The sequence below is a fragment of the Leptosomus discolor genome, chromosome 1, assembly GCF_034619465.1.
Source record: "Leptosomus discolor isolate bLepDis1 chromosome 1, bLepDis1.hap2, whole genome shotgun sequence".
In the NCBI taxonomy this organism is placed as follows: domain Eukaryota; kingdom Metazoa; phylum Chordata; class Aves; order Leptosomiformes; family Leptosomidae; genus Leptosomus; species Leptosomus discolor.
The window spans coordinates 67,627,914-67,698,987 of NC_141391.1; the positions used below are offsets into that span (position 1 = coordinate 67,627,914).

At 40.7% G+C, this 71,074-nt stretch overlaps 2 protein-coding genes across 5 annotated transcripts; one reads left to right on the forward strand and one right to left on the reverse strand.

The window, feature by feature from the left end:
- Nucleotides 1-593: 593 nt before the first annotated feature.
- On the forward strand, nt 594-51,598 carry TFDP1 (transcription factor Dp-1). Of its 4 annotated transcripts, none has more exons than XM_086482106.1 (12): nt 594-623; nt 2,217-2,301; nt 15,201-15,267; nt 31,936-32,042; nt 36,384-36,505; nt 37,831-37,996; nt 38,193-38,339; nt 42,878-42,946; nt 44,056-44,207; nt 44,993-45,159; nt 45,747-45,828; nt 50,263-51,598. In XM_086482106.1, the coding sequence occupies exons 2-12, from the start codon at nt 2,290-2,292 to the stop codon at nt 50,408-50,410; spliced, it is 1,239 nt and encodes a 412-aa protein (XP_086338232.1). In that variant the 5' UTR covers nt 594-623; nt 2,217-2,289; the 3' UTR covers nt 50,411-51,598. The 4 variants fall into 4 exon arrangements, with proteins under 4 accessions (XP_086338232.1, XP_086338231.1, XP_086338234.1 ...); XM_086482105.1 differs by lacking the exon at nt 594-623 and adding an exon at nt 1,282-1,353; XM_086482108.1 differs by lacking the exon at nt 594-623 and adding an exon at nt 1,282-1,353 and having other exon boundaries at nt 38,196-38,339.
- A 9,493-nt stretch (nt 51,599-61,091) lies between these two features.
- Nucleotides 61,092-67,987, reverse strand: ATP4B (ATPase H+/K+ transporting subunit beta). The gene is made up of 7 exons (XM_086482109.1): nt 67,876-67,987; nt 66,346-66,474; nt 65,031-65,144; nt 63,480-63,679; nt 62,085-62,141; nt 61,414-61,506; nt 61,092-61,253 (listed from the first exon to the last, which is right to left on the reverse strand). The coding sequence occupies exons 1-7, from the start codon at nt 67,985-67,987 to the stop codon at nt 61,092-61,094; spliced, it is 867 nt and encodes a 288-aa protein (XP_086338235.1).
- Nucleotides 67,988-71,074: the final 3,087 nt, after the last annotated feature.

Sequence of the window (71,074 nt, forward strand, 5' to 3'; positions counted from 1 at the left end):
GCTGTAAAATCCTAATTTTGGCAACGATCGCTGTAAGCCAACTTGCTCAAGTAACGGCCGGACAAAACGCGATGAGGAAGCACCGGCAGGATGTTGTGGCAACTAACCGCACCCCCCTGCCCCGACGGCTCCCGCTCCTCGCCGCCCGCGCCTCCACAAACCCGCTCAGCAGAGCGGCCGGCCCGGGCTCGCTCCTCGGCCGGGACGCGGGATGGCCAGCGGAGCCTGACCGAACCGGGCCGACCCTCCCCGTGGCGGCGGCGGGGCCCAGGGTGCGGCCCGTGTCCCGCCGCGATAAGGGCGCGGAGGAGGCCGGCGCCTTCCCACCCCCTCCACAGCGCCGCGCGGCAGGCGGCTCGCGCGCGCGCGCGCGGCGGCGAACACGTGCTCGGCGGCGCCGGCGGCGACCGGGGCCGAAGAGCGATCTCGCGCCGATGCTTCCCGCGCGCTCGCTGCGAGCGCCGCAGGGCGGGGAGTCGGAAGGCGCGAAAATCCCGCGCATGCTCCCTCCGCCCATGGAGCGGCGGGCGGTTGGCTTAGCCGCTCCGCGTGTGCCCGTGCAAGGCACGCTACACCCCCGTGACGTCAGCGCGCAGCGTCACGCCGGTGGGACGCACAAAAGTGTAAGTTTCAATTTTTTTTTTCCCCCCTGCCGACGGGGAGGGGGGGGGGGGGCGGGAAGGAAAAAAAAAAAAAAAAAAAGGAAAGAGCGGCGGGGTCGCGCGCGCGGGGCCCGGGGAGGGGTCGTTGCGCTCGCGCCCAACCGCCCCCCGCCCCCCCCTCACACGCCCCCCCCCCCCCCCCCCCCCCCCCCCCCCCCCCCGCGGGCCGCCCCTCGGCGGTCGTCGGTGCGCGGGGCCGGGGCAGCGCCGGCGGGCAGGTGTGCGGGGGGCGGGCGGGCGGGGCGGCGGGGCCCGGCTGGCCGTGAGCCCGCCAGGCTGGCGAGCGGCGGGGGCAGAGGCGGGCTGGGAAGTGACAGCCCGCCGGGGGAGACCCTTCCCCCCGCGCACCACCCCCACCCTCCCCCCCCCGCCCTGCAGCGCGGGCAGGGGGGCGGGTCCTACCGCCCCCCCCCACCCCACCCCGCCCGCGCTGCCGTTGGGGCCGTTGGTCTCCCGCCGCCTCCCCCCACACTCCCCCCACCCCCCCCCGCGCCCGTCGGTTCTCTCCTCCCCCTTCCCCCTCCCGCCGGGCTCGCCAGGCCCGCGCGCGCGCGCCGCCGCACATGTGCAGTTGGGCGCCTCCGCAGCAGCGCGGCGGCGGGCGGGGGGTGCTCCCGCTCCGCGCTCCGGGTCCCTGTCTGGGGGCGGCGGCGGGGGATGGAGCCGGTTCTCTCTGCCTTCGGCCGCTCAGGTGCGGGCAGCCCGGGCCGGCCTGCAGCGGGAGGAGGAGGAGGAAGATGGGGAGCAGCGGGGGGGGGGGGGGAGCAGCGGGGTGCTGCCGCCGGCGGGGCGAGGAGGATGGGGACGGGGTGGCCCCGCCGTCCCCCCGCCTCTCCCCACTGGCGGCGGTGCCGCCTGGCGCGCGGGCGCGTCCCCCCCTTCCTCGTGCCCCCGCCGCCTCTGAGGCGATTAGCGCGGCCCCTCGCTGCCGAGGGGAGGCGGCGGCGGCGGGGCTTAGGGCTTCGCCCGGGCGGTGAGGCCCTGGTCGGGGGGCGCGGTGGGGGAGGCGGGTGGGCGCTGGGTGCCCCAGGCGCGGTGGCCGCTGCCAGTCTCTTGGTGCAGCCGCGGCCCGTCCGCCTGCGAAGAGGAGAGGGGGGTTGCAAGGCCCCGGGGGGAGCTGGCCCTTGGGGCCTACTTGTGCCTGCTGCTGGAAATGGGGGTGGGGAGGAGGAGGCCAAGGGAGTGATCTCTTCCCCCGCCGCTTCTGCCCGCGCCCTGCTCTGCGGTGTTGCAAGGGGCGCAGCTGGACAGGGACTGGCCCAGCGTGGGCTGCCTGCTGCCCCGCTGGGATCGGGTAGGCGCTGGGGGAAGGGCGCTCCTACCAGGGGGGAGCTCACCCCCGCTGTCGGGAGTCTTTCCCACACATGAGCGGGGTGGGGGTGGGGGGTGGGGTGGGGTTTAGGGTGTAAATTGGTGATGACAGGAACTTTTTCTTCTTTAAAAACGTTTTTCTTTAAAAGCTAAATTGTATTTGGTGGTAGTCAGTAATTTCAATTGTAAAAACTTCCCCTCCTTTTATTTTTATGGCTGATGTTTTCTTTGCTTGCTTTCTAGAAAATAGCATCATTGTCTCTGTGTCCTGCAGCCGTCAAGATTTTAAGAGGACTGATTTCTAGTCTTTGGTAACATGGCAAAAGATGTAAGTATATTTGTAGCATATCCTGTGTGGAAGTATAGCTCATAGAATATTTTTGGTTTTATTAACAAAAGCAAACCAGGTCATGCATTATAATAGCTGGCATTAATGAATATATGAAACTTACTTTACCTATGTTGTACTTCAGGCCTAGGCTATGTTTTCCTGTAGATGTAGCAGCATAAACCAGCTTTGGATCTGCAGCCATTTTTTTCAGAGTAATTAATCTTAAAAATTGACTGTGCTCATAAAAGCACTTGGGCCATTGACATTGTGTGTGTTCATACTGAACACTAAAACAACTTGGTTTTGAATTGGATTTAGAAAAACCCAGCAAATAGTGTTCAGGTGATGGGGTTGTCATTGACTGCTGTGGTCAGCTAGCATTGCCTTTCTTGTGTTCAAGGAGGCATCATATGTTCAAGGTACTGAAGGCGGTTCAGTCTACTTATGTGTTCATTGTTTTGTCTCTGTCTACCGAAGATGCTAGGTAGTGTCTGTAAAAACAGGCTTTGGGGACACTTTCATCATAGACTTCCATTACCATTGACGTTACAGGTAGTGGCTTTGATTCTGTGGCCTGTCTTCAACCATGTTTGCTCTTTGCCCATTCCAGTACTTTAAAAAAAAAAAAAAATTGATCAGGTTCTGCCTTTAAGGTGTAATTCATTGTTAATACCTAATATAACTGGGCTTTCACATTTCCTTATTGAACATAAGACAAGATACTACTCCGTTTTCAAATTAGGATATATCTCACCTTCAAAAAAACCTCCAAAACCAGCAGCGTAAAAGCTAAGGAAAAGTGATAAAATTCAAATTCTTAAACAGCAATTGACAATCTAATGTGGGCTGTTGTAGCTTTCAAATAGTGAGAATTTCCGTGAAATAGTGATGGCTTTAACAAGTTAATCTTGTAGAGAATTTTAGTAGTTCAGAAGCAAATGAAAAATATCTTCATGTGTGGAGAAGCAGCGAGAAATACATAGTCACTCAAAGCTTGCCTGGAAGAGATAAGGGTGGCCAAGTGCATTACAGATAGCACAGTTCAGGGAATGAAAGGCCATATAAGCGGGAAGAAAATGAAAGAAGAATGTTAGACTAGGAGATGAAATTGAACCAGTTCAAAGTGATTGAGATACTAAAATACATTTGTTTAGTATTCATTTTGGGGCGAGAGAACAACTTGGAAGAAATGCTAGCACCTGGAAACACAGATGAATGTCCTAGAAGGTCCAGGGGAGCAGAATGAGCATAAGACGTTTAAGAATGAACCTCATTTTTGAGATCTAGCTTATTCTAGAAAAGAGAGTAGTTAAGGGAGGAATAGCATACACAATAATAAACTTCAGAAGTGGAAGAAGATGCTGCAGATAGGAAAAGAAATTGCTTTCAGTATCTTTATTACAAGAATTCATAAGCTGAATTTGGAAAAATGAAAATCTAGGTCAGGTTTTAGGTGAAACTTTAAAGGTACTTGAGCACTGGAACAGGGTAGCTAGAAAGGGTATGAAATCTTAACTGAAGCATTGTCTAACCTGTTCTTAAAAACCTCTACGCATAATCCTGCCTCAGGGAAGAAAGTTGAACTGCTTACCTTTTTGCAGACTATTGCATACCCACCATTACATGATGTCTAAAACGTAGTGAATGCTGGGAAATTTTAAATTTCCAGGTCTGATTATAGGCCTATTAGGTTTGGTTTAATGTTAGGAAATAGAGATGCTAATTGGTATAACACTTGTTTTGGTTTTCAGAAGGGAAGAGAATTGTTCCCATATTTTTTGTCCAAAATCCGAGTTCTTTTCCTAGCGAGATAATGGAGTTAGTCATGATAGAAACAATGTCACTGAATTTCTGGGCACTGAGTCTATGAAGACCTGCACCGCTGTAAATTTAAACATTCTGTCATGGAAATACTGCTGCGATTAATGGCTGGTGGTTCAGCCATGTCACCTATCAAGTGCACTAACTGGCTGTGAGATGTGGTGAAGAAGATGGCATAGTTGATGAACGCCCCCACCCCTTCCTTCCCTTTTTCTCAGCGGAGCTGAGATGGCTAAACTGTGGGTAGGGGCTGTGCTGCTGCGGTGCTAGGTCTGGGCTTCAGGTGGCATTTCCGTGGCCAAGCATGCTTCTGTGCACTCCAGCCTGGGGAGGCAGGCTCCGTGTGTGTCCCAGTCTTACCCTGTGCTGCTGGGACCGGGGCTTGCTCTGGTGAGGGTGAAGCAGGCAGCCCTGCAGAAGAGGAAGGTGTGGAGTCAGGCTGCCGCAAGAGAACATGCTCCTACTGAACCCCTCCTCCCACCTGCCACAGGAGAGCACTTTTCTTTTTCCTTTTGCTGCTCACTTCCAGCTCTTCTTCTGATACCTCTTTGTAAAAACTTCAATTTGAGAACATCTGTTTGAAAAGTCAAATACTTGTAAAAGTTTTCAGACTGAGACTTAACTGCATAATTGAACAAATGGGGAGCATGATGGTGAATACCGGCAAACTCCATGAAATGTTTTTGTAAAGGATTAAATAATTACAAAAGTACTGATCAGGTAAGCTGGCAAGATAATGCTTATGAGCTGTTTGACCCAAGTTTAAATTCTGTTGAATATTACTTTAAAAGTATCGCTCTAATGCTTTTCAGAGTGTACAATAAAGAGAAAATTGATTTTTTTGGAAAATACGTCAGTTTTCTTGGCAGTGGTCAGGAAGCTGGGGGGGGGGGGAAGATGCATTCATATGTAGTATGTTAATTAAGAGCCTGCAGGTGGAGTTTAAGAGCATAATCACAAGTAATGTTGCAGCTGCATAAGTTGAAAAACAATAATGTAGAGAGAGAAATGCTAGCTTGTGAAGGATAAAGTATCTATGGGTAAATCAATTTATTTTTTTGAAGATGTTATATAAAGGGTAGGAGATCTGAAATGCAGTAAGTGTAAAGGGGGAAAAAGGAGCAAACTCATTTTCCAGTGTGATCTGGTAACAGTAGAGAGCATAGGCATTTTCTGTTTTGTGGAAATAAGCACTGTGTGGCGCCAAGAACCAATTGTAACAGAATGAGGCAGATTAGCTGTGGAATATCACATTCAGTTCAGAGGATCATAGTTACGAGAAAGACATTGCTTTTTGTGTAATTTAAAGAAGCAATGAAAAAAAAGTGGACTAGAGAACATCAATTGCAGTATCTCAAGGACTTGTGTACCTTGGGAGTGGGATCATTCTGTTGCTTGTCAGAGGCTGAATGACAAGTTCAGTTGAGGTCAATGGAGTTGGGTATGGCTTGACACGTACGGTTGCACTGTATAGGAAGGTTCTTGGTCTGAGCCAGAGGTAGTCATCATATGCAGACAATCTCCAGAAACTCCAGTTTAGCCAGTATACCTCTTTCTGGTTAACCAGTGTCATTCTCTAAGACTTTGCTGAGTCTACTGTAAACTCTTCACTGCTTAGAAATGTGGCACCTTCTAGGCAGGAGCTGGAGAAGCCAAACATATGTACCGAGGTCCTCAGCTGACTTGTGCTGCTCACTGGATTCATGGGAATAGTTTGGTGGGGAGTACAGTTCTCAGGGTGAAATGGTGACCTGGCCATCCTTGGCATGCTTAAAACTAGGCAGGATGCAGCATTGAAAGAAGGGTCAGGAATTACTGTAGGAAGAAAGTAAATTGGGTAACTTAATTTTTTTGTTTTCCAGCTCCCAGTATAAGATTGAGGACTACCTGCTGGCCACTTTGATATTCAGTTATATATTGAGAATCATCTGTAAATTAAGACAATAAGTACTTTTTAGTATCAATGGTTAACATACCTGCCACCACTGAATTAACAGTTTCTGTAGTGTAGCTGAAGATGCAACTTGTGGTGTGACCCCGTTTCTCCTGTCAGTTACTTCTGTTGCAAATGAGCTGTTGAGGCCTCTCGAGCAGCCGTAAGGAAATAGAAGGTTGCGGCTCTTTTCTGTAGGACCCGTGGTTAAACGGAAGAGAGAAGCAGGAGTCACTTGCAGGAGCTGGGTCTTGCAGAGGGGATAGTCCAATGCATGGTGTTACAGCGAACGCTGAGGGGAAAGGGGCTAGACCAAAGGAGTGAGTAAGACTCCTTCTGAAATTGAAAATTACCTGTATCGAATAGATGAATTACATAAATGACTTCATATAGCAGCAGTTGCTTATGATTGTTTCAGTGGTTCACCATTATTGCATGGACTGTTTTGTGTCATTAAAAAAAATATAATTGCTCATGAAGAACATGCAGTTGAAAACTAATTTGGTGTTTCACAAACTTAAAGTGACACACTGCTGTTAGCCTTCAGGATTTCTCATAAACTAAAATATCTTTCTTGAGAGCTGTTCATGTAGAGAGCTCATGCATTTTACTGTTTCATAGGTTGCCTACAGCGGCATTGGCTTTGGAACCACTTGTTCTAAAATGAGGGGTTTAATTTATTTTTTTTTAATTATGTTTTATTCGACTGTCATCTTTTGTTTGAATTACTTGGAGGGGTTTTTCTCTTGATCTGTAGTTTGCATAAAACTTACTGTGTCTCTTTAGTATTTCATGGTGCTTTTATTAATCCCATTGAGTAGTACCTATGGCCTATGTGTCTGTCTTTGCAAAGGAAGCCCTGTGCACGTGTGTAAATCTGAGGACACCATGTAAGAAGTCCCACCTGCGCGAAGTTCAGCACCCAATCTAACATTACTGTTTAAGAGATCTAGAGATGTAGAGATTAGCACTGAGGGTTTATTTAAATTGAGTATTCAGAATACATTTGGGTATGTAGTTTAATCCAGTGAATTTGTTTCACAGTATTAATAAATAATTTGCTCAAAGAATATTTAAAATAAACCCCACAACAAACTAATTTCTTACCGCAACTTTACTGGATGGGTCAATAGGTCTGCTAAATGTGGGGAAAGAAGTAGATCTGTGCTTCTGTATATTAATTTTGTAAGAACACCACAAAAGTTGTACTTTTTAATAGTTTCCATGTGGTGCATCTACATCAATCTTCAGCAAGTCTTTGTAGTCTGAAAAAGTTACATTTGGGATGGATTAAAAAGAAGAGCCTAATGGAAGTAGGAAAAAGATATATTTTGGATCTTTTTTACGTGATGCACTTTCAATGCCTAGAAAGTATTGAAAAGTCTTCAAAACATTTTTTCAAACTTTTCTTAAAATACCAGCATGTGTTTCTCCTTTTATGTTTAGTTTTGGTTATATGTACTGGGAATTTCAGTGCGGCAGACTAGAGAAGTTAAGTCTTATTGGGTCTCAAGTGGTTCATGCACCTTAATTTTGATATCATTTTAGTTCAGCGACTTCTCGGTAGCTTGATCTATTTCTGTTTGCCTTCAGTGAGTTCTAACGTGTTCAGAAGTTTTCAAACTGAAGAGGAAATAATATTATGAAATTAGGTCTTCTAAAAAGGCATCTCAGCCTGGGATTTCGAATTAATTAGAAAAAAATTGATGTTTAATTTTTTAAAACATGCTTTTTAGGAGAAGGCAGAAGGAAAGTGATCTTCAAGCTTTCCTTTTTACATCCCAGATACGCAATAAGAGCCTCCCTTTTTTTCCCCTATGTTGGCTTGTATTTATAAGTCAGAAAATAGCAACTCAGAAGTTGCCTGCCACCTCACCAATTTATTTGTGTAAATAAAGCATTTTCTTGTAGCCTTTAAGTGTTTAACTTCTTTATTAATAGTACATGTCGATTAATGATAGTGGCTCTGTATAGAGAGATACATTTGTAGTATTACTGGGTAAATACACTGTGCTGGCAGCTGAACACGCTAAACAAAAATACAGCTTTTAAAAGTTGGGTTGCACTAGGCATCACTTATTTTAATGTTTGTATTTGCTTGCCTGGATATCATTTAATGAAGATTTACTGTGGCTAATTAGAAGTGGGAGGAAAAATGGGCCAATCTTTGCTTAACATTTGCTGTGTTGAAGTGGTTCTCAGACAGATAGAGGGCAATTTGATTTTAAAGGCTGATGGTGGTCCCTATCCCCAAAACTGCTGCTGGCTACTTGTCTTGTGTTGTGTTACATTACCTTTGCTAAGGGTCCCTGTATTGCATTAATGGTTGCACAGACTTACTTGAAAATTACGTTGTGGGCTGCTGTACCTTTACAATAAATACACTGATAAAGAGGTTGGTGAGGCAGATGGTTTTGGAATAAGTCCTGTTTAACGTTACTTGTTGCTTTCGGCTGTGGTTCAGATGCTGTTGAACAAACTGCTGTAAAGAATTGATTTGGCTGCAAAAACAAAAGTCTATTGAGGCCAAATCTAGAATGGCACCAGGAGCTAGTTGTGGAAGTGGCTGCTGCTGGTGCCTCTGCATCTGAGTATTTGGTCCAGGAGGACACAAATGGTGCTTTTATTTTCTGATGAGTTTTATGTGGTAGAAGTGGCAAAGCAGTGCTTTGGTCATATTCACCCTAGGAATCTTGTCTTCAGTTTTGCTTCGTTCCTACAACTTAGCAGTTGCTTTAGGGGCAGGCAGCTTTAAATTTTGCAAGGACTGTATTACTTGGACAATTGAGTTACTGTAAGAAACAATGCAGTATCATGATTTTAACTCCTGTGATATTGTTGATCTGTGTGGCTGCTTAGACTGGACCACTATTTGACTCATCTTCAAAATGAATTCTTAATTAATTGTTGCTGAATTCTAGACATGTTGCTCTGTTCAGAAAGAAACAACCAAGACCGCTAATGATCTGGACATATTCTGCAATAAGTAGACCTCTGGTCTCATCCTGAATATATTCAGTGTCCAACTTAGGTGCAGTATCAGTGGAGCCTGTATTCATCCCAAAGCTCAACAATGCTGACCTGAGCTACTAACCTGTATTTAGTTTTTACCTTCACAATTCTGTGTGATCCAGGTCTTTAATATCTAGTACTTTGACTATGCCTCGCTAGTTAAGGTGCTAATAATTCAAATACACTTTTTGGAAAGCTCGTTTCTATGCTATAGCTTGTTGCTGAGTGGTTGACACATTAATCTTGAAGATGCTGCCATGAACTGGGGATGGGGTATGAGCTCTGTTTCAGAAGAAGGCTACTGAGACACAGTAAAATAATGCATCTGAGAATTTTGCAGGATCAGACTCCTATAGCCTGACTTTAAAAGTTCTTTTATATTACTTTATATAGTAAAGAATACTTCTCACCGACTTCATTTGCAAGATGAAATGCAAATGTTTTAAAGTTAAGAACTTTACTTTCCTGCAATCTTCTACTTTATATCTTAATTGCCTTTTAATTTTTGCAAAAAATGAATTGGATGTCCCATAAAAATAGTCTCCTGCACTAACATGATGATTCATTCCCAGAGAATGTTTGTTCTGGTTTCTGAATGAGATGAGAATCCAATGGGAGAAATAGTGCATTATCTTCTTGTTACAAATAACATTTGTAACATGCGATAGGGGTGAAAGAAGGATTAAGGTGTTTTATGCAGCGTTGTTTCTGATGATAAGCTTTTCTCCCCTTTGTAGCTGTGCAAGTTTTCTGGTGAGTTTGTTTGTTGCTTCCTGATACTAAAATAAGGCAACCAACCCCCCCCCCCCCCCCCATTGTCAGTGAAGTGGCACATAGTGAAATTGCATGGCATAGGGCCTTGACATTTATTGCCTGCTCTTAAGCAGTAAAATGACTAGGGATTGCCATTCTGTATGGATCAAGTTAGGTGCAGTTTGCACAAGACACGTGGTCGTTTGCTAGTGGGCTTTGCACATGCTCATAGACAGCAGAGGCATCCTCCTGACACCTTTGACAAGCTCTGAGAGGAAGTGTACACTAATGGGAATACTTATTCCCAATTTCTCCATTTTCTGATTCTGTCTTTGCTATTTCTTTCCTGATTTATTTTGGTCTTCTCAGCATCCCAGCTTATTTACCCTTTCTGTTGCAGTTTAGAATAGATTGTATTAGTCTTCTCTGTTCCCATGTTCTTCCCTTCTCACAGGATTTGGTCTCCTTGTTCTATTAAAGCTCTCTTTTTAGGTTCCCAGCAGTTCTGTTGCCTATACTTTTTCAGTGACTCCCAGTTTCTTTACCTCAACTCTTAATCTGCCATCTTCCCTCTGATTTTCTAGCTCACTTTCTGTCTCTTTCCAAGCCAGTCCCAAAATTGTCTGTGTTTTTTTTTTTTTCTGTCCTGTTCTGACTCCCATTCTTTAACCATTGTTGTATGTTTGGCATTCACATCTCTTGTTTTGTTGTCAATCCCAGTCCTGTGCCTCAGTCAAGTGGGCTTGATCTGCTGTTAGTAACGGAAAATTTCTAGTCTGAGAAATACCTTTTGGCAAATACCTCTGTTGCCATTTCTCTTTACCATTTTTGCACTTTTTAGCTCTTTTTCAGGGATTGTACTTAAAATGGGCTCATTAACTAGACGCAAGATAGAAGAGGTATTTCTGTGGCACAAAAGCACCGTCCTGTTCCCCGTATTTTCTTATCTCAGAGTAGTGGGGGGAGCCTTCCTCTCCGGTTAAACCTGATAGACATGGCATGTGTGCTTGTTGAGTCTCGTTTCGGTGGAACTTCTTGGTCATGCTTTTATAGGCTTCTTGTCCTTTAGTCCAAATTCAGCTTGAATCTTTCCTGTTTGGTTTAAAGGTTTAGTGAGTAATTCTATGCCAATTTTTATTAAGAAGTTGAGTTGCAAGTCTGGGAAGCTGTGGAACAAATGATACTTTTGTTGTAAGGGTGTTGAGTTTCTAGTGCGTAACTTCAGAGACCACAAATATTAGCTTGCTAGTAAGATATTAAACTGTTCTGTAATAGTCTGCACTAAGGGATTTTTTACTAAGTGAAATTCTCTGCATTTTTAGCAAATTTTATTTCAGCTTAACTTTAGTCCCATCAAAAAGGTATTTCCCAATTTGCTGACTTTGAGGCTGAGGGCACTTGCAGTGCTTTTCAGCTTTTACTTGTAAACAAAACAAAAATAGACTTCCCAGTTCTTAGACTGCTGATGATCTCATAGCAGGCCAAAGCTAACCTCAGTTGAATTTTTGATATGTTTAGTCCATCAGTTGATTTCTTTTTCTTAGGAGTTCTGAATGATGGGGTGACACAAAGCCTAGGTTGGTGGTTGGGGTCTCTACTCCAGCACAGCTTCCACAGTTAAAATTACCAGGTTTATTAATTTGTCTAGTGGTCTTTAACCATCTTCCCCTGGTCTGTGGAAAGGAGATCCTAAGTTATTACAGTTTAGATGCTATGCTGAGTGTCAAAAGCTATTTTTTTAAATCATTGTTGATTTTTGTTGTCATGTGAAAAGGAGAAAGGGTGTATCTGCCCGTTTAGGATACTAGGAGTTTCTTCATGTAGCCGTAGAGAAGTATAGGTAGTCAACATGCTTCTTTGAAGAGGAAAACAGTGCCAATTGTGAAGTTGCACACACTTAATAAGCTTTCAGAATTTCAAGCAGCACTGGTCTTACTATCAAATGAAGAAATGCATCTTGAAATTGGGAATCATGAAAAGAGGAAATATGTGGGAAACATTGTGGAAAATGAAAATTGTGAAAAAATGTGGAATACGAAAAAAATCACATTATCAGGGGGAAAAAAACTCACCAAAATACCGTGTTACAAGTAGCTTGATAAGGCCTGAAAAGTATGTCTATCTTCCCATCAGAAAATAGAATTTCTGTGATATCTAAAACTTCCTTGGCAGAAGGTTACTTTTCCATTGGAGAAAATCAGATACTTCTTGCTGGTGTGGGTTTTTTTCGTTTGTTTGTTTGCTTTGTTCCTTGTGAATCTGTGACCATGATGGGAGCTATGGTCACATTTTCCTCCATTTTCTTTCTTTTGAGCACGGCACTATGCTAGATAGGTTATAGAGGAGTAATTCTGGTCTCTCCTCCAAAATAATCTGGCTTGAAAAGTAGTGAGGATTTCTTTGAAATACACTGAGGTGTTTTTTTTTTTTACCTTGTATTTTCATTTTAGAACAAAGACACCAGCATTTCTTATAGGATGGAAGTTTTGCTTTTCAATTTTCTCTTGCCAAAAGCTTGTATCTGTGACTGAGGAGACTCTAAACTAGTGATAAATTTTGATAACCTTAGAATTAAACAGTGTATCCAGAAGTATGAAGGGCATACTGAGGCTGGAGTAACAGAATTTTCACTAGAAATCAGTTTTCATTATGAGTAATAGCAGCTGAGGGTGTTATTTGCTGTGGGATTTGGTAGGTTTTTTTCCAGCTAGTTTTCTTGGAGTCTTTCCTAGGCATATTCTTACGAATGAGTTGAATATTTACCAGCCATTTTATCTGCTAGAGCTGAACCTTTAGTAAGACACTGGTGTGGAAAGGTGGTGGAACTGTAACTGCTGTACTCTTCATCAGTGTGGTGGTTCCTGAGGGGATTCTTCTTCTTGTTCAGTGGTTGCTATTCTCTGATTTTTCACAAATTGTATTCTCTTATTGATTAAATGCAATGTTTTTCGCAGATGTTCTCCAGTTTGTCAGCAACTTGTGTAACTTCAGTCACAGAAAAGCGTGGTCCAAGGCACATAGCACTAACCTGACCTTTTGTGATGCTAGGTTAGATTGTAGGTTTTGGAGTTGCATATCGTTTTGGGTAATATTTTTCACTGTGTATTTTAATTATGTAAAGAAAACTTGAAGCTTATGAGATTATTTGATACTATGGTATGGTTGCTTGAATACTTAAGAATAAAATGAATTAATATAAATGGTTATGCTGGAGACCATACTAGTTAAAAAAAAAAACCAAAACCACAGGAAGGGACCAATAAGTAATTGATTACTGAATTGCCTAATTTGCTAGTTGCTGAAATAGCGATTTGCATTTAATGCTTGAATTTGCTGAATATTGCAGCTTAAATACTTGGTTTTGGATTATCACTGTAACTGACATGTGAAAGTAAGTTTGCTTTTGCATATTTGAAGTGATGAAGGGATTTAATAATTCAAAATTATTAAATTAATATGCTTCTAAAATGAAAGACATTACAGATTAAACCAGCTATTTTCTTGGTGGTCTCCTCATCACAAACTCAAGATATTAAATGTCTTTTCAGTCTCATTGATATCTTTCTGATTCTGGTGGAAAAGAGAATTTGCAAGAATCATTGAGTACAAGCCTTCTCTTTCTGCTGCTGAATAGAAACTGAAATATTTAAAGAAATTATGACAATGAGACTGCGCTTCTGGTGTGGTTTAACACTGTTGTGAAATTGAGGTAGAATGGGAGTATAATGTAACACTTGCCCAAAAATTCATTGTCATATATGACACTTCGGATTCTCGTGTTCTGGAATGTCATATTGCCGTAGAGTGCAGCTCTAGTAGCATTTCTGTAGCTATAATCACATCTTTGTACGTGATTCTGATTTCACATTGAAGAGTATACCTTCTTTCTTTGAAAGTGTCTGATACAGTCTGTTGCCCTTCTGAATTACATGGTAAGTGTGGTGAAGAGTTAGGCTTATAAAAAGCTCTGCTGCCTGGGAATAGGGCAGTAGAACTGTGGTGTGTTCAAGTGGACCTTTGCATCCCTGCTGTGGGCAAGATGGAGAACAGGCAGCGTTTGTGTACCGGGAAGTTGTTTGCAGTCTCCTTAAAACAATACTGTTTCATTACTTTTGGGGGTTAAATTAGCAGAATGGAGGAAGGAACTGCCACAGGCTCTTCATTCTACCTGTCCGTTCCACTGTCTCCTCACTTATGTTTTCTTTGTGCCACCAGGTCCTCATCGCTGCCATGCTGTTACAGGCCACTACTCTTCATGCTTCCCTTAGCAGGATTTCTCTTCTGTTCACTAACCAGCCTGACCCCAGTGCTCGATCATCTCTCCCCCCAGCTCCCCTTCACCGAGGAGAGAAAATTTCCTGTTTTGTAAAGTTCCCAGTCTGTCTTAAGAAATCATTGCTGTTGTACACCTGGATAACAGCAGCACCACAGCATCCTCTAGTGGCTTGCTTGGTTTGCTGAACTTCTGGCAAACCGTGAGTCGGGCTCTTCAGGTAGACTTGTAAGGGAAAACCTTTGCTGCTGATTGACAGCAAACCACTTGTCGCTTGAAGATCGGCAGTAGCCTGCAAGTACCAGCTATGCACAAAATGCAGCTAGGGACTTTTCAGCCTCTCTAATGCCACATGCTAAATTATGGTTAAGTACAAGTGTTCACCTTCTTGCTGTTCTGTCTAAATGGAAACAGCCGTGTGTCCTGTGTTTGTTATTTTTTCAGAATAATTGTTTTGTCTGGAGATACCAAGGAATTACTGCATCAAGCATTTTCTGTCCAAAAAATTAATAGTATTTTTTAAAATAGTGCCTACTGTGAGCTTTCTCAAAGGACGATGATTATGTTATAAACTTGTATGTCGTCCTATAGCTCTTTCACTTAAGAGCTTTGTATTTGGATCTTTGAAAAAAATAATAATTGAAAAAGTCAAAGTATTTCTTCTTAATGCCTTTTTCTTCTGATTAAAATGGCTTAAGGCAAGCTCTGCCACCTCTGTTGATTTTGCTATAATGTTGTTAACTTCTGTGGTAGGCAAATAGTGCCTACACAAAGAAAGGTGTAGTCGCAGGTGTCTGTTTCTTACCAGAAGGATGTTCAGCTATCTGTTAAAACAGTGCATGTATGCTATAACACCTTAGGACACAAAATAGAAAAGGAGGTGTACGCTGATTTTCTGCTTGCTTTTTAAGAATATGGTATTTGTAAAATCAATAGTTTAGAATTTGGCTGATACTATGCCACAAACAGAGCTGTTACATAGTGGCAGACGTATGTCAGAATGTGAGTGGTAGCAGCAGAGACTTCCGGGGTGATACCTTCCACCTTTAACAGTAAAAGGCTATCTGTGTCTGTAAATTTAATAAAAGTTACTTTCTTTAACAGGCTGGACTAATTGAAGCTAATGGAGAGCTTAAGGTGTTTATAGACCAAAACCTAAGTCCTGGAAAAGGTAAGAACACAATTTTTAGTAAGACTCTCCATTTCTTGATTTTTAGTTGCTATGCTTATTACCGGCTTTAAACTGCTTTCTTAGCATGGTTTTTGTAAAGCTTTCCTTAGGTTGTCTTTTATATAATCAGCAAGTGAACTGTAGATTTTCTGTGTTTATAATTGTCTTTAAACTGTATGATGTTCAGTGATGGTTTGTCATCCCATACGTGACCTTCTCACTAGTGTAGCTTGTGTTTAAAGGCCAGGATGGTCTTAAAACATCTTTTGGGGCACTATGTTTTAGCAGATGGGGAAAATGCAAGAGTGTAGAAGTTTAAAATGGGTTATGACCATGGGTTATGAACCCACACAGTGCAAGCCTATCTGAAAAAATATCTTGAACAGAACTGTTTTGGACTTGCAGATAATGGCTGTGCATATATGATAGCGTAATGTAATCAAGCAATTGAATAAAACACAGGCTATAAACTTGAATTTGATATGTAAGCTCAAAAACTAAGAATATCTAAGCATTTGGGGAGTTATGAGCTGCACTTTACAGTTAGCATAGTTGGGGGCAAAACCCAAGCACCACTGAGTTGCGGTCGCCTGCTGTTCTGGACAGCTATGTCATATAACCTCTTCTGTAAAGTGATTATGCTGTATGTGAGGATGAGATTTTTATCCTCTGTGTTCTTATGGGAAGGCTGTTTCCATAGTGAGACTGTAGAACTAATCTCTGTTTTCCAGTTAAGTGTATTCTTGCCAGTTTATGCATTTTGCTGGTGGCAGTGTTATTTTTCAGCTTAATAGTTTTCTTCGGTATGTTTGACTGCTCTTTGTAAATAACAACTGGGTATCTTAACAGTCTTTAGTTTGACAGGCCAACTAGCTACTGTGTCCTAGATTCCTCATCAGGCAAGCTCTTTGTCCTCTGCATTTTCCTTATCATCGTTCTTTGAGCCTGTTTGATTGCTTTCATCAACTTTCTTGAATGCAAGTGACCAAAATAGTATATAAGACTCCAAGTGAAGTGTCAGTCGTATTTGTAGGGAAGTATTAGTAATTTTTCTATGCAATGTTATGTTTGGTTCACAGGCATCTTGCAATAGATTTTGGTGAAACGGACATTTTCCTTTGTTGTTGCTTCTAAATGATGTTAGTCCGGTTTACTCTTGTGTGTGACAGATGGTGTGCTTGGATAGGCTGAACTAAGTAGGGTGAAATTTATTAGGACAGAGTCACCTACTTTTCTTGTCTGATGCTCTCATACACCTCACTGTTGACAAACCTATTGACTTTATGCATTGTTGGATTACACTAGTATTCTCAGGTTAACCTGTAGTCCAGTTCAGGTGAACTCCATTAGTATTACTGCTCTCGTCTTTATACACCATTTCAGGAAACCTATTTAAGCGTTTATTTTCACAGCCTGCGGAACTTCTAATTTCTGTCACCACCAATTTAACTAACAGTCTTTCTAGGTACATCAGGTGTTTTATTGGAATCTCACTAGCCTCTGTCTTTGACATTCCCTTGTCTAAAATACACATTGCTGTACAAGAGGGGCTGTCTGAGTAATCTGACATGATCTACTTCTGATGGAGAAGGCACTAAGGGTTGAATAACTGACACTTATTAACTGGTCCACGTTTATGTTTGTAAACGCAGTCGCACCCCCCTGAACAAAAAAAGTGTGCAAGGTACCTGATCTTTGACAGCTGTACCATTTTCCCTACTCCTATGGACAATAAAACTGATGTTTTTGTCAGGGCAGATACTTGAGACATTTTACACCCGTTCAGGCATCTGTGTCTAGACTGTGTAACAGTCAGTGGAGAGCTTGTCAAAACAGACATTGCAGTCTAGACAGCAAGAATTGGAAACGTGAATCTTCCATTATTAAGTAGCTGTTAAAGTAGAACTGGGCAAAATAGAGGCCATTTCATTGCTAAAATAAAGTGATTAAATAGTTTATTACAGGCCTACAGCTCCACCGGTTTGGGAGTTGAGCTCTATTCTCAGTGTTTACCACCGTGAATAATAGAAGCAGACTAATCTAACCTCAGTTAATTTCTGCACCTCAGTGGTTTTAGGGGAGTTTTGTGAAGTTAATGGACAGCAGCTAATTCTTAATATTGAGAAGAAACAACTGTTTCTCTTGGCTTGATCCTTTCATGTTTCTTGTCTCTAACTTGTCTGTGTTTTATATGCAGGCTCTGTAGTCTTAATCAGGGCTTAAAATAGCAAATGTTTTGTCACTAAATATTCAGATATATATCAGAATTTGTTCACTAAAGAGGTACTCATTTTCCCTTGCCACTTTTTGATAACTTTTAGGGTTTTTGTGTAGACTTTAAATGTTGGAATTTTAAATGTAGCTACTATACACAAAAGTACTATGTGCTTTCTAAAAGTAGCTGGCTACGTTACATGCCATTGTATCAGAGTCCAGTCCTCTGACGTCTTGCTAAGCTTGTGCAAAGTTTCTCTTAATTTCACAATGAAGAGGAGTCAGTCCACAGCAATAGATAAAAAACACGGAATAAGCTTTCCACAGGGTAGCAGAAGTGTATCTGGTGTACTACTTAGGCTGAGTTGAAGGAGGTCAAGAAAGTATCTTTCTATTCTTCTCTGGTGGTCATTATTAAAAATGGGGGATTTCTTTCTTTTTTTTTTTTCTTCCCCTTTGCATTTGTATTTCTTAAAAGGAAGGAGTCTTTTCTGGAAATTGCAAGTCAATCACAAGGAGAGTTTGAGAATACATTGCATTATTGATATGGGATCAAATCTCCCTACTGTGTCAGATGAGCGGTTTGCTTAGCCCAGTCCGCTGCCCCCAGCAACAGTACTAGAGCAGGCTCTTTGGGGAGAATGCAGGAGCCTGGCTGCTTTTTGAAGTTCACTCTCCTTACACTCTCACAGTACTCAAGGTAATTGCATTAGTAATATTAGAGGGTGCATTCCAGCAGCTTTTTGGAAAAATCCAACTTTGAGAGACTCAGCAAATTAAGAAGGCAACCTCAACAAGAAACTTAATGATTTGCTTCAGTTTCCACATGTTGCCAGCCAGATGTGAAAGGAGGAGGAGCTCAGCTGTCAGAGGAATACAGGTTTTGTTGGGGGGTGTTAAAGAGGACAAAAAATTACTTGTCTGCTGGGTCATAAGGACATGCTTGCAAAAACATGGCTTGAGAGAAAGAGAGCAGAATATTTTTCTTGAAATGGTTCTATTGTAACACTTCCTGAAAGTTCTATAAGGTGGGAGTGGGACTAAGTGGTAGGATATGAATCAACTATGAAAGATAAGCAAAGCTTGATTTTTCTGGCCAAAACAGGTTATTATGCAACAATTCTTACAGCCTGAACAGCTTCGCTGCCACACTTTCAGAGTAGCCTGTGACTTCTATAAATTTTCAATCTGCACTGGCAGAAATCTGGGGACTGTGAATAGGTTATTTTTAGACTGAGTTTTGTTAGGGTATGTAGCTGTTGTTTCTTAGATGAATGATGAAAAGGGGACATCACTTATCTTGCTCAGTAGTTATGCTGAACAGTTCTGCTGAACAGCTTGCTCAAAAAGTCCAGAAGCCGTAGAATCTGGGAGAGAGAGGGTATGTTAGGGAATTACCTCTGTATGCAGTCCTGTCCCTCCATTCATTCCCTGATTATCCACTAACATCCACTGTCTGAAACAGGTTACCAACCTAGGCAGCCTTTTTACTTCAGCTAGTGGCGACATGCTTCAGATTAATTCATTTGGAGAGACTGATCTCAACCGTGAACTCCAGATTAAGATTTTTGTTTTAAAGCAGAGACTGACTTTATTTGTTTTAAGAGAATAAAATAGTTAAATAAATAAAAAAAAGTTTAGTTTATAATGCATGTAATTTTGAGTAAATTGGTCATGGACCATTGTAGAAAATGGTCTCAAATTGACTTTCTTTGAAGTCATCTTTAGTGTGGAGTAAGGTATCTGTCTGTATGTGGTAGAAATGAGCTGGAAGCTTGTGCTTCCTCCAGTGCTTGTGCAACCTCCAGAAGAGGTTGGGTGTAAATTCACCTTTGTTTTCGATACCTGTGTGTATTTCCATAACTGGAGTGTAACACCTCATTTAGCCCTGAAATAGAACAGCATTCTGTGGAGCTGCTCAAGCAAGGTGCGAGTTTTCCCTTGTATGAAGATGACGCCATTAGTTCTGCTCACCAGAGGAAGATTTTCTCTCTGCCTACTTCTTTTCCTGCACCACTGAGAATTTAGTCTAGAGGGCTGATTCTTAAAGTAAACTTGAGAAAGTATCAGTGGAGTGATACACCAGTTATATCAACTCCTGTTTGAGCTAAGGCCATATTGATTCCCAGATCTTATAAAGGTTTCAGAAAACGTACCATCTAATTAGTTTTTCTTCTTGATGCATATGTTTGGGATAAATTTGTTTACTTTCTGAGTATTTGGCAGTCCTTGGATGAGGAAACTTAGGTAATGAGGGTTTCCAGAATGCTTGGCTCCAGGATGGTGCTGTTGAAAGACTCTTAACTTCTTGAAGGACACAAGGTATGACATTCACATCTTAGCACAGCTTTCTTGTTAAGCATAAGGTCTGCCGAGTTTGTAGTCAGGTAGGGTTAAGTGGCACAGATCCCCAGTTGTGTCAGAGTGGATTGTTTTGGTACAAGTATGACTGAAAGGTTTGGTGTACTTGGTAACCAGGAACGTGGTCTTCTGCTATAGCCCTGTTCAGGAGAGAAGCAGCAATGTAATGTGCAGTGGGTGTCTGAGAAGGGAGGTTTTTCTTTCAGGAAATCCTGAGCAATGCCAGGTGCTTTTCAAATGTAGCTTTACTAGTGGCTGCTAGTGAGTTAACATGTGTGGCAAAAGGCAGCTGTGTACCCAAATGTCCTCTCACTGATGAACTCTAATAAAGCCACTTGATTTTATATCTGCTGCTTGTCCTGTGCTGTTTTATTTACTGTCAGCTTCAACTGTGATGTGGTGGAGGAATGCAAAATCCCACTGCAAGTTTTCTGGGCTCATTCCAAAATATTCAATTGCGTTTTTTTTTGCTCTAAAGCCTCAGTTACTGAGAACATCATTACACAGGGCTCTTTGCTTTGCTTGTTCCCTGTATTCAGGAATGGGTTTTGTGGAAATTGTGCCTAAATTAATCCCGGTAAACCCTCAAATTATTGTTTCTATTAATAAAAAAATAAAGTTGTTATTTATAAAAACGTCAAAGGTCAAGTGAGGAAAAGCTGTAGGGGCACCCAGATGGTGATTTATAGCTCTGTCCCTTTTCTGGCAGTAAGAAAAAGGATTCTGGGGAGGCTGGTCGGCAGCAGGCTCAGTAGCAGTCAGCAGTGTGCCCTGGCAGCCCACAGAGCAAACCGCATCCTGGGGTGCATCAAACACAGCATAACCAGCCGGTCAGAAGAGGTGATTATCCTGCTGTGTTCAGGACTGGTGTGGCCTCACCTTGAACGCTGAATACAATTGAATGCGTCCACAGGAGGCCAGTAAAGCTGGTGAAGGGGCTGGAAGGTGTGTCCTGTGAGGACTTTGGGTTGGTCTAGTTTGGAGGGAAGGAGGCTGAGGGGCTACCTCATTGCTCTCTGCAGCTTCCTGAGGAGGGGAAGTGGAGAGGGAGGTGCTGGTCTCTTCTTCCTGGGACCCAGGGACAGGACACATGGGAATGGCTCAAAGCTGCACCAGCCAGGGGAGGTTCAGACTGGACATCAGGAAGCATTTCTTTACTGAGGGCGTGGTCAGACCCTGGAACAGGCTCCCTAGAGAGGTGATCGATGCCCCAAGCCTGTCAGTGTTTAAGAGGCATTTGGACAATGCCCTTAACAACGTGCTGTAACTTTGGGTCAGCCCTGAAGTGGTCAGGCTGTTGGACTAGGTGGTCATTGCAGATCCCTTCCAACTGAAATACACTATTCTAAATTGCTGTATCCAGGACAGAATAAGAGAGTGGTTCAATTGAGTAAAATTCCAAAGTGACTTGCTTGACTGTAACTGCTTACTTCTTGTATACCTTAGTTACAAGGCAAAGATAATATCATTTGGGTATTTTAATTGTTACTTTAGTTCGTTTCCATTTGGGATTAAAAAAAATAATAATTTTTGTTAATTCCTGGCTTTGCTTTGGATATCCACCTGTCTAATTGCTTAAACCTGAAATGGCTAAAATTCATTCTGTACATGGACTTTGAGTGATAATTATAATCAGAATTAATTTTGAGGGTTAGAAAATACATACGGGATGGAAGGATGGAAAGAATTTTTAATAGGTGCTGAACCAGTAAAACTTTTTGTGTCTTCTAAAAGTTATTTGTTTAACGAATTTTAGAGACAGGTATTTTGCTCTTCCAGGAGGCTGCATTTTGAAGAAAATGGCTACATTCTGGTCCTTGCTATATTCGGATTAGAGTTGATATTTAAGTATTAAATAGAACACTGTTCAATTCTAATCCTGTGCCTTGCTTGTGAAGAAATTTGGGTGAAAGAAATTATCTGCTTCAGAATAGTGCAAGGGAAAAGATAAACAATGGTATTTAATGTTGCATTGAAATGAAAGCTCTTAATTTTAAAATTACTTGGAAGGAAAATTTGGATCTTCTGTCATGCCAGTAGGTGGCATTATTGGTATACAACAATTGTAAAAGATGTTCTTAGCTTCTTTCACCTCTTACACTTTAAAATAAGGTTTCACATTTTATGGGCATAAAGGACTTTAGTTTTATTTTCATTTCAGATTGAAATTGAAAAAAAGAAATTGAAATTGAAAAAAAAAAAAAAAAAGTAAATTTTTAGAGTCTTACATTTCCACACCACCAAACTGTAAGATTGTCTTGTTCTTTTTATTTGTGTAACAAGAAACTTTTGCCATGTAATGTTATTGTCAGTTCTATTTTCAAGATCAAACTCGCTCTGATTTTTGGCAGTGACTGGAATTTTTCCTCTGGAACAGAAGTAGAGATCTATTTCAGAGGCTGTGATTCATGCTTTAGCAAACAAATATATGTCTGAACATTGGTTGTAAAATGCCTGTGTATTATTGCAGCTGAGGTAAATCGAAGCAATTATTATTATCTAAAGTCAAGCTTAGGAAGTAAAACTGTTGCTGCAAATAGGAATGATATTTTGAAAAGTCTAATTAGACCTTTAAGAACTCTAGAGGTAGACCACACAATCACTTCAAGACAGACTTGAAAATACTGGTTTGTAATAGCTAAAATATTACTAGTCATGTCTAAGGATGCTAGGAATCACCTGAAAGTCTTGAGTTGATGTAAGAAATTACTTAAGAACTTACTAGGACTATGCACTGGGGAAGATCAATATCTTTGTAGTCAGAATTGCTGTATAAGCCTGTTTGTTGTCTTAATAGGATGGTACAACTTGCTCACTAAGCAGAAGTATTTTTACTTGGCTTGGCACATAACTAGAGACAATTTTCTGTGTGTTGTCAAAGCTTATGGTAGGTTGATATCCTTCAAAGAAAGCTCAGTGTTTTCTGAGAACTAGCATATATGTAACTAATCCTAAAATATCTATGGTGTTTGTGAGAGAAAGGTTAAAAACTGCAACTTCACAGGAATGACATCTGAGGAATCGACTCCTAGGATGTAATTGTCACCTCTGTCTTCCTTCCCAAATCTTCTTTACCAAACCCTTTATACATATTCTGTGTATATTTAACCTAATAATCTAAAACTAGTCAAGTTGATGCTTTTGTGGTAAGAAATTATTTTCTTTGAAGGTGGTATGGACTGGATAAAAGCACTTTAAATGGCACTGCATCTGTAAACTAATGTTTTTATCCTAGCTGTGTCTTTAAGACTCCTCTTGCACTTGGAAGAAAGCAACAGTTCAGTCTCAGTGTTTTAGGGTAGACTTTATAAAGCAAAATGCATAGAAAATACTGAAAACAGTCCTTGAGGGAACTGCTTGGATTTGATTTCCATTTCACCAGTATCTAGTGTTGAGGTTGAATTAGATTGTTGTCAAGCATTGCATTGGTCACTGTCCTGGAACAGGTTAACGGGTTTGAGACTTTAGTACACAGTTCCCTGATGTTACGATGCTTTGAGGTAGAGAAGGAGGTAAAGCCTGTCCCATTAATTCATACAGAAAACTTTTCTTGTTTTGGTGTTGATATGATACCTTGTTGTTCCAGGGAGTTTCTTGTAGACCTTTCTTTTATTACCTTTTCTTCAGTGGTAGTTGTGTAGATAAGTTGAGGACTTCCCTCAGCTTATTTGGTTGTGCCCTGACTGCCGTACCAGCTTTGTGTAGCTCTCATGTTCTGGGCGTTATTTCCCATCTTGACTGTAGATGATATTCTGAGCTCTGCTTCACTGCTGTGCAAAACAGGATTCATCTCTGTCTCAGCTTCAGAGATTGTGCACCTGGGTTTGAACTGCATGAAGATTTGAAACCTTCTAGAGATTCTTTCACTCTCTAGTGAGCTTTTTGGATTTCATTATTTGAAGTCTTCAGTGGCACATATTTACTATTATTTCTATGTACTAGGCAGTCATGTTGAGTAATGAACTTAAGTTTTTCCTAAGATCTGCCTTCCTTATCTTTCAGTCTCCATGATGAGATTTCATGAGGTCTCCCATACCTTAAAAAAAAAAAAGCCACAAAACAAATGGGGTTTTTGTTAGATTTCTGTTGCTTGGTAATGCCTTGAGGAAGAAAAACTATAGCCTGGTCACTGGGCAGTTTTTCCTGAAGCCATTGACTTGGGAGTTAGTGGTGGAAGTTTCCGTGGTGGCAGAGAAGCCAAGTGAAAGTGGGCAACTGGAACTTTGAAGTGTATAGGATAAATTGCTCTAAGGCATATTGCGTCAGTTTTACCAACAGTGGCCCTAACAATTGGATAGAATGGTACCTCTGATTATTGAAAGGTATTTTAGAAGTAGCTCATCTTTTTGTAATTCTTGCATCTTTTTTTTTTTTTTCCCCATGTTGGAAATAAATGCGTTGTCTTGAACAGAATCCAAAGAGTTAGAAAGCTTCTGTACATCTGCAGTTCTGAATTATTTCGAACTGTGGTTTTTCTTTTTGTTCGCAGGAGATGCAGGTGTCTTGCTCTTACTTTACTAGGGATGGGATACTACTAAAAGCATACTGACATGTCAGCTACATGGCTGAGCTAGCCAAACGGAACTTTCTTGAGTATAATGGTGGCAAATAAGAAATAGCTGGAGATAGTATGAAGACAACTGGAGGCCGTGACTAAGTATCAGTGAGTCAAATGTGAGGTCTTCTAGAATACTCTAGCACTGTTTGTAGTAAGACCCATGACTTGCAGAGACCCTGAGAGAAATCTGTAATCTGATAACCCAGAGCTTTTCAATTGAAAAAAGAACCTTTGCAAAAAACTGGTGGATTTAAGGTACTTTACATTCATGTAAGAGACCCTGCTCACTTTTTATTCCAAACTTGATAATTTTTCAGCCAGTTTTCTACAAGTACCAGTTTGGGGTTGGGAGGGTGACACACTAGAAAGAATGCAGATTGTGCACTTAAGAGTAGTTTGCTTTTTTGTTATGTAGGGTTTTGTTTATTCTAAGCAGTTGGTTTGATGGGCAAGTTTGGAGCAGGAATTAGCTTTGTCTGTATTTACTTTACAAAATGGTTACAGTAAGGAATTTTGTTAGTGGTGCTGATGTTGAATTCCCTCTTCTCCTATCTCTTTTCTTACCAAAAAAAGGAAGAAAAAAATCCACATACAGAAGACTGCCAAAACTGAATCTGGTAACATTTTCCAGATAATTATCATAGTTTTTATGTAATGTTATATCAGTCAGAGTACAGGTGTTCTGGCTTTATATAAATTTAAGTTTTTGTATATAATACCTGGCTTTATATAGATTTATGCACATTTATGAACATGAGCCAACAGAGTGCACTTGCAGCCCAGAAAGCCAACCATATCCTGGGGCAGTGGGGCCAGCAGGTAGAGGGAGGTGATTCTGCTCCTCTACTCTGCCCTCGTGAGACCCCACCTGGAATACTGCATCCAGCTCTGGAGCCACCAACACAAGAAAGACATGCAGTTGTTGGAGCATGTCCAGAGGAGGGCTAGCAAGATGGTCAGAGGGTTGGAACACCTTTCCCATGAGGACAGGCTGAGGGAGTTGGGCTTGTTCAGCCTGGAAAAGAGAAGGCTCTGGGGAGACCTTACAGTGGCCTTCCAGCACCTGAAGGGGGCCTACGAGAAGGCTGAGGAGTGACTTTTTACAAGGGCGTGCAGTGACAGTACGAGGGGTGATGGCTGGAAGCTCTGAGAGGACAGGTTTAGACTAGATACAAGGAAGAGGTTCTTCACCCTAAGGGAAGTGAGACACTGGAACAGGTTGCCCAGAGAAGCTGTGGGTCCCTGGCAGTGTTCAAGGCCAGGTTGGATGGAGCTTTGGGCAACCTGGTCTAGTGGAAGGTGTTCCTGCCCGTGGCAGAGGGGTTGGAACCAGATGATCTTTAAGGTCCCTTCCAATCCAAACCATTCTATGATTCTATGAAATTCTCTTCCTGTTAACTTTTTTTAATTCCAGAAATAAGGAATATAATGTTCCAGGTGGCACTTGGCCTTCTCAGAAGTGACAGTTGCAAGAATCTGGTGTCTGTGTCACTTCCTTAAATCTTCTTGTTCATGGAAAGTCTTACTGGTCTTTTCTGATCTCCCAAAAGAGACCTGTTGGGCTCTTTAACTGATGTTCTCTGTTATGAGTTTTATCAGATTGCTGATAGTAATGTTATCTTTTTGAAAGGATAAGTCATATTTGACTTGTCTTGAGACAGACTTAACAATGTTGCTGCCTTCGGGTTGTGTAGCTGTTGTTAAGCTAGATTCCAACTGCTCTGTTAAAACCATGGGTGTAATTAACATGAAAGTTTATAGAGTTCATAGGAGTGGTTATAAGTAGTTGTACTGCAAAATGTCATCTGCAAGGTTAACTTTCTTTAGGCTTTTCTTAAAATAACCCTTTGCTTAATTCCTAACATTTGATCACATGGAGTATTTAAGTACAAATTTGTCTGTTGGACCAAGTTTGGTTGAGACCGTTACAGGAGATGGTAGGAATGACTTTGCCTTCTGATAAACCACTCTCTTATTCTGTATGTTCTTTTGGGGGGCTGTAATAATGCAGAAAGTGCTTGCAAAATTACCTTCTGATCAAATCCAGTTCTCTTATGTACAATACTGCTTCTGTGCAAGAAGACAGACTGACAAGACTTAGTTCGTTAGTCTGCATTATCAAGAAACTGACTTGACTTGCTGTTGACTTCTGTTGTTGCATCACTCTTGTTGCTTGCTCTCTCACAATTAAAGAAAACCCAAAGACCAAATTACATCAGAAAATGGTACAGCACCTAGAATGAATGGGATTTCTTCCCCTGAGGCAAGGAGTACCCTGGCCCTTCATCTTTGATCTGAAACACCAAAGTCACTGTGTTTCATGAAGTGTTGCAGACAGCTTTTAGAGAGATCTCCTGCTTTGTCTGCAGAGGGCACTCCTTTCTCTAATTTTAGATGTACCATGTCTTTTTCTGTGGCTTTAAGTTATTTAAAATGTCCATGATTGGCTGTATTGCCAGTCCTTATTACTGCTAAAATTCTGCAAGGTATTCTTTCTTTTTAGTAAAATTCTTGGATTTGTCTTTATATGCAAACAAAGGTCCAGTTCAAAAGTTCTTCCCTAAATGCAGTCAGTAACCAAAGGTGGCTATTTACCACTTACTCTATGTGAAGAGAGCACTTAATCTGGTACAGTTTGTAAACAAATAACAGATTTTGTTAAAGGGTGCTCCTGCTTTTGCTGTGCAATTTTTATATGGCATTACTTCAGACATGATCCTGTCTGAATCATTATCTGTTTGGAGGCATTCTGGAACTTCGTATTGATGAAGTTCTACTTCCCTTTAGATTTAATGATTGCTTATAAGTTACTAAGAGTAATCTTCCAAACTGGTGATGTTCAGGAGACCGAGAATTTGGGTAGTAGTTACATACTTCTGTATAAATTTTTTTTCTGCTTTACGTGGCCTTTTCCCATGGTTTTTGTAGAAAGGGAAAAAAGGAAAAAAAATGTCAAAACTAGCAGTATTAATAATAGTGTGTTTGTTTTGAAAAGATGGAAGAGTTGGTGCCAACAGAATTGTTTGCAAACTTGTGGTTTTAAATTTTACACGCTGTTATGCACCCTGTATGTTGGCCAGAAAGAATACCATTATTTGGATTGCAGCGATTGCTGTAACAGTAACTAACAAATTATTAGTAAAATTCCTTTGAGAAACTGGGCTGTCAGTCACTTGCAGAGCTAAGTTAATAAAATTATTTCTTCTTCTATACTTAACAAACAACACACACACACAAAACCACTGTGAAACCAGAGCATTATGAGCCTTTGATGAAAATGCAGGTGGATATGAGAAAAATGTTTGCACATCAGTTAAATGAGAAAATAGTCGGGTGCATTTGGGCAGAGACAAATTGAAAATACGCTATTTTTAATTAAAAACCCCTCTCTTTTTATTTCCACCACCACCATTGTTGAGCAGTTATGCTCTTTCCTATTTAGTATATCATCTTCTATAGGCTGGCTTCTACTTTGATTCAAACTGTGAAGTGTGTGTTACTGTTCTTCCAGTTGCATTTACGTTTCCTTGCCAATCAGTTTGTGCCATAGAGACAGGTGTACGTTGCAGTTTCTGTATAGAGCCAGGTTGGTTCCATTGCATGAATTAACTGTGGCACAGCACCACAGGAAATGTTAATGTAATTAAAAACTTGAAAGCAGCATAGTGTGTACTCTTCCCTTCACGCAGATGTTTTAGTTGAAGATAGATATTTGTATTCATAGAATTAAGTGAATAATTTAGGGAGCTGGAGGCCATCTAATCTAATTTTACAGTCAAACCAGGGCCAGCTTCGAAGCCCAGAGCCTTCAGTAGTTGAATTTTTCTGTATATCTCCAGGGAACCTCCTAGGCAACCTGTTGCTGTGCTTTACCTTTCTCATTTTTTCCTCGTGTCTGGCTGGAATTTGCTGTACAGCAACTCGTGGCTGTTTCCTCTTTTCCTTTTGTTGTGTCCTCTGTCATCTGTAACTCTCCATTTAATAGTTGAAGGTAGCGATTAGATTGCCAGAAATAACACCCCTTGCTCCACCTTAGTCTTTTCTTCCACAGGCTGCGTGCATCAAGCTCCCTTAGCTTCTCCCTGTACCTCATATGCTCCAGTACCCTAGCCATATTGTTGTCTTTCTGCTGGACTCTCTCCTGTTTGTTAATGCCTCTCTTGCGCTGTGTGTCCCAAAACTGAACAGAGTAATCCAGTCACAGCTTAGAGCACTGCAGTTAGAGGGAATAATCACGTGCTGCTGTACGTTTCCAAATGCAGGCCAGGATGCGGTTAAGTCTTCATTAGCATAGGGGTGTACTTCTTGTTGGCCACCCCAGGTCCTTTTCTGCACATCTGTTTCCTCACCACTCAACCCCTGACCTCTGCTGTTGCATGGAGTTACGCTGTCCCAAGTGCAAGATTTTTGTATTTGTCTTTGTTGGCTGCAAGAAAGTTTTTAAGAAACAACCTGATAGCATAAAGAATCACATCACATTTTTTTTTTAAACATATCAGAAGAACAAAGTCTCTGAATACACCTGAAGAGCAGATAGATGGTTAAGATGATTAGGGAGTCTCATGGCAATACTATTCTTCATGAAGTTGTCCTACTGAAGTATTGCCAGAAGTTGTTTCTTAGAAAAAAATTGGTAACGTGAATGGTTAGGAATCATCGTGGCCAGAGAATTATCTGCTTGTGAATTCTTAAAGGACCTAGCAATGGTACTTCTGTCCTGCTAACTCAGTATATTTGTAATTCATATAGTACCAGAAGGACAGAAAGCCACATATCCTCAGGGCTCAGGTAACTGCAGATGAGCAAGTCAGACTTCTGTTAGGCAAATTGGTTGAGCGTGTAACAGCGAAGTGGTAGACATATGGAAAAATGTGGCAATGGGCAGGAGTTAACAGGGCTTTTCTAGAGGAAAGGGAAAAGGGAAGTTAAGAAGTCTTTTCAAAGTCATGCTTTGAAAGAGTCAACAGCCATGTAGATAAGTTATCTAATCAGTGCAATGTCCTTGGGTTTCTTAAAAAACAACAAAACCCCCTCGATTATCAAGGTCCTTAATCAGCCTGTTAAAGAAACTAGGGTGTCATAGAATGGGACAGTCCTCCCATGGGTTAATAATTGGTAAAAACCAAACTAGATACAATGGGTGCCCCAAGTGAGCTATTAGCACTCAAGTAAGGTCTTGAAGTCATGGTACAATATATTGTGAAAACGTGGTATCAGTGTTTGATGGGAAACATGCATATTGAATTTTGAGTATTATTTGGAAAGGAGCAGATAATAAAATAGAAAATGTGCTGTGGAGTTATACAATAACATATAGCATTATTTTGTCATGAATAATGTGTCTATCCCTGCCCTCTGCAAAAATAAATTTCAAAGGGCAGGAGAACTAGAAAGTGTATGGGCACCAAGAACCATCAAAGATAAGGGAAAGTGATCAAATAGATGAGGCGTCTTAACTTTGGAAATTACAACTCTTATTTTATACTGGAAATACAATCTTCAGATTGCTTTGTTGTTTTTAAAGCAATTAGGAGGAGGTTAAAAAAAGATTGACCTCCAGTAAGCTGAGAAGCGCATGAGCAGTGTTAACCAGGGTAGTTTGTGTTGCTTTACTGCATTCTGCAGAGAGCAAGAACATACACAAAACAGGCCATGATAGTGATGGGTGTACTTGAAGGGAGAGGAAGGCATAACAGACTTATGTTACTAACTAGATAGCTGCTGACTTTCTGAAAGAGCACTGGAAGGTTGGTTAATACTGGAAGAATGACAGGCTGCCACATCCTGTTCAGATCTGGGGGACTGAGGATAGGTTCTTGTGTGAAGCTCTCAGTTGGACATGATGTAGTCATAGCGGGTAGGAAATACAAGCCTTTTGGAAAGCAAGGACTTAAACAAGATTTGAGTTGTCCTCAACTTTCTGTAGACTGTCTGAATGCATAAGAGGGATGGTAGCAGGTGGGGTGCATTGAGAGTGGCCAGCAGGTCAAGGGAGGTTCTCCTCCCCTTCTGCTCTGCCCTGGTGAGGCCACATCTGGAGTGCTGTGTCCAGTTCTGGGCTCTCCAGTTCAAGAGAGACAGGGAGCTACTGGAGAGAGTCCAGCAGAGGGCTATGAAGATGATGAGGGGACTGGAGCATCTCTCTTATGAGGAAAGGCTGAGAGACCTGGGGCTCTTTAGCCTGGAGACGAGAAGACTGAGAAGGGACTTTATCAACGCTTGTAAATACCTAAAGGGCAGGTGTCAAGAGGACGGGGCCAGATGCTTTTCAGTGGTGCTCAGCAACAGGACAAGGGGCAACGGGCACAAACTGGAGCACAGGAAGTTCCACCTGAACATGAGGAAAAACTTCTTTACATTGAGGGTGGCAGGGCACTGGAACAGGCTGCCCAGGGAGGTTGTAGAGTCTCCTTCCCTGGAGATATTAAAGATCTGCCTGGATGCAGGGAGGTTGGACTAAATGATCGCCGGAGGTCCCTTCCAACCCCAACTGTTCTGTGATTCTATAGTAGGCATCAAGGTCTTGTTAGTGCCCTTTTTGATACAAGCATTGTAAAAATGCTTAGTTACTACTTCTGTATTGGATAATGGGAAAAAAGGAAGAGGAATGGGAGTTATGCCAAGTCCTAGCCCCATTGGCCCCTTTAAAGGTGATCTGAGGGAAAGGACTGCTAAACCTCTCACCTGACAATCAAATGACAAATGTTTCAGCAAAACAAAACAAGTCTCCAGTATTTTAAGATTTGTTTGTCCCATTATTCATTTTTTGTTGCTTCTTTTGTTATGTTTTGTTGGATTTTTTTTTTAAACTATGGTATGGAGCATCATAGTGCTAGACGATACCTGATTTGGTATTTGTGTAGTTGGATTTTTGTTTTACATGTTTTATTTATCAGTGCTGATGGTGGATGGCTTAGGAACAGGAAGAGAGCGCTGTCCCTGCAAGGTTGCTCTACTGTATTCCATGTATTTTGCTCAAATACTGGATTCTTCAAGACTTTTGTTCTTTAATCCTCTGCTTTCATCTGGGTGGGGACACTTAGAGGAAAGTTGGAAATACTCTCTTGGAAAGGCCTGTGCTAGCCAGATTTTGTCTCCTGTAGACCAGCATGCCCTGAGAAGGATATGTCATATGCCGGGGCGTTGGGCATGTTTTTCAGGTTGTGTGGGAAAAGATTTCAATAGCCACAAAGGGTGGGGGTAGAAGAGGAGGGAGTATGCTTTCTATCAGATGTCCATTGCCTCTATTACTCTGCTTTGAGAGAAAAATTGGAATACAAGGAATTGAAACATGTTCATACTAAATCACTGACCTGTAAGGTTACATAGGCAAAAGTTGGAGAGAACATACTGTGAATCTTATTTTCTTTTGTTTGTTTGTTTGTTTCAAATGTGTAAACACTACGTTTATATTGACACTCTGTGCAGTTCAGAGCTAGTTTCTATTAATACACGTTGGTACTATAGATGAAACTAGAATTGCTAAACTAATACAACGTGGCTGACCTGAAGCTATGTACTTGTATTTGTTCTAGGGGTTGTTTCTCTATTGGCTGTTCATCCTTCTACAGTAAATACGCTTGGAAAACAGCTCCTGCCAAAAACGTTCGGACAGTCTAATGTCAACATTGCACAGCAAGTGGTAAGGAGACCTCACCTTTTTTTTTGTTGTTATTGCTTGTACTATTGTTTACACATACTGTAGATCTGACTTGTAGCTTGATAGTCGGTATCGCTTGTCATGGGCAGATAGCCTAAGCTTGATTCTAGTTTTAATAGACATTTTAAAACAAAGTTCTTTTGCATAAAGAAACGCAAAGATGACTCTCAAATCAACGTGCCAATACCCCAATATTCAGGTGGCTTTATCTTTTGCTGATCTTGCCACTTAAAATCAGTGGCTCTTTCAGAGTCTTCTTTGAAATCTGGCATAGGGAAATACAAATGAAGTCCATGAGCACATTTTTATTGAGATTAAAGTTAGGTGGCACAAAATTGAAAACAGAGCTACGTTTCTTAGTGCTTAATTTAGACACAGTTTTGCTTAAATACTTATTGCAAGCTTTGTGTGAGGTACATGAAACTAGAGGTTTCAAAGAATCTAGTAATGCAGTAGATAGTACCTAGGTTATGAGAGGTCACTTTTATAATGATCAAAATTAAAATTTTGTGATCTGAGAAGAGTTGGTCTCAATTCATTTTCTGGAAAGCAACTGTAGCATGTAAACATCTGAAATGGAATGTCTTATATTTCATTTTCTTCTTGATAGGAAAGCAGTTTGCTGTCTACTTTTCCCAACTCCAAGCTCGAAGGAGTGTTTTATAATTGAGGCTGCCTGAATCTGTAAACTGTACCGCTTCAGCTGTACAGATGTAGTGCTGATCATTCACTGTGCCGTATTTCCAGCAGGGGTGGTGAATGCACTACTTCCAGCAGCCACTTGGAAGTTACAGTATAGCGAAATGAGTTTAACTGAAGGGAGGCATTTTATCAATAAATTTCCAAAGAAGGAAATTCAGAGTAGTTAGGCATTCTTTTAATTTAAAATCAGTAACCAGCAGTAGGAAGAGAATGTTTTAACTGTAGATATAGGCCATAATGGCACAGAGGGGATCCCTTCTGGGCATTATTGTGAGACTGTGTGCATAGTTGAGTTCAATGTTGAAAATGAAATGTTCTTTCAGGTAACTTCCAGCATCTCTTCTTAAAGTACCCAAACAAGAGGGTAATGATGAAATTACAAATCATCTGATGCTTTTTTAAAACTTTTTAACAATCAGTAAATTAATGTTTCAGTATTTATATACATACAAAATTAATTTATCTGTCTTACATCTCAAGTCTAAATTGACAAATCCTCATCTAATTATCTATGATTAATTTTATACGGTAAAATTATTTAAAAAATACAATTCTGAAATAGTAACTACTCTTAATGGTGGTTTTGTTAATATTGATTGCTGTGGGAAATCTACATTTGCAATCATAATTTTTTCAGCACTTTAAGTCTTCCTCTGAACATATTAGCATTATTTTTTTTGTGAAAGAAGGGACCATATCAGCATATTTGTGTTGGTGGTCATCAGGACAAAATTAGATGATTAGTTGTATGTCGTTAAAGAAGAGATGGAGGGGTTTTTTTGTGTATATATGGAGAGAAATGTTGCGTAAATTTCCGTTGGCTTTACAGTTCTGAAGGGGATAGCAAGAACTATAAAAAATTTACCTCTAGAACCCTGAAAATTAAGAGGAGATAAATTTTCTGTTGATGCACAAAATATTCTTGGGAAGCAGAGGTGAGGAATTGGCTTGTGGCCCTGCTCAACTTCCTAACCTTTGAGTGGTGAAAACAGATTTTTAATACTTAAATACTTAATACTTTCAATACTTAAATAACAGGGGTTTAATACTTTTAATACTAAATTTTCTGAACTTGTGTTCTTTGTTCAGGTAGTCTGATTTCTTTTTCTTAATGCTGTCCCCATATAAGTTTTTCTGCTGAGTACAGTGAAGTGGAGTGTGTGGGCTGTCTTTCTGCTTTCCCCATTGTCCTTATCTTATTCATTATCAAGGAGCTAAACTGTGATCTTGTTCTCTTTTGCAATCAGGAAACCTAAGGGAAACAGCAGGCGCTACTTTCTCTACTTTCGCTTCTCTCCCTCAGTTCCTCTGTTTTCTCTAAAATTGTCCTCTATAATTCTGTCTATAAGCTTTCTGCTTAGGGTGTTCCCAGTGACTTGACACTGCTTAACTCTTTTTCATTCAAAGTCATGGTTGTTTATAAACTGATGAGTAAAATTTAGGGGCATTAACTTTTCTATTAAGGAACCAATAATACAAAGTAATTCCTTGGAAGATTCTGAAAGTCTAGACTGTAGGGTCTTCCTTAATAGTAATACATTAAAGCATGTAATTCTGGCTAGTTTGCAGACTTTTGTGAGTTAGAATGGGAATGCAGAGCAGGTTCTGAGTGTATTAAACAGACTTTGCCACTCTAGAATTGAACCCTGTGAATTTGTACATGCTTCCATTTATTCCTTTGTACTGTCGAGTATTGCAAGACACTACGGAGTGCAGTAGATATCCAAGCTTTGCTGCTGCCAAATGGTTTGTTTTTCTCCCAGCTGTAATTCCACCCTCTCCCCTGTACTGGCTTGGCTCTCATCTTACTGCACAGGCCTACAAATTCTAGATGTGACACCAGGGTGATGGTGGAGCTGCTTGTGGAAATAGGAAACTGGGGAGTAGAGTCGGACACTCTAATTTTAGTCTTTAGTGAGCAAGATACTGAATCATCTCTTCCAGTCCTCTCAACTGCATCCTAGGGAATAAAAACTGGCTAACAGTTTTTCTCTGTTCTCTGTATTGTCTGCATTACTTGAGTGGCACATGAATGGTTTTCATAGTCTTTCAAGACATTTGGTGAACTAGACCAGTCAACAGCAGAACTGCTAGTGGTTTTTTCATGGGGAGAAAGTGAGCTTGTTCACATGTGTCCTGTGCCTGTTTGGTATCCCCCACCCTCATTCAGTTACCCCCAATCAGAAGTTTTGTTTATGAAAAGTAGTAGAGGAGATTAGTTGACTTGCCATAAAAATTAGAAACATTTTAAGTATGGAACAAAGGTACTGGAAAGGGGAGGAGGAGTTTAATTTTCCAGCTGTCAGAAGTGGATGTAACAAACTTGTATGTTAACTACTCAGAGAGGTGGTATAGTATAAAGAGAGTGTTTGGGGGGAAAAAAATGCAGCATTTTGTCCTTCCAGGCAGCTGAAATCGTGAACATCTAATAGTCACTAGAGTACCTTTGCATTCTGCATTTAAAGGTTATTCAAATTCTGATTCATTTAACTTTCCCGCATAAAATGTTTCACTTTAGGTTTTCAGTTTTTCTATTTTACTCTTGTTGAGGCTAAATTATTGAAGCTAGCCTGAGGAAGAAACTTAAAATTTTGTTGGTGAGGCTGAATGTGGCTACAGGAAAATACAGCAAGCTTGTGGGTGATTATGAGTTTAGGTTCTTTTGATGTTTGTTTCACTTACCTGATGTCAGGGATGCAACCCACTGTTTCTGCTGGGAGGTAAATATACACCCAAAAAGTAGGCGTATCTTTCTACAAAATAGAAGTTTGTACAGTATCATTTTGTTTTCCTAATTACATATTCTGTGGAAAGTTACATTTATATCATTTCAGAGATAAAAAACATCATCTGCAGAGACGAGAGTTCTGCATCAGCTAGTTTCACAGATAAGGAGAGTATGGCTCTGTGTGTGAAAGTATGTATTACTCATGATCAAATTAGCACACTTCAGGACTACGTACCTGTAAGCTAGAAGACTGTGATCCTCTGAGTGTGTGCTCCTAATACGTTCAGAATGGAATGATTTTGCCTAAATTGGTCTCTCTCACTGCAGTGATAAAGTTGGCCCTTATTCTTCCTCACCTCTAACATACTCGTATTTTGGTTTTCACTCCATAGTGATAAGAGACTGATTGTAGGAGAGAATTTGGCCTTTCTTGCAACAGCTCTACATTTTCTCTCTGCTTTTACTGTTTTTCAGATCTTCTTGTTTCATATGTTCATATTTGAACTGTAATTTATTACAACTTCTTTATACATAGTCTGGTAGAGTGGATTCTTTTCGTCCTTTTTTCCCTTTTTCTTTTGGGGTTGAGAGGGTGTGTGTGTTTTGATCTTGTCTAAGTTAGTGTTGAACAGTGCTAAGAAATCCAGCAAGCATGAAAAGCTCATTTAAGAAGGATAAAACATAAATACTTATTAGTTAGGGATTACTCTAACTATATAATCTGTAGTCTGAAGGGTTTTGTGCTAGTGTGTATAAATTCAATGCATTTAACAGAAGGAGGTAGAAAAAAAGGTATTAGCGTTGTTTGGCTAATGCATCATTTGAATCGTGCAGCATATGAGCATCTTGGAATACTTATGATCATTTTCAATATGATTTTATCTTTACTATAGGTTATTGGTACACCTCAGAGACCTTCAGCGCCAAATACTATCCTGGTAGGAAGTCCACATACACCTAACACACATTTTGTGTCACAGAACCAGACTGCAGATTCTTCGCCGTGGTCTGCTGGGTGAGCAAAATGAAAGGATTCATAAATTGTTTGGAACTGTTGTTCTGAGTATTTGCTGTGATGGTGTATGTACTCTTCAGGCTAGCAGTGTGAGACAGTCAGTCTGTTTACCTTTCCATCAAAAGCACTTCAACATTAAAGTAAATTATATTAGAATTGGAAATGGTCACACAAGAATGAATACCCCCTCATTTGTCATAAAAGGAACTAGAATATTTTCTGTAAACTCTTGACAGATATTCTCACATTACTTATGTTTAGAGAATTTAGCTCCTAAAAGGACACAGGAATTAATCTGACGTCATTCAGATTCTGTTTTGCTGATGTGTTTCCAAAAAAAATACAGTACATTTCACATTGAACAAGTGTATTCCAAGGTATCGCTTGAATTAAGAATTTAGTCCTTTTTGGGGAAAAAGTATTAGATACAATGAATGCATTCTTTTGGTGTCTTTTCTCATGCAAGCTTTTTTTAAGAGTCTTGTTAGATGCAGCTGCTTTAAGATTAAATTTGTCATCAGTGTCTTGTTACACATAAACAGATTTCTACTTTGGAATTATACAGCGAAATGAGATGTAGAGAATTGAGAATTTTCCATTGCTGATACTAATTTTGTTGATACTTACGTTTTTCCTCAAGTTACATGGAATTTTTAATTAAAACGTGTGCAAAAAGTTTGTGATACTTCTTGTGTCTTGTAACTTTTGAAGTTTTCATAGTAACTTCATATACTTTATAACTTCAAATCTGTGTTTTAGTAATAGTGTAGTGTTTTAGTGAGTTCAACCAATATCAGACATCATCTGTTCAGTCAGTATCAGACTTACATAGAAAATGCTCAATCAGTCTTAATTTTTTTATGATCAAACTAGATGGGCTATTTAAATCTTAAAAAAACCCAAAACCAAAAACCCCACACAAAACAAAACACCACAAAACCCAAAAAAGACAAAGTTACCTCCTGTAGTTCACTTTTCATAGTTTAGTGTTTATCCCCCTGTCCCTTCTTGTCTTGAAGACTGGAAGGTTTTCTTTATTGACTTCTTCAAGGAATATTCCTATTGTGAACGTATCTGCTACAGGAGCTAGCAGAGTTGCCAAAAGAATGAATTTGTACTGTATTTCAGCGTCAAGATATTAAAATTGTTAAATACTGTAAATTGTAAGGGAAAAAATACAGGAAAAAAAAGTTGGGAAGGGGTGAGAAGCAGAACAAAAGGGAAGGCTTGGTTTTTTACAGCAGTGTGTGCCTGTATTTGAAAAAGAGACATTAAATATTCCAAAGTTCAAATCTTCTTAAAATATATATTATACGTATATTTAGGAAGCGGAACAAAAAAGGAGAGAAGAATGGCAAGGGTTTACGTCATTTCTCTATGAAGGTTTGTGAGAAGGTACAAAGAAAAGGAACCACCTCATACAATGAGGTGGCAGACGAGTTGGTTGCAGAATTCAGTACCACTGATAATCACATTTCACCAAATGAATCAGTAAGTATGTGGGAGGTCAATTACATGTGAACTGAATGGGGGAAGAGAATTTTCTTTTGAGACTTTTGTATTTCTTTTCCTACTGCTAAATGAAACAGTTCAGACATTACCCGAGTTTACCCATTTACTGTAATGTATTTATTTTCAAATATTTTTGTCACAGGTATGTTTTTTGATTAATGCACTATGTCTACAGCAGGCTTATGACCAGAAGAATATTAGACGACGTGTCTATGATGCCTTAAATGTCCTTATGGCCATGAACATTATCTCTAAGGAGAAGAAGGAAATCAAATGGATTGGTCTACCTACTAACTCGGCTCAGGAATGTCAGAATTTAGAGGTATATGTATTAAGAAGTTCACCATGGCTTTGTGTTTGAGTAAATGTTTACAGCTTTGATAACGTTCTGATACGGCATGTGCGTGTGATTCTGAGATGGCAAGGTAGAATATTATGATCACTTTTGGATCCTTTCTTTGTTTTATTTGTATTGACAGAACACACATTTAAACTTCCAGATTGCTGAAATTTTTTAAGTTATTCTATGTGAAAAATACAGCGCTCTCACAGCTTTTACAGTATTTGTGAGATGGTTCTGTGTGGAAGTTAAATCAAAATGAAAGATTAATGTGCATTTCCAACATTTAAATAGTGATGCTCAAGAGTCAGGAAGATTTTCTCCAGATGCCAGACAAATAATATGTCTGTGATGATAGATGTTGGATGTAGATCAGTGTTACGTATATGCCTTGCTCGTTCTTTGTTGCTGCAGGTCTCACGTATTTCTGACATTTGTCTTACATGAACATGTCAGACTTTTTTTACTGTGTATCTTGCGTAAGAAGTAAAAATGTCTTATACTGAAAGGCATTCATAAGTTCTGGCAGGATTATTTTTTTAGTATCCTGAGATTTGCAGTATAATAAAGTTACTGGGGTTTACTGAAGTCGATTTGCTTTATCAGAACAGAATGAAACTTTATTCTTACTAAGTCTAAATTCCCTTCAACAGGACTGAAAAATCAGTGTAGAAGCTGACAAATTGGAAAAAATGTTTTGCAATGTATCTACAAAGGGCTAATTCTATGGAGATTTTTGTTTGATACTGATAATTGATTTTGCAGTTAGTACTGTAATTGCTTTCTAGATGAAGAAAGCGTAGGGTGTCTAAACAATCTGTGTTTTATCTGTGTATTTATCGTCCCAAGTGAAAAATACTAGTTCAGGTAAGAGAGTGATAATTGGGGCATAAATAGTAGGGTGAGTATGGAAGGTGAAGTGATTTGAAGATGACAGTGCTGTGTGCTGCATAGGGAACCAGCTGGCTGGAGAGATTTTAAAAGTAGATCTCTTTGGATGTGTCTCACAAAGTATGGCATTGCCAGTAATGTTGGAGCAAAAGAAGTAGTGTGTCACACTCACTGGGTTTGATGTCATGATTTATAATGCCCTCAAGTAAGATAATATTAGCACTGAAGTAAAAAAGGCAACTTAGAATGTAATAATGCACAGCAAAGGTTCATACATTTAAGATGGGAACAGTCATAAGTTCTATCAAAGTGAGAACTTCTTCATTGGATGTCACGAGAGGAGGAAGGAGTTTTGTTAACCATTGAATAATTGAGCCATAATATAGTCTTGAAAAGACCAAAAATCCTAATATGTGTTGAGCTTACTTGAGGAAATTGCAGAATTCCTCCCTTCCCTCTTACTGCTCAGCGGTCTGTACTGGGACCAGTACGGTTTAATATCTTAATCAGTGACACAGGCGGTGGGATCGAGTGCACCCTCAGCAAGCTTGCGGACAACACCAAAATGAGTGGTGTGGTTGGCACACCTGAGGGACGGGATGCCATCCAGAGGGACCTGCATAAGCTTGGGAAGTGGGCCGTGTGACCCTCAGGGGACTCAACAAGGCCAAGTGCAAGGTCCTGCACTTGAGTCAGGGCATCCCCCGGTGTCAATACAGGCTGGGGGATGAAGGAATTGACAGCAGCCCTGCTGAGAAGGACTTGGGGGCACTGGTGAATGAAAAGCTGGACATGAGCTGGCAACGCGTGCTTGCAGCCCAGAAAGCCAACCATATCCTGGGCTGTATCAAAGGGAGTGTGGCCAGCAGGTCGAGGGAGGTGATTCTGCCCCTCTACTCTGCTCTGGTGAGACCCCACCTGGAGTGCTCTGTCCAGCTCTGGGGTCCCTTGTACAAGAAAGATATTGACTTGGTAGAGCAGGTCCAGAAAGAGGGCTGTGGAAATGGTCAGGGGGCTGGAGCACCTCCCCTGTGAGGACAGGCTGAGAGAGTTGGGGTTGTTCAGCCTGGAGAAGAGAAGGCTCCCGGGAGATCTTCTAGCGGCCTCCCAGTGCTTAAAGGGGGCCTGCAGGAAAGGTGGGGAGGGACTTCTTAGCAGGGCCTGCTGTGATAGGACAAGGGGTAATGATTTTAAACTGAAAGATGGCAAATTTAGACTAGATATAAGGAAGAAACTTTTTACACTGAGGGTGGTGAGACACTGGCACAGGCTGCCCAGAGAGGTGGTAGAAGCCCCATCCCTGGAAACATTCAAGGCCAGGTTGGACGGGACTCTGAGCAGCCTGATCTGGTTAAAGGTGTCCCTGCTCACTGCAGGGGGTTGGGACTAGGTGACCTCTAAAGGTTCGTTCCAGCCCAAACCATTCTATGTTTTTATGTTTCATGAGTATCCTAGCTCCTGTTTCTGCAAACTTTATGGACATTTATATTGTTAGTGACATCACCCGACAAGTTTTGCAATAAGATTCTTTTTTATGAGTTTGTGGTGGCTAATATTTAGTTTGCAAAATTGTCAAGCCTAATAAACATTTTTTACCATTCCGTCTGATACTGCTTAGCTTCACCCTTAAACTGTTGAAAGATCAAGCCGAATAGTTTATACAGGAGCACAGGAGTATAGTACCCATGAAATACTTTATGAACTTGTACTTTGTGCATAAATTGTAATATTTTATTTGGTAAAATAGGTCCTGAAAATGCAAAAAAGAGAGGGTGTAGGCAATTACTAAGGTCTGTATCAGGAAATAATAGGGAAAGCAATGTAGTTTACATGTATGTGATAGGAAAATATCTCAGGTGAGTTGTAAGTTTTTGTAAGTTTTTTTGGGGGCGGCAGTTACTTTAATTTTTTTCTAATACTAAATTCTAGGACTTGGTCCTACCATTTTCCCCCTCTTTCCCCCCCCCTCTTTCCCCCCCCCTCTTTCCCCCCCCCTCTTTCCCCCCCCCTCTTTCCCCCCCCCTCTTTCCCCCCCCCTCTTTCCCCCCCCCTCTTTCCCCCCCCCTCTTTCCCCCCCCCTCTTTCCCCCCCCCTCTTTCCCCCCCCCTCTTTCCCCCCCCCTCTTTCCCCCCCCCTCTTTCCCCCCCCCTCTTTCCCCCCCCCTCTTTCCCCCCCCCTCTTTCCCCCCCCCTCTTTCCCCCCCCCTCTTTCCCCCCCCCTCTTTCCCCCCCCCTCTTTCCCCCCCCCTCTTTCCCCCCCCCTCTTTCCCCCCCCCTCTTTCCCCCCCCCTCTTTCCCCCCCCCTCTTTCCCCCCCCCTCTTTCCCCCCCCCTCTTTCCCCCCCCCTCTTTCCCCCCCCTCTTTCCCCCCCCCTCTTTCCCCCCCCCTCTTTCCCCCCCCCTCTTTCCCCCCCCCTCTTTCCCCCCCCCTCTTTCCCCCCCCCTCTTTCCCCCCCCCTCTTTCCCCCCCCCTCTTTCCCCCCCCCTCTTTCCCCCCCCCTCTTTCCCCCCCCCCCATGCCTTTTAACATTTTTTTTTCAACTGTGTGCATTTCTGGGTTTTGGTGTGTTTTTTTCACTGAAAACAGATAGAAAACTTCATTAGTGTATATTTTAACTCCAGTTGTTACCTTGTTAGTTGCATATTTTAAGGATCTAAGAAAAAGAGTTGATGTTCAGGCCAGTGGTCTGTCTATCTAGTAACTTGTCATTCTCCTGTCTGAGAGTCCTGGTTTGTTCATTATTCCCTTGTATGGAATCTGTTCAGTACCATTCATTATTCTGATTGCTCTTTTGTGTCATCTTTTTGAAGTAGCAATGCCAGACCTACAGAATTCAAGATGTACACATTCTGGTTCATACACCTATGCAGTGATAATTTCTGTTTTGTTCTCTGTTCCGTGACTTAATGGTTCAAATTTTTGGCTGTTATAGTGTACTGACCTGATGATTTTTGTAGATACTGTAATTTAAGCCCTCTACTGAATGTCATTTGGTGTCTGAAATATGCATGGAGGGGTTTATGTTTTCTCATACATACGACATTACATTTACCAAAACCAATTTTTATGGTGTTTTGATTACAGTCAGTGCTACAAGACACTTTGAGTGTACTTTGTGATGTACTCTACTATGCCAGGTAACTGAGCAACCTGGTCTAGTGGAAGGTGTCCCTGCCCATGGCAGGGCAGTTGGAACGGAACGATCTTTAAGGTCCCTTCCAACCCAAACATTCTGTGATTCTATAATTGTCAGCAGATTCTGTCACCTTGCTATTCATCTGCTTATGCTAATCCTTTATCATTTGAATAATAGTCTGTAAATGAAGTCCTTGTGGGGATCTGCTGGTGAGCTTCCTCCACTGAGAAAGCTGTTTATTTCCTACCGTTTTGTCTCCTATCTTTGATGTTATTATTTAGTATGTATTTAATACTGCAAGGACTTAACCTTGGTCTCCATAGCAGCTTCATTTCTTTAAGCATCTTTGATGGATCTTCTCCAGTATCATCAAGTGAATCCTTCTGGTCTACATGCTCTGTCCTTGAGAGAATGTGGGTAATTCTTCAGGGCATAACTTCATATAAAATGCTACTTAAAATCAACAGACTAACCAACCCTTTTTCTGTCTTAAGGTGGAGAAACAGAGAAGACTTGAAAGAATAAAGCAAAAACAGTCTCAACTACAAGAACTCATTCTACAGGTACAGTCAAGGTACTCTTGTCTATAGGGCAAGGTAACTTATATCTGTATTCCTATTGTTTTATCCCAGTGAAGGATGGGAAACTTCTAAGAAGACTAGAGGTGAATTTTAAGACTAGAGGTGAAATTCGGGATAAGGCATATACAATTTTAATTTAGCACTGTGGTTTAGCTGGGGACATTGCTGCCCCTCTGTATAAGTGGCTAAACCACTGTGAAAACAGTTGCTGAACTCCTTCCCAGATTTCCCCTAGTACACTGGAGGAAACATTAGTCTGTCCCGTAAGTCACTGTGCTGCTGGTTTGCAATGTGTCCCTTAGTTGCATTACCTCCTGTGCAATAGGAATGAGAATCTCAGGGAGGGTATGCAGAAAGTAAGTACAGGCAGCTGTTGGACAGAAGTCTCAACAGCTGTCTGATTTTTATCAGCCTCTGTGTTGGCTTTGGATTTTGTTTTTAATTAATTCCTATTTCATTTGATTCCATGACCAGAAAAATACTTTTTCTTAGTTTGGTGACTTACTGCAGGATTTATAACTTGAGTTTCAATAGTTAACTTGAGTTTTGTGTTCTTAAAATTGCTAATCTTTAAAATAATGAACATTCCATTCTGAAAAGCAGTTTTAATGAGATGTGAGAGTAAAGTCACTAATCTTAGCTGAGTAATTAAGAAAGCTAATGTCAGACATGCAAATCCCAAATGTTAACTGTTTTTAGCATATACTTTCAGCAAAAATACAGTATTAATCGTTCAACTGTTCTTGTGTAGTGCAGTAGCTAGCAAGGAATAGTAAACAGAGTGGAATTAGGATGCTATATGAAAACTCCTTTTCCCAGTCATTGTTATCTCTTCTTTCTGTCAAGGATCTGTCCAAGAACTGTCCGGATGTAGTTATTAGAATGTGCTTTTTTTTTCACAGTTAAGTTTAAGTTGTATTTTTCAGTACTGTCATTTATGTCTCTCCTTGCACCTTAACATGCAGGAATATGATGAACACTCTGCCCTTTTCTGCATTTACTTACTGCAACAATTCTTTATCTGAGGGATTTTTTTTAACAGGGTCTTAAAGGTTTAATTCATACTTTCATATCACTGTTGTTTTTTCTAGCAAATTGCCTTCAAGAACCTCGTTCAGCGAAACCGTCAAGCAGAACAACAGGCAAATCGACCACCACCTTCCAATTCTGTCATCCATTTGCCATTTATCATTGTGAACACCAGCAAGAAGACAGTGATTGACTGCAGTATTTCAAATGACAAGTGAGTTAACAAAGTTTTCTGTCTGGCTTTTGGTACTGAGTTTTATGTCCATGCTAGAGTGTTCATCTAGCTTTGTTGAAAATGAAATACAAATAAATTTACTTGTGCCTTTTGTAGATCGAGAACATGCATTTCAGACAGGTAAATCTTAGTCATGTTGAATACCAACAGAGTTTTACAGAGCATTTTAATAAATAGACTAATTGTGTTCACATTTAATAGCTTATTTAAGACTTACTATTTAGAGATGTTAGAAGCAAAGTAAGGCAGCTCTGCTGAAGCTTTATATCGTACTTTGCCAAGTAGGGCTTTCCTTTGGCTTTAACACAATGAAATGCAGCCGGCAAAACTGGAAGTGGATTTTGCTTTCAGAACTGCTGTTCTCTACTTTTGGTTCAAAAAGCTAGTTTTTTTCATCTGCTAAATAAAAGCTGAATGTAAAAGCGGTGGTTTCTCCTTGCGCTATTAGCTTACTAGAAAAGATTAAAAATATGGAAAGAAAAAAAATACGTGGTAGACAGAGGAATGGGAGTAAAGAAAAAAAGATCAAACGTGCGAAATGTTTAGTTAAAATTGTATCTTTTCATCCTGATAATGATTTATGTAGTGTGTATAATTACAGTTGTAGTCACTTGCTATCAAATACATAAATCTTAAAAAATTTGATTGCTTAATGTGATGTCTTGCTAACACTGTGTTAAGCTTTTGAAATGCTGCAGTTGCTGAAACTGGAAAGGTTGTTAGTCATTGAAGCTAACTGAGATTTTTTTTTTTTTCATTTTCAGGTTTGAGTATCTATTTAATTTTGACAATACTTTTGAAATTCATGATGATATAGAAGTACTAAAACGAATGGGAATGGCTTGTGGGCTAGAATCTGGAAGCTGTTCAGCAGAAGACCTAAAAGTTGCAAGGAGTTTGGTTCCTAAAGCTCTGGAACCATATGTGACAGGTTAGTTACTCCAAAAAGAGTTATTTTATTTTCCTCCTTAATACAGGACTCGAGGGAAAAATATGAAAATATCCATGATATTTGCACTGGTTTGCAGTGAAGATTTCTAAGAAGTTCTCAAATACATATGCATTTTAATGTACCTTAGGGAACAAATAACAGAGAGATTTGTGGAGAATGGGCTGTTGCTCTTCGCAGAACCATGTTCTGCATTATACCACACAAGCAGATCTTTACATTGTGTAATTCTTTTAAGATGCCAGTATTTATAGTTGATTCACCTGCAAAGTTGATTCACTTGCAAAGGTAGTAAGTGCAAACATGGTGATGGCTTCCTTTTATATTGTTTTATTGGTTTCATTATATTAGAATGCTGAAGACATCTGACTTGCTCACTTCAAAATGAAATGTGTTTTTAATGTATTTTGAAATTTTACTGCTAGACTAGCTACTGTTTTTTAATTACACTAATTTTTGTTTTCATTATTTTGGTTGCAAGACTCCTTTTCTGGACTTTAAGCATTTCCACTGAATTAGACAAGTGTGTTTTTGAAGTATTCTTGAAATACATATTGTTCATTTTACAGAAATGGCTCAGGGATCAATCAGCAGTGTATATGTCACATCTTCATCAGGTTCTGCATCAAATGGCACAAGATTTTCAGCCAGGTGAGAAGAAATTATCAGTTAGTTTTTAAAATCTGTGATCATCAAGGAAACTTGATTAGAAATTAAATATTCTATGAAACAAGTTCTGATTTGATTAAATGTGGTGTGGATACATGTTTGAGCTTATTCTCAGACATCGCTTTTACTTGAGTGGTGGTAGTTTTTACCAGTGTCATTAAAGAAATCTTCTCCTGTATAGTGAACAAGAAATTGATTAGACTGGTGTTAATCTTGAACACATAGTTTTTGTTTAGTTTTGAGTTTGTGACACTTCCCTAAAGATATGATACAGGCAAGATTCTCCCTTGGTCATTAGTGTCTAAATTGGAAAAAAAAAAAAAGTTTTGGTCTTTGGGTTTGAAACAGCATCAGAAGCTGGTAGAGTGATAAACCGTAACTTGTATGTAAATTTTTGTGGCCATACGTCATTTCTGAACTTAACTCTTATTTTTCTTTTCTATGCAAGATGCTTTTCCTTACATAGTCACTACTTGCTAGTTTCTTGCATTGATCAAAAAGATGTCCTTCTGTGAGCTCTGCTAAGTTGTAAGATGAGTGAAATATGGAAATGTTTAACATTGCTAACAAATGTTTGAATTGACCAAGCTGATTAGCTGAACGAATTATCTGCAAAAAGTGTTCCTTTTCTGCTAGTTGTTTCTGTTGTGTCCAGAAACTTGGCTTTATCTGAAAATTTCTGTCGTACACGTAACACAACTAATCCAATCTGGGCAATTTCAGAATTGGAGAATGGTTTCAGTGGGAAGGGATTTTCAAGGATCATCTAGTCCATCCCCCTCCCATGGGCAGGGGCATTTGTCACTAGATCAGGTTGTTCAGAGCCCTGTCCAACCTGACCTTGAGCACTTGCAGTGATGGGGCAGCCACAGCTTCTCTGAGTGACCTATTCCAGTGTCTCACCACACTCAGTGTAACAAATTTCTTCCGTATGTACAATCTAAACTTACCCTCTTTCTGTTTAAAACTGTTGCCCCTTGTCTGTCACTGCAGGCCCTGGTAGAACATTTCTTAGAAGAAAAACACATTTCTTCTAAGCTCCCTTTAAATACTGAAAGGCCACAATAAGGTCTCCCCAGAGCCTTCTCTTCTCCAGGCTGAACAACCCCAACTCTTCTCAGCCTTTCTTCATAAGAGAGGTGTTCCAGCCGTCTGACCACTTCCATGTCCCTCTTCTGGACCTGCTCTACCTAGTCAATGTCTGTCTTGTGCTGAGGACTCCAGAGCTGGATGCAGTACACTGGATAGGGTCTCATGAGAGCAGAGTAGAGGGGCAGAGTCACCTCCCTCGACCTGCTGGCCACGCTTGTCTTGATGCAGCCCAGGGTGTGATTGGCTTTCTAGGCTGCAAGAACACATTGCTGGGTCGTGTCCAGTTTTTCATCCAGTATTCCCAAGTCCTTCCCCACAGGGCTGGTCTCAATCCATTCATCTCCCAGTTGGTGCTCGTACCAGGGATTGCCCTGACCCGTGTGCAGGACCTTGCACTTGGCCTTGTTGAACATCATGAGGGTCACACGGGCCCGCTCCTTAAGCTTGTCCAGGTCTTTCTGGATGGCATCATGTCCCTCAAGTGTATCAGCTCGGCTTGGCGTCATCCACAAACTTACTAAGGCTGCATTCGGTCTCAGTGTTTATCATTAATGAAGGTGTTAAATAGTATTAGTCCCACTATGGACCCTTGAGGGACACCACTCATTACTGGTTTGCATTTGGACATTGAGCGGTTGACTGTAACTCTTTGGTCGTGGCCATTCAGCCAGTTTCTTATTGTCAAGTAGTACATCTGTCAAACTCATTTCCCTCCAGTTTAGAGGTAAGAATGTTGTGTGGGGCTGTATTGAAGGCCTTCCAGAAGCCCAGATAGATTACTTCTCTAGCTCTTCCCTTGTTCATTGATGCATTCACACCATCATAGAAGGCCACTCAATTAGGCAGATTTCCTTTGGTGAAGCCATGTTGGCTGTCCCTAATGCTGTCTTTCATATGCTTCATCATAATTACCAGGAGGGTCTGTTCCATGATTTTAGCAAGTACTGAGGTGAGGCTGGAGAGGAGAGGGCAAATTCTAAATTAATTTGGCTCTTTCCACAGCAATGACTGTTCTGTGTCAGAATGACTGGCAGGCTCTGCCTTGTAAATTGTTTGGGAAGTTGCTGTGCTATTGAAATTCTTAAGGCAGTCCTAATTTTTAGGACATTTAAGCCATTGTGTTTAAAGGCAAAAACGTTGTACTGATGGATTTCTTTAGACAAGGAAATCTATCTTGTTCTCTGAAGATGGTCTTCTGGCAGCTTTTTCTCACCCACCTGCCTTCTGTCAGAGTTGGAAGGAGGTTCTTCTAAGGATACAGTATCTAGCTTTAAAAGGCTAGTGCAATTACATTTTAAAAGCATTTCTTTTTAAAAAAAAACAAACAAGAAAACAAACATCTTTTTGTAGATGATAGGCTTACTTGAATGCAAAGCAAGAAAAATAAGGAAATAACTTGCAAGGAGAGCAGTTAAGCTGAGGGATGTGTGCAGGTAGCAATGGTAAGAAGTGTGGTTTATGCTCCAGCCCATTCCTGCTGCCCAAAAAAGCGTGGGGAATTCTGCCTGTTCTGTGCTAGGGAACTGGAGCTTGAGTGAGAATACTGCCAAAATACCTTTAGAGAAGCAGAACTTACACGGTACATAAAATCTCCTGTTCTTGCTAAGGTTCCTTATGTGATAATGAGCGTGGTGTTACTCAAAAAGACTTTGAAAATTGAATAGGCCACTACTAGCCAGAGGCCAGTAGAAGAACAGAGGCTGACCATGGTTCTTTATCTTGGTGAGACACACAAGAACTCCTACCACTTCCGTTTCTTAGGAGGTTGGAAAAGGGGAGTGACAAATGATGTTTTATTATAGTACGTATATAAATATTCATGGCAATAGGAGACTACAAGATGTGTAGCTTTTTTGGTACCAAAAATTGCTGCCAAGGCAAATAGAGGCTGTAAATTTATTTAGCAAGCTCTTTAAAGAAAGTCTGCAGAAGACTGACGATGCTGCTACCAGTGCCTTCATCCCAGTTTCTTTGTCTCACTAGGATACTCAGGTTATGAAATCCAGTTCCATTTTTATCAAAAAGAGGGAATACAGGTTTTTGGGTTTGTACTTTCAAAGTTCACAGGAACACAAGAATAATCTCCATTATTCTTTTTTCTTTGTTTTTGGAACTCCTTCTGCAAATACTTATGGAGAACCTGTTGTAAGTCATCTGACTTCAGCTGGACAGGTGTCTTAGTAGCTTCCTTTTGAATAACTGTGCAAATCAGCAGAAACTCTTGAAAGTGTCTTACTGGTTATGTTTTCCATGTGAGCTTTTAGGGTGTGCCCCCCCCCCCCCCCGATTTCGTTCTGCGTGATGATTGTTGAATTAGCTCTATACAACAGCAGTGTGCTCATATGACTGATTATGTGCATTAGCTGGATTTAATAATGACTAGGAAATGTATTTTGAAAGCAGGTTTTTAACGATGAATATCTTTCAAGTTGGAGATACTATTTCTGTGAATTTTAGAGTAACATTTAGTCAAGAACTTGTGACCAAGTTTAATAGTTTATTAAACTATTGAGAAAGTGAACAATAAAAAAGATTGGCAAAATGGCAAGTAATAATGGAGGCAGGAATATCTGGCTCTATTAAAATAAAATACTTCTGGATACAGTTAATTCCTCTAGGAACAAGACATTTCAGACCGTATCTACAATGCGTGTGTGTATTTTGGCGGAAAAAGAACATATTCAAGTAACAAAGTGGATACTCTCTAAATCTACTTACTGGCCCAGGAGGTGGATTTTCAGTGTAGGGATACCCTGACAGAGAGAAAAATATGAGATGCTGAAGAGGTTCTTGTTTTGTTTTTAACTAGAAAAGCAAAATGAGAAGAAAACGATTTCAAGTTAAAAATACAGCACATGCAGCAGTGACAGTTTGCCATGTAATAATAAGGAATTAACGAGAAGCTGTTAATTCCTCAGTTTTCCAAGTCTTTGATTCAAGATTAGCGCTTCTGAAAGACGTGATTCACTAGTGATGCAAGTGTCCAGTGCTGCATGAAAACGCTGAAGGGCTTAGATAGCTGTGTAGCCTGAACACTGAATATACTGTGGAAGAAACCTGGAAAGTGTACTTCTAAGGTGCCTGTGAAAGGATTTAATCTTTATATTAAACCTAAAGGAAGAAACACAGTAAGAACCATTTCAAAATTATTTCAACTTTTTCTACTTTTGAGAAACAACTTAGACATATATTAAAGACAGTTTATAAAGTAGCAGTGGCAGATTCTTTAAAGGAATGGAGTAGATGTATGATAGTATTTAAAAGCCCAGTAAACTGGGAAAAATGATTCACCAATGCCAACTGGCCTCCTCTTTTTTTTTTCAGTGACTTTTCCAATGGTGGAGATGGGATGTTGGCTACAAGTTCCAATGGATCTCAGTACAGTGGCTCCAGAGTTGAAACACCAGTTTCTTATGTTGGGGATGATGATGACGACGACGACGATTTTAATGAAAATGATGATGACGACTGATGCCCTTTGCTTGTAGACTATTTTTTGTTAAAATTCAGCAAGCTTCAGGAATAAATTGTTCTAGGGAGAAGTGTCTCAAATTACTTTGCCCCATCCCTCAAGGAGAATATTGGTAAGCAGTTCTGAGTTTAGAAATTGCACCTCTGATAAGCAAACAAGGATTGTTTTGTGTAGGATATTTTTAAATGTGGTGTGGATGTGTGTTTTTGATACCAGTGTGTTAATGCAGAGCCTTTATTTACTCTTGTTTTAGGGGGTTTTGGTTTGTTGGTTGTTTTTTGTTTGGTTTTTTTTTTTACTTGAAGGAAAATGGATTTTGCCCCAAATGTTCTTGCGAAGTTTGCTAAAGAAAATGTAGACACATCATTGAGAAATAAAATGCTATCCTTCTGTGGAAAATGAATACACTGAATGGCAATTTATTTGGAGTGTATTTTGATTATGCCACTTCTGGAGGGATAGTCAGCTAACGTAGTAGTGTTTTTTGTTAATCATGCAGTGTCCAAAGAACCAAACAAGAAAGATACGTCCTACTTTTTTACATGTTAAATTCCAGAAATGTTGTTGTGAACTTATTTTCCCTTAAATTATATCTAACATTATGATTCCATCAAGTTTATATACTTTTCACTGTATGTTGGGACATACGAATTACAAAGTTTTTGGCAAATGTTTACTGCCAGTTGGTGCAGCTATATAAAATGTCTTGAAGGTTTGGAATGATTTATTGCTTATGGTAAAATTTGCCTGATTTCTTACAGGCAGACTTTGGAAACTTTTTATTATATAGTTGTTTACATACTTATAAGTCTATCATATAAAGACATGTACTGAAACAAATGTTTGTATTTGTTTCATAAGCATCTTCCTGTAATCTATTATAAAGTTGAAATTAAATATAGAGAATGTTTTAAGTTTTTTAACTCAAAATTTGTCAATCATTTTTAATAGTTCATTTTTATAAAAGGAATTTCAGGGCAGGTGGTAGTCTTTTTAAATTTATTCACAAACAATTAACTGCACAAATACTGTCAGCTGCCTATTCTAAGACAGTAGTCTTTTTATTGAAACACAAATAAACTTTTCTGTAATATTTTATGGAATATAAAGAGACTATAATTGTTTGACTTGTTTAACCTTGGCACTGTTAGTTTTTATTAATAAAACGCGCATGGGCATTTTTAACAAGCTCTGTGGTTTTTCTAATTTTAGGGTTTAGAACTTTTCACTTGCTCTCGTCACCAAACCTAGAATTAACTGTCTCAGGATACTGCATCTACACTACAGAGGGCCCAGATTTTTTGCTTTGATTTAGTGATTTGTCCTTATAGCTCTCAGTGACTTATGATGCAAAAAGCAGTAGCTTACCCTGTATACCTTTTCTTTCACCTCTCCTCATTTCAGTCATGTTGCTTCTCAGCTGTCAGGCCAATCTTAGTACTCCAGCCCAGATTCTCTGTTTAAAATCCAGTGCTTCCTGTCCTAATTTTTCATCCCGTATTCCTCAGTCCTGGCTTTCTGTCACACGTTCCTACATCTTCAAAACAGGTCTTCATCTGCTTTCTGTATCTTTCTGCCTTCAGCCTTGTTTTAGATCACATCCTCTGCTCTCACCTGAAAGCACAGGTTGCTGAACTGGCTCAGTCACTCTGCAGGCTGCTATCAGTCAGGATTTGTTGCTTCCGCAAACTCCAGGGTGTCGCTGCAAAGACAACTTAGGGTTTAATAACCGCTCCGCCTGTGGTACAGGCTCCTGGGTGCACTTAAACCCTGTGGTAAACATGAAGTATTACCTTTTGGGGGGGGGGTTTTTTGGGGGGTTATTTTTTGTCTCTGAGGGATTATGCCGTGGCAAATCTTTTGTGGTAGGGGAATGTGGGTGCTTACTGTAGAGCAGTTGATAGGCAGTGAATGTTTTCTAGTTGTATCAAGCCTTGTTGTAATATGAGTGAACCAAGCAAATTACTTAATTTTATGGGCAGGGGAAAACCAGTGAGGGGGTGGGGGGGTAATGGAGTGCTTTGCTTCTCACCGAAGATGTCATTCTTTGCAGTGCTAATGCCACAAGCAAGGTTCTTGTCACAGCTGAGTCAGCTCATTCAAATTATCTTTGCTGTTCAATGACAGTTTTACCTGCAGAGTCCAATAATTATCGAGGAACTTTTGACAGCCCAAAGGTATTATTCCAGTTTTCCCTTATGTTCTAAATCTCCAGTGTATGATCTAAGATGTACCTGCAAAGAGTGGGTACAGGGATGTTAGGTAAGGAAGGCTGAAAGCATCTGACAGTTTTCTTTTGGTTCTTATCAGTCGGACAGACCTCAGGTGAGAGAAGGTCAAGGTGAGAGTGAAAGTGTGGCAAAACGCACATTTCAAAAGACATTTCTTCACTTGCTTTTGGTTGCTGATGAATCTCTGAAATGGAATTTGGGAGTTTAAACAAGCAGTATGGGAGGAGTGGTTGGGGGAATTAATATATATTTGCAGTTGGACTTGATGGTATTGAAGGTCTTTTCCAACCTAAATGATTCTATGATTCTGTTGCCTTTGTTTGAGGAGAACTTTCTAGTAAAGGCAACAATAAAAAGAGAAAGTCTGTTGACTTTAATTACTTGCTAGGTTTCAGGCAGTTACCTGGTCATAGTGTTTAGGTGAAGGAGGAGGGGGGAAAAAAAAAAACGAGAAAAGACACCAATGGTGAGGGAGAAGGTAGAAATGAGGAAAGGAGACTTGAAGAAGTAGGAGGGAACCAGAAAAGAAAGAACAGGTTGAAACTTAGGATCTTTACAGAGAGGCATAAAAGGCATAAAAAGAGAAGGTGATGAAATTTGGGAAGAAGTAATGAGAAAACAAGAGAAGATTAGTCAAAGACTACAAAAAAGACTAGTAGAAACTTTATTGGGGAAAAAAAAAGAGAAATGCATAGAACAGATGTAATAATGTCAGGCCTGGCATGAAAGGAGCTGGAAAGTGGGAAATAGCTTTAAACTGGCTCTGTTTGCTGAAAAGGGTGGTACCATGCATATGGATGGAAAAGGAAGATCAAAAGCAGGAACAGAATGTAAGAGGAAATTATGGACAGGAAATTGTTGAGGAAATCTGTGGAAGTAGAAAATATCGTAAGGGGATAGAAACTAGAATTCAGTTTAAGAAATACATTCTATGATTCAATGAAATGGTGATAAAGGTAATGAGAATGATAATAAAGGCTCAGTTTGGGGAAAAACATGGCAGGGAAAGGATGTGCTGTTACTCCTTTAGTTTGTCAGCACTTTTTTGTGATCTGAAGAAGAGGAAAAGTTGCAAAGTGTATATTTATGTCTCTGAAATGGTCCTGCAGATAAATCCTGGGAATAATGTGCATCTTTTACTGGTTTTTTTGAAGTGATACTGAGCTTTGAAAGACTATCTCTCTGTTTTGACCTGTATAACAAGTTAAGAAGCATTTCTTGCATTGTTTCAGAAGTAGACTGCTTCACTTTTCCTGTAGGAATTTGCTTGTCTTAACTAAAGAAAAGCAGTTATGACTTTGAAAACTTTTAATCTTCCTTCAACAAAAGGCAACTATTGCAGAGAAGATGATAAATGGGGCTGATAGGGTCCTGGCCCTTGAAGGTGACCATTTACTGAATTGTTCATGGAAGGAGGTAACTGTCACAAGATAAATCTTTTCATTTCTTTATCAGTGAATACATGGGTTGTGAAATGTTCACATTAATGGGAAATGTGAAAATTTGGTGCTGCTTTAATATAAAAAGGGCAAAAGGAGGAGAAAAAAAACCCGAACATTGATATAATACTACTGGCATGATCGTCAGTAGAAAGGAGAGTATATACAGTTTTTCCCAGAGAGTTCATCGTTTCCTGTAGGGATTTCCTTTCTCTTGTCTGCTTATGAGAGGAGTAGTAGGCTGTTTATCTTGACTACTACATTGAGTTGACAACTTTCAGCCCTTCTCAGATATGTCTGCTTCCAGAAAGATGTGAATATTACCACACACGCTTTACTGTTAAAGCCTTTCTTTACCTTCATGGTCATTCATGTGTCAGGAAAAGCAAAGACAAGCTAGTACAATGAGAGCAGCAACTTTTAATGTCATTATTTTCTAAATTTGGGATTTGTCCAAGGTTTTTCTTGGTCTCTGATCCCTCCTTGAGCTTCCGTGGATTCTGGAGGGTCACCAAGATGCTCAGAGGGCTGGAGCAGTTGCTATATGAGGAGAGGCTGAGAGAGAGGAGCTTGTTCAGCCTGAAGAAGTGGCCTCAAGAGACCTAATGGCAGCCTTACACTACATCGAGAAGGTTATTGCAAAGATGGAGTCAGTCTACAGTGGTGCTTGGTGGGAGGATGAGAGACAGCACACACAAGCTGAAGCAAGAGCTGAAACTCCAGCTGGGTTCAAGGAAGAACTTAGGATGGTCAAGCAGGGATTGGACGAGAGATGACCTGAGGTGCCTTCCAGCCTGAATTACCTACCATATGGGTGCCAGAAGCTGTAGTTAGATGAGCGGGTAGAAGTGAAGACCGTCTTCCTTCAAGATCAGATTTCTAAGAAGCAGAGATACAGCTGACACTGAGAGCAGAATAAAGAAGGGCAACAACCGCATGCACGGGCATTGTCTACTTCCAACATTTGGTTACACTGGGAATTCTCATCTGGCGTGATGATGGTTGTCACCTAGCTGCATCTGCCTCTCCCTCAACTGGAGAGCTGCTGTCCCCAGAGGGACATTCAGAGTCCGTCAGCGCTAACAAGTGAGACGTTAACCAGAGAAAATCACGCTCATTGATTCACAGTTGTGCTGCGATAAAGACAGGATGTCCTGATGTGGCAGAGCGTAAAGAAGAGACTGCTGTTACTCAAAAATCACCCATGTAATATCTTTACGAGGACTTTTCTTTGTTCTGCAATGACCTCTTCTGTTTGTTAAATTTTTGGATGTTTTGAATATCCAACCATCAGCTCAAAGATTTGGTCGTCTTTTAACACGTCACTATGTACACATCATGGTACATCGCTGTAAATAGCAAGGTGGTTGGGGCAGAGTGGAAAGTTTCTGCATTGTAGCACGGTAAAAGACAGCAAAGTTGCAGACTTTAGGCAAGGTTTGTGTTCTTTTGTCATATAAACTTAAGAGAATTCATTAAAAGTAAAACAGAACATCCTTGAAGCTTAACTCGCTTAAAACAGACAACCCAGGTAATTAATGCTAGGTAGAGTGGATCTCTAAATTTCTGATGCTGATCTTTAATGACCCTTGAAATAGTAAGTTCTGACAGACTAACATAATGCTAGAGTGCCAGTTTTCAAAGTGATGTGAGGAGGTGCTGTCCAAATGTGGTCTAGACAGCCTGAGATCAGCCCTGGACCTCATATTAGAAAAACTATTGAGGGAAACAGGGAAAAGACAATTAAAACGCTGGAAGGTTGTTTATTGATTACAAAGTACGGAATAGGTCTTGTCGAATATGGGAGGAGGTTGCAACTTTTTGGCTGATTAAGGAAACAGTGGATATGTTTCAGAATCTTTCAGGCTTTTCTGTTTCATTGCGTTCTGATTTTAAGTATGTATTTTACAATATCAACAGATTGTGTATTAAAGGATTATGAACTGTTTACTGCAGAATTTAAAGTAGTTTTTGTGGTATTGTCACTGGCTGAATAGCTGCGTTAAATAAGGTTGTACTTCTGTTTAATGTTTTCTTGAATAACCCAGAAGAAAATTTAAAAATATTTTTAAATTATACTGGTTGGAAAAGATGTAAACAATGAAAAGGACAGATTAATGTGGGTTGCTTGGCAAACAGGGCATGTCCAAAACATGTTGTGGTTGAACTACACGTTTTTTGAACAAAGAATTCAAGCTACACTTACAGGAGGTAGGACTATATGCTCAAAATGTAGGACCCTAAAACTGATCGGGGTGTTGAGGTGGACAAGAACTGCTTATGTCTCCTACACATGTTTTAAGGAACTTGCTGATCTGATTTGGGATGTTTAGGTATAACTAATGATGGATTGGAAAGTGATGTTACATCCAAATACATACAGTGAGACCAAGAGTGAGCAGCTGCGTGCTTGGTAGCATCATCATTTTAAAAGGGTATTGGAAAAATTGGGAAAGACTCAGAAAAAAGCCCTTCGCCCAGTTACTTGATACCTAAGGTCAAGATCTTGTGGTAAGAGATTTAAGTAACTATTGGGGGGGGGGAGAAGAAATTACTGGATTTATGTCAGGTCACACAAAAAGATACCATTTTAACAGGCTCATCAGTATTGGAGAGGAAAGTGACACAAGATTTAAGGACTGGGACTTGAAATCAGAATAAGTAAAATTAGTTACCTAGTTGATAAAGATGTTAGTAAACCCCTGGAACGTATTTTGGTTGGAATGGTAGGATTCCCACATTGGTAATAGTAGAACTACGTATAAATACATGCATTAACGATGAAGGGTGTTATCCCAAGTCTCTCTCCAGAATTCGGTTCTTTCTCGGTTTAGATCACATGAGACACCTGTAGTGGGATCCTAAAAAGGGAATTTTCAGCCCAATTTCTGCTCTTAACATCGGAGAAGTGCTGTGCATCCATTGTTATCACTCTGGTATCGAGAAAAAGAAATTGAGAGAGGAGAAAAGTGAATAGTCTTTGTCCCCCGTGAGAGAGATTTTCAAATTAAATTGAGGAAAAGAAAAGGACACCTGTTTTTCCATGCATATTTTTATTTTATGTAAACAAGATAATCTTATTTGAGCTTGAACTTTGTCTCTGAAAGATATGAAGCTTGTGAAGGGAGTGTATGTGCAAAGCATAAAAAATTTTCTGCAGGCATTATTGATGCAGCTGTTACTCTACATCCAATTACTGAAAGCAGCACATGGTTAGACAGCTTTATTTGCTGCAGGATCAATCTCTGCCTGACTTTTATTACAGGTAAGAGATTAAAACCAGTTATATGAAATGATGAGAGGAATTCCCAAGTGCAATAGCAATGGCATCATGTGAGACCATTAAGCAAAAACTTAATTATTAATATATAGTACCTGGCAATTCTGAAAGGCAGAGGGCAAACATTTTGAACTTGCTGTAGTCTCAGCACAAAAATTCCTTTAAGCATCAAGGAGCTTTTCTTCAGTGTTTTTCACTCTGAATTTTTCTTCATCATTTTTAGTAGAATAGTTTAGGTTGGAAAACACCTTTAAGATTGAGTCCAACCATTAACCTGCTAGTCCACCACTAAACCATGTCCCTAAGCACCACGTCTACACGTCTTTTAAACACCTCCAGGGATGGTGGCTCCACCACTTCCCTGGGCAGCCTGTTCCAATGCCTGACAACCCTTTCGGTGAAGAAATTTTTCCTGATGTCCAATCTAAACCTCCCCTGGCGCAGCCTGAGGCCATTTCCTCTTGTCCCATCTTATCCTCTTGTACTTAATAATAGACATTGGACTTTGTATTACAGTTGTTGGATTTACCAGTCATGAATATTCATAAGAATAGATGGAGGTGTTGAGAGGAACATGCATCTCAAAGCAACTGCTATGTTTCTGTTCTCACTGCACTGATGTTCAGGAGTTTTATTTAACACCTGTAAGGGATAAGTCTGGAAACTAAAACTTACCGGATATAAAAAATCATGGCATCAATGATAGTAGTGTCATGGCATGTTACTATCTTCCCTTTGCCTCTTCTGCCAGCTAACCTCCCTGTTGCCCAGCTGATAGGAAAAGAGGCGGACAGTCTGGCACGGACAGCCACCCAGTCATCCCTGGGAACGCCCGCCTGCCCCCGCCGCTGCTCCAGTGACGCAGGCTCCCTGCCTTTTCTGGCAGGTGTCCTCGTTGACCAACATCGAACTGAACGCAGGAATTTGTTTTTACTTGTATTTCATTCTTAAATACGCTGCTTCAGTTTCCTAACCAAAAACCCATGTAGCCTGACTGTTTTTTCCCATTTATATTGTTTGGTCTAATAAATGTCTCTGTGTTGCAACTGAATTTGTGTATATGTGTATGTGTACTACTCTATATACGTATGTATACCTATATATTTTTGCATGTGTGAGTGTTATCTTAAGAAACGGGTGACTTGCAGTGGGAGTGCTCAAAAGACTGACAAATGAGGCCATTTTAAACTTGAACAGAAAACTGCTGAATTTGTTCCTCTGTGCTTTGTGCTAATGGTTAGTTCTTGCATATTATTAACCATTATTGCTATGGATATAAAACTGTTAGTCTGTAACACTTGCACACTGATTTAACTGTGAGTGTACAATAGCTTGGAAGTGTGGAGCTGCTGCTGCACAGCTGGCACGAGTGGCCGAGGTCCTTGTTAGTCTCCATCCAAGGTGAAGGCGATCAGGCTGGAGAGCTCTTCCACCAGAGGAAGTGTCTGTCTTCATTTCTTCCCTATCATTGTCAGTGTTTTGTGCTTTTCACCCCGACGCTGCCTAAAGGGGGTTCAGCTGCTACTTAACTTGGTTTTGCTTTTGCCAGTCATGCCTCTTGTGCCTCGGGCAGGATGCCCTGCCCCTTTTCCTTCCCCTGTGCTTATTTTGGTCTTTATCTTGTAACTTCTGTTGCTTGGATTGTCTCCAAAGTGCAACCGTGCAAGCCTGACTTTGCTGGTTACGTTGCTCACTAATGTGAAATGCTTGTACGTAGGGTTGGGCTGTGCTATCGGAGTGTTACAGAATACTTGCGTGCTGGTCCTTCTGCTATTTAAGTATGCTAGTATTTGGGTTTCGGGCAAGCTAATGCGAACTGTACCCAGATTAATACACTTGGAGCTTTCACATGGATTTTCTGCTTCAGCTACACTAGCCAAAAACCTTACGTCTGTGTTGTTATTATTAGTTGTCATTCCAGTAAAGAAAGAAAATGATCTTAGATGGCTGAAAGTTTAAGAGAAATCTAAATTCAGAATGACAATCTTTGTTGACCTCAGAACACATCATCCTTTGGTCAGTACAGGGACACTTCCTGTATGTATTTATGTATTTATCCTGTCAAAGGACTTTACAAAAAGTCAGTCTAGCCTGTTTTCTGGAGCTGTGGCTATGCAGACGCCCAGTCCATGGGACATCTGTTCAGCATCTTGCTGCGTTGTGCTGTAGTGTTAACTAAAATGTGAGCTTGTAATACTTCATTGCCTGATTTGAATGTGCAAGTTGTAGATGCTAAATCAAATACAGTCAGCAAAGAATCTGTGTGTTAGAGGAACCAAGGGAAGAGGTCTCGGGGTTTTTTGATATATATTTAAATGGCCTGTTTATAGACAACCTTGAATTACCTTTGAGCATTAATTACTATTTTGTTATCAAAAGCATTTTATTATTTTATTGTGTTACGTGTTATTTTGCAAAGATGCATGGGGAAGACCTGTGTTCCAACAAGGGTATAAGATTGATTTTCATTCAGTCTCTTAGAAGAGAGGCGAAGTCCCGCTGTAAAAATTGAAATATGGAAGGCCAGAAGGGACAAAAAAAAAATCTTACATGAAGATGCATTTTCTTACTGTTTCTGAAATGCAGAATGCCCAATTTTTTCTAAGAAAGGCTCAAACAGCATTTGTGGTTTCGAAGGGGAAATATTCCCCTCCAACTGGGTTCTTTCTGCAAGCTGTCTGAATGTCACTGTAGTAAGGGAGGTTGACCTGTTACATCTGCCTGCTTCCTAAAATGTGCAGGCAGTGAAGGTGTCACGTAATTTCTTTTCTCGAATATGTTTTTTTCTGTGCAATGTTTATTCTCTGACTGGAGCATCCTGAACCCTAACACAAGCGTGCTCTACAGACACAGCAGTCTTGTCTTTGTATCATATGTGGTATAGTTAGACTTCTCAAATTTTAGATTCACTTAACGGTTTAGTGTTACTTCAGCATCTTCCAGGTTATTCCAAGTAACCCAAAACTCATCATTGCAATACAGGGCTATTCTACTGGGGAAAAAACCCAAGCAAACAAATGACAACCTCTAATAATTAAATGAACGCAGTAACTGGATGTACAGTCTTACTAGTCATTTTTATTAAATTATATACATACAGCAGTTATAAGTGGTACAATAAAATCTGTAAACCAGAGGGCAGATTTCAAGTTTGCTTCTTTTGCAGTCATTGATTTGTCAACTACAAAAAATCTGACTTGGCTGACTAGTACAAAAACCCAATGCACTGGGATACAGATAGTTTTAATATACGTTTATAATTTATACATCCTATACAAGAGAGATTGAGAATAACTTGCTAGTATTTCAAAGTATTGATTCCTTTTTCTAGGTGTCTTAATTATTTCTCACTTTTTAGTATCGTACATCAATTATTTATTATGGTTTGAAAAACGACAAAATTATGTTTTGTTCCTCTACTTATTTTCTTTGAAGGCACAGCTGCTCAGAGGAAACTTGTGTTGTACAAATACCTGCGTGAAGGCAGCAGCATACCATAGCTATGGAATATTAAGTTATGTACATTGAGATAGTCCTCGTCTCCTTCACACACCAAGAGTGGTACCTTGATTTTTAGCTATATGGGTCATCTTTCGGTAGTCGATGTCTCTTTGCACTGTGATTTGCGTAATTTTATATGGAAATCATAGTGAGAAAATAAATAGGGATGAATGTGATAATAGGTAAGTTTAGTCTCCACATGGGTTTTTCAGAAGTGTCTCTGTTACTGCTCAGTCTTCTATTTTCAGTTTAAATTCCACTTTTCCTTCATATGGATCATGAACGTTGTCAAAGGTAATTCCAGCTCCGATGATTTTGCACACAATTTTATGCTCTACATTCCTTGTAATGTTGAGAAATTTCACAGCTACCAAAGGATTGCTGTAGCTGGGCTAGGAGGGAGTGGAAAAAAAGTACTTTAATTTCACATTACCAGTTTAAAAATGAAGTCTTAAACTTAGCTTCCTCTCCAGTTCTCGTAAGTTTGTAGAGATGCTCCATACATTTAATATTACACAAAGAAAAGTGATAATGAAATGCATGAGCACCCACCTGTGACTTTTTTCCATAGTAGGGGAAGTAGTGCAGGCTGAAGGTACCATTCACAGGGTAGTAGTCCACCTCCAGTGGGCGAGACTCGTCACCCTGTTTGTGAAGTAAGAAAGAAGCTTTGTTGGCTAGGCCATCGTAAGCCAGCCCTGAGCAAGTGTTTTACTGCTGCCAGAAGCTGTGTAGTGTGTATTAAGGCTCAGGTTCAGCAGCCTGTTTAGTGCCGGTCTTATTTTCATTTTTCACCTAAAAGTGGAAATCTCCTGCTGTTACTATTGCCAAGAAGAACAGGGAAGTGTTCGTTCATAGCAGTTGTGAATTCAGTGAATGGGGGGCACCTGCCAAAATGTGCAGAGGGTGTGAAGGACCTGCTCTGAGGCGTGAACTCAAAATTCAAACCCGGTGGAACTACTGGGAGCTGAAAGCGAACAGCAAATGTTCTTCTCTGCAACACAGAAAAACCATTTTTCAGGTAATTTGAAATAAAGCTAACACTTTTTTGTTGTTGTTCTTAGGATGTCTGCTGGTGCAAGAAACTGCACAGAGCTGAGAATACTCCCAGTATGATCTGATTTTCAGAGCTGCAGGGTAATCTTTCTGGTCACAACTGCACTTCACTTGCTATCAGAGCTGCAGTGCTTGAAATTTTTGAGACTCGGACCTCATACGCTTACCACATATGTGCAGTCCACCCTTGGTGCAGTGCCGTTGCCAGGGAAAAACTTGATAATCTGAAATAGAAAACACCCCTTGGGTCATCTGGGAAATTGTTTTGAGCTAAAAATGAGCAGTTTACTGAGCTTCAGAGGATGCTTAATGTGTTTCTGCGTTTCTGTTCTGATCAAACAGATCATCTCGTCTCATGTACTGGGTGAAAAACCATGTCATGGCTGGATGTTTAGGAAGCTGGGCTCTGCGCTGCCTGGGACGGGCGCTGCAGGTGGGCTGTAGGGTCGTGCTGCACCTCCTGGCAAGTCCAGCTCATTTACCCACTTGTACCACTTGCTTTTTCTGATGCGCAGGCAGCCAGGGGTCTCTTAAACAGCTAATCACCTAACAACAAAGGAAAAGCTGAATCTCTGTGCTTTTCATCTTATGCGTTGTCAGAAAACCTTGGCTTTGGCAGAAACCCTTGGGCCCATCTGATCCTACAAAAATAGTGGGGTTGCATCCTGTAGCAGCAAAGGTGAAAGGAGGTAAAGCGGCCCTGGCACTATCCATGCGTCTTTTCCTTGCCAGGGCCCATGTGCAGCCTTGCTGAAGGGGACAAAAGCATTTTGGGGAAAAACCTGCATTTCACCTGCCAAAATTAGGGGCACAGCTCTCCTCTCGCAGTTAGATCTTGAACAGATTCTTGAAAATGTCTGGGGTGCAAGCCAAACCAAAAATCAAGTGATTTTTGTCTATTAGGAACTGGAGGAGAATTTGTGCTCTTTGCTTTCTACCAAAATTGAACCAGAAGGCTCAGAATTTTACCTGAAAAGGAAAATAAAATGCTTTTGCCTTTGTATCATGAAAAAATTAAAAGAAGCATAGAAGATTCCCTGTTTCCTCTCCAAAAAACATGTGTTGGTGGTTTTCACCAACAAACTTTGGTTTTATAGGTTCTGCTAAAGATTTTCTTTGCCCCCTGGAGAAGTAAGGTGTGCGAGTGTCACCTCTCTGAAATCACTTCAGTCACTGTCGCATCTTAACACTTCAGCTGAAGGCACAGGATCATGGTATTGCAGAGTGAAACTGTTTTGTGTACTAGTTCGTTGGATGAGAGCGCTGTGGAGATGCTAACAAAACTAAACGAAAGCCAAAACTTTAGAGAGTTGGTTTACAGATCAGTTTTCCCTGTGTTACTTTCCTAGGGGTGCTGACCAAGTCTCACTATTTCTCTGATAACTCTGGAGCTGTCTTGGGAAAAGCACATGAATTTTCCTTTCCAGTACAAAGCAGAGGTTAGAGCTCACGATAGCAGATGATGTAGCAGCTCCCCAGCAGAAGCTTGAGCTGTCAGGTTTTTTTTTTGGTGTGAATTCTTTCTGCATCTCTGCACTCAGCATCTTGGAGCTTGTACTTACCCTGTTCATTTTTATAATAAAACAAGGTTTTCCTTCTGGAAATCCAAAAGTTGGATCTGTGATGCCGGAGCAATTTTGAAGCATATCTGAGGTAAATTTACAGGATAGTTTTGTTTTATTCGGGCCGTCAAAGGTGTCCTGAATGAAGTACGTGTCACTGGTGCAGTTGATGTTCAGATGCTGAGCAGCTGGCGTATATGCTAAATGTATGAAGGAAGAAAGAAAAATTCCCCTCTGAAGTTTTTCATATGTAAGTTATGCATCCTAATATCAGGCTGGAGGTTGTATCATAGGAGACCGTACCTCGAGTGAAGTTGTGATTAGATGGAATGAGGAAAGTTTAAATTGTTTGGGTTTTGGTTTTTGGTTTGGTTTGGTTTTTTTTTTTTTGGAATACCCAGGCAAAGGGAAAAAACAGATCAAAGTAAGACTGGCAATTTGTGTTGATAGCTCTGTATTAAAGTCAATTTCAAATACAATTTTTCTCAATATGTGTATGAGAAACACAGAAACATTGTATTAAAGCTCAAAAGGAATATAAACATGTTAAGATACAAACAGGCAAATGGAGCACCTAATCTACTTTGACTATACTCTCTGATGATACTATACGAAGGCGTCACAAGACTTATTATGACACTTTGATATTTGTAGCCACGGACAGTATTAGAGTAATTTAGATGAGACTAGTTTTGAAGATCTTTTTTCCTCCCTCTTCCTTCAAACTTTTCTCTTGGCCTATTTTATTAAGGCTATTTAGGATTAAACAAGGTAAAAGCTCTGAAGCAGTGCTCTGCTTTTAGTAGCATGTTTACATATGTTTCATTTATAGATTTATGAAGTGATTTGCTTGTCCGTTTCAGAAGATGCATTTTCCACTTTGAATCTGTGATTTCAGAAGGACAAATAGAAAATTTCTACTCTGCTCTGGTGAGACCCCACCTGCAGTACTGCATCCAGCTCTGGGACCCCCAGTGCAAGAAAGACACGGACCTGCTCGAGTGGGTCCAGAGGAGGCCATGAAGATGATCAGGGGGCGGGAGCACGTCCCCTGTGAGGACAGGCTGAGAGGGTTGGGGTTGTTCAGCCTGGAGAAGAGAAGGCTCCGGGGAGAACTTATAGTGGCCTTCCAGTACTTAAAGGGGGCCTTCAGGAAAGGTGGGGAGGGACTCTTGATCAGGGAATGTGTGATAGGATGAAGAGTAACGGTTTCAAACTGAAAAAGGGGAGATTTAGATTAGATATTAGGAAGAAGTTCTTCACTGTGAGGGTGGTGAGACACTGGCACAGGTTGCCCAGAGAAGCTGTGGCTGCCCCCTCCCTGGCAGTGTTCAAGGCCAGGCTGGATGGGGCTTTGAGCAACCTGATGTAGTGGAAGGTGTCCCTGCCCATGGCAGGTGGGTTGGAAGTGGATGGTCTTCAAGGTCCGTTCCAACCCAAACCATTCTGTGATTCTGTGAAAATGGAAATACTGACTTAAGGTCCTCAGACCTAATATGGAAGATGTGACTGCACGTTTCTTCAATATTATGCAGGAAACTTCATTTTTACCTGTCAGAAAAGTCCGAAGGGTTGTCACTAAACCTTCCCAGGTTTTGTTGTCGGATACGTTGTAATAAATTTGTAGTCCTCTATCCCCATAAACGTCAGGTCGTAACGTTACACCTTCATGGGGGGAAGAAAAGGGAAGGCAAAGCAGAGGAGAGGTGCCAGGCACAGATTTGTTTATTTAAACTGACAATAGCAATTACACCACATCAAGACTCATTGTTGTAAGTGTGGGAGATGCCCAGGCTTTGCTGGAGAGGATTTAACCACATACGGAAGCCATCTCAGCTCTGAGTTGTTCAACAAAAAACCTAAAGCCTTTGCTACTGCTAACTCTTTTCATGTGCATCTGTGCTGTTACCAGAGCAGCCTGAAAAATCATTCCAGCAATTGCGCTGGCTTTCCCCAGGACTTGTTAACAATAACATTTACAATCGTCACATCAGGTTAAAGAAACAGATTGTACCGCAGTGTGAGAAACGGCTTTTGAAAAAACCACACTGAGTATTTTACAGGAATTATTTTGCCTTCAAGCACTAAACTTACTGAATATTGGGAGAAGAACCTTTAAAATACAACAGCAGCACACAGAATAATTTTTAAGTGCACAGCTTCGAAAAAGTAATTTTTTTCCCCTCCCACTGTGAAAACAAGCCCTTAGGAGAGTGAAGTTTTAGCAGTGTGCACTGATGATCTCTTGCTGATGATCTCCCCAGTCTCACTTCGTGTCCCACAGATCTTTATTCCTAATCCCGTATGTCTTTGTTTTATTTTTACTTGTTTGTTTGCTGGCACAGCACACCCCAGCGGGGAGGGATTCCTGTTCTCCCAGGGACTTTTCATGCTGATGGCTAACCTGGAAATACTGACCCCAGGCTGCTCACCCCCGTGCCGCTCCCTCTTGCAGGCACCCCAAAACCTTCTGGGGTGCTTGGGGGGGCTGGAGCAGAAACCAGGGTTTCCTCAGGGGCTGACCCCCGCCCTTGGGGAGAGGAAGTATATATTTACATGTAAAAAAATATATATATATATAAAAATTAAGAAGTGAAATAAATATGCCCCCCCTCCTTTTTTTTTTTTTTTTTTTTTTTTTCTTTAAAGCCTAAAAGTGTTTTCAGGCAGAGGTTAAACTTTGCAGGGATCATTTGGGCAGAATTGGCCTGATTTATTCAACATTTGTCTCCCCTTGGGCCTGGGCTCTGCTGATGCCTCTCAGCCCAGCCCAGCCCCACACAGCTGCCGTGGGACTCTGGGGGAGTTTAATCCCCCCCTCCCGCCCCCGCTCCCCAGGCAGCAGCAGGGTGGACCATGGCAGTACCTGGGGATTTCAGCTGGTCTTGGTAATCTGGCTCGTACGGATTCACCGTCCTCATTAAAGAATAAATAGAGAGCGCGAACAGCCCCGACATCACCACGTAGAAAGCCAGGTAGTACAGGCTGATCCACACTGTGGAAAAAAATGAGGGAAAAATCTCATTTTTTGAGCAAAGTGGTGCAGTGATCCTTCCATGGCCAGACCACCCCGGCAGTGGCAGCCTTCTCCTTACCATCCTTGGCCCCAGGGAGATTTTCCCTGTGAAGGGACAGGTGTTTTGGAACTTTTTCTCCATGCTCAAAAGAGCATTATTCTAGAAAAATTTGGCTTAAATTTGTTGAGTTTTACAAGGATTTTTGAAGTAATTTGTGCTTATCTTAGATTATTTAAAGCTTAAAAGATTGTGTGGCTTCCTGAAGTAACTTCATGTATTAAGACCATTTATCTACTTATTACACATGGACTAAGCAACATAGCCAAGGTATTTCTTTGACAAAAACAAGTTGCTCCTTGTGTTACTTGGATGGCAGACGTCAGTATTTCAGGCGTGTTGATTTTAGACCTGTATCACTTCACTGCCTTTTACAGCTGAAACCACCTTCAGCAAAATGTGTCGTCTTGCTATTTTATTCTGGTGTGAGACGCAGAATAATGTTGTGTTTCTGTCTGTATGTGCATAATGTGTCCTATATGCCACTGGTGCCTTACAAGCAGCCAGGGGTTATTCTGTGGGGGTAGGGGGAGCTGTGAGGAACCGCTCCCTGTAGTCATCAGCACCTTGTAGCACCTTCTTCTCTCCGAACTGGGAAGGCTCACATTTCGGTTTCATGGTCTGTAAAATTCTGGTTTCAAGAGCAGCCAATAAGCTACACTCACAGGCTTCACAGCAGAAAAAAAAATCTCCTGGAAACTTGCAGCTACTCTGACAGTCTGTGGGAAGAGCAGGGGTCTTCCTTACACTGGTCAGGGCTACCCTTCCCAGAATGTAGATTAGAAAACACGTTGTTGTTGTTGTAGACACAAGTTTGGCTACAGGCAGGGAGGCTCAGCTGAAATATGCACCAGCATGCAGTGGTAAGAGAGAAGATCTACTGAGAAGACAATAGTTTAGAAAGCAATTTCAGAAAAGCAAAACGTGTTTCCAGAGGATTGGACAAAACCCACCAATTAAGCAAAATTCTCCATACACCAGAACCCCCTTTAATCAGCAGTGTCAGAACCACACTGTAACTATCACCCTTGGCTATTAATAAGTTAACTGTTAGTGTGTTTTGTCCTTTTGAAGTATTCGGTCCAAAACCAGTTTGAAGTCTTGTTATGTTTGGATTAACTGCTTGGATCAATATTTTGATCTAATTGATTTGGCTTATAGGTCCACCCCAAAAGCAGCTCAGAAGCATATACAAGAACTGATGTCTTCAACAACTACAAAATATCTGCGACCATATTATGTCCCAGTCATTAGGATGACCCCCACCCAACGTTTTTAAGCATACCAGAAGGAAAAGAAGACTCTTGCATGTGAAAACCTACCCCAGTTAATTAAGGTCCTTCCCATGAAAAGCTTTGTTTCTGGATTCCAGACAAAACGACGGAAATTTTCCATCCGTTCGCTGCAGGTCTTTTTTTCGTTTAAAGTTGCCATTTTCTCACAAAATTTCCCCGAAACGTGTCCTCTTTGGAAACTAAGAAGTTCAACTGGTGCCCAAACGGTTGCCCAAGAAAAACACTTTGGTTTTTATACCTTTTTCTCCACTGAAGGTCACCGAGATTACTTCCTATACCAATGAAAACCCCTGCTCACCATTATCAACCCACGCAGGTACAGTTCTTTATAAAGGGCGTTGATAATGCTAGTGTTGAGGCTGGCAAGGAAAAGTTAGTTCCTATCAAATGCCCTTCTCCTTTCTCTTGACTGCCTTAGCAGACCGTCAGAGTTACGCGTTTTGCCGAGTGCCCACAGGGCTTGCAATAGACGCAGTGTGATAGCTGTTATCAGAGCAGATAAAGCGAAGGAGAAGTTGTTTCTCTCTGGGTTTTCTTTTTTTTTTTTTTTTTTTTTTTTCCCCAGTTAACCTGCAAATAGTGGATGTAATTCTCCCACTACAACCTGTAGCCATCTGTTGGGGTACAGGGGATCGCAGTGGGAGCGAGATGGGGAAAAGCACTGTTTCCCAGAATGTTTGCCACGCTGGGCAGCTGGGGAAATTAAGATAAATGTTTTTCTGTTTTCTGTGGGGAATGTTTTTAGGTGATCTCTGATGGTGCTAACTCAGCTTCAGAGTATGTATAATAAAAGTTTTGCCATACAGGTATATGAGAACGTACAGGTGTCATTTAACCACCTTTTCCATCTGCTTTAAACCAAAGGCTCTGGTGCATTCAGAGGCAGATGCCCAGCCCTGGGCTTGCTCTATGCACAGAGGAGCAGGGCTCAAAAGTGTCCCCAGCAGCTCCCCGTGGACAGAAAAGCAAAGGGCACACAGCAAATGGCAGGGCCCATGGGCTCCCTGAATGCCCCTGCTGCAAGGGGAGCTTGGGTTTCAGAAAGCCCTTCTGGGCTCACTGGTGTCCTTGCTGCTTGTCAAAGTTGTTTGCTAGTGCTCTTATTCTCTTAGTGAACCCCAGTAATGTCGAACCGTGAAATTGCCTGACGAATTCAGCAGGGCCTGGGTTTCATATGTTTTAACTTGTATTGGCATGCCCTCCCTTTTATTCACTTCACAGAACACATTGTGGGGGCAAAGTCTTTAAAATGGGCATATATATAAGGTTAGCTGAGAGACTTTGGGTTATTTGGACATTGAGACAGCTGTAACTGAGCCTGTCAGCTGGAGTAATATGGCAGGGTTATTCTGTCAGCTAAATAATGCTGAGTTTCTGAATGTAGAGAGAGTTGTATTGTACTTTTCAGCCTCAGATCAGGCAGTGTGACAGTTTAGCATAATAGCCACTAATTTGTTTAGGAGTCAGGCCAAGTAAAAGAAACATAAGATTTACAGACACTTGACCAATTTGGCTTTCCCATAGAAAGGAGAGGAGGATGAAGAGAAAGGTACTTTCAGTCATTGCACCATGAGCTGACTGATATTCAGGCCAAATGTGTTGATTTTTTTTTAGTTAAAATAAGACAAGAAATAAGACAAGGAGACTGGGCAGTGTCCTGAAAATTGTGAAACAGCTGCCCAGAGGTTACAAGGCTTGTGGAGGTTCCCCTGTAGCAGTTTCAGAAATAAGAGCAGAGGTGTGAAGAGGTTAGGGGGAAAAGCAGGGAGGGAAGTAGCAGGTCTTCAGCAGCATTTAACTTTTTCTGTATGGAGCAGGAGCTCTTGAGGTTCAACTGATGGAGGGGAGCAACTGGACTCGGTGAGATGTGGAGTCAGAGGCTTTCTGAAGAAAGAGCACTCTCTGTACTGCTTGCAGAAAGGAGGTAATTTAACAGTACATGGACTTCAGTAAGTAACTAAATCTAAGCAACAAATTAAATTATTAATAATGAAATTAAATGCCAAATTATGTTCAAAAGGAAAATGTTGTTACTTCTCTTTTCACATGGTGAAGATGATGTAGAAATCAGCAGGGTGCAAGTGTCTGCACAGGAGGCGAAATGGAGCCTCTCAAAACTCAGGAGTTTGTGCTCTAACGAAACCGAGGCCAAGGATTTCATGTGCTCTTCTCTCCTACATTATATCCCGTCTGTTCCCATCTGTCACTGGCTGGGGAACCTAAAGCTCTGCTGAGTTCAGCACCACTTCCCCCGGTGTGGCCACACAGCGTGAAGGAGGTTGTAAAACCAGGAGGGCAGAGCCACGAGCGGGAGGGCGAGAAAGGCATGGGGCAGCTCAGCGGGACCGTGTGGGCAATGGGAGAGGAGCAGCGTTGGCTGCTTTCATCCCAACGAGGTCAAAGAAATTTGTCAGGATTTGCATATTACAGAACAGGCAGGAAAATTATAGTTGAAGGAAAGCCAGATTTCAGAGGGGGAGGGCCTGGCTGCTTTTAAAGCTGCCTATAACCTGCATGTAATCTGCTAACCTCGATTAACAGTGCTGGCTATATTAGGCAAGAGTAAGAAAGCTAAATGATTTAAGTGGGTGATTTAAATTATTTTTCCTTATTTCTAAACTGGAGATAGTAAAGTTCAGTAAAAACTGAAAATGAAAATGCACCAAGTTAACAGCAGTATTTACAATAAAACGTAAGAATAAAGCACAGCAATATTACAGCTGAAAATCTGTTCTGACTAGAAGCTGCAAGAATACAAATTAGATAAATGCATTAACCACATTAATACAGAAGTGTAAACAAAAATAGTATAATTATATTATATCCTTATATAATGTTCATGATTTCAACTGATGCATTAAATACATAAATACATAAACATACTATAGACAATAAATTACAAAAATGCATTTACATAAAAAACCAGAAGAAAAACAAAGTCGTATAAGAGTAGGCGGCTATGTTAAGATGGTTTCTCTCTCAGATTTCTCTTCCAGTACTGGAAATTGTTAATGAAAATGTCAGATGCGTCTCATTGAAAATGAAAGATGTCAGTATTTGGAGAGAGAGTGATACATCAGTAGATGTGAACTGAGAAACTTCCATTTTATTGAAGAAATCACTAGGACTTTTGAGCCAGCATTGACCTTAAAGACAAGACTTGGCTGTGGAAATGGTGCCACCTGCTCTACCAGCCTGTGGCAGTGGCTTGGTGCTGTGAAGAGGC

What these genes read in the sequence shown, in the direction of transcription:
- TFDP1 (XM_086482106.1), top strand. An exon ending in AAACCTAAGTCCTGGAAAAG is followed by an intron (nt 15,268 to 31,935) that starts GTAAGAACACAA and finishes TATTTGTTCTAG; the next exon opens with GGGTTGTTTCTCTATTGGCT. An exon ending in TCAACATTGCACAGCAAGTG is followed by an intron (nt 32,043 to 36,383) that starts GTAAGGAGACCT and finishes TCTTTACTATAG; the next exon opens with GTTATTGGTACACCTCAGAG.
- ATP4B (XM_086482109.1), bottom strand. Translation starts at nt 67,987, where the DNA reads ATGGCAACTTTAAACGAAAAAAAGACCTGCAGCGAACGGATGGAAAAT. An exon ending in AGACCAGCTGAAATCCCCAG is followed by an intron (nt 65,145 to 66,345) that starts GTACTGCCATGG and finishes CCCCCCATGAAG; the next exon opens with GTGTAACGTTACGACCTGAC. An exon ending in GGGTGGACTGCACATATGTG is followed by an intron (nt 61,507 to 62,084) that starts GTAAGCGTATGA and finishes CTTCACAAACAG; the next exon opens with GGTGACGAGTCTCGCCCACT.